Source organism: Phyllobates terribilis, unplaced genomic scaffold, assembly GCF_046119375.1.
Source record: "Phyllobates terribilis strain yellow unplaced genomic scaffold, ASM4611937v1 Scaffold_7__3_contigs__length_470593459, whole genome shotgun sequence".
NCBI lineage: Eukaryota > Metazoa > Chordata > Amphibia > Anura > Dendrobatidae > Phyllobates > Phyllobates terribilis.
The window spans coordinates 97432404-97504492 of NW_027362767.1; positions in this window are offsets into that span (position 1 = coordinate 97432404).

Below are 72089 nucleotides of genomic sequence, written 5' to 3' on the forward strand. Positions count from 1 at the left end.
GCGGGAAACTTCACCACAGGTAAGTATAAAAGTCTCTTTTTCAGGCACGCAGTACCTGGTGGTTGCGGGCACGAAATCCTGCCGACTACGCCAAAGTTGACGCGCCCCCTGGGCCTGTGTTGTGCAGGGGAACCCGGAACCGGGCCTGTTGTAGAATGCTGGGGGTTGTAGTCTCCGTGTGGCGGTGACCCGGTCCGTGCCCAGGGTGGTCAAACCAGTGGCAGTCTATTTGTATTGGAATAAGTGTCCGACTACGCCACCCGTGGATTGCGGTCAGTGGGGACCACCGCTGCGCTGCAGACCGCTGAGGCTGATGTTGTTCGCGCAGCCGAGTATGGGATGACTCCCCACGGGAGAAGTATTGCCTCAGGGCAGCTAATGTGGAAGATGATGGGAGTGATGGTGTGAGGGTCCCAGTGCTAATGGTGCAGGAGCGGCAAGGAATCACAGAGACGTGTGGTGCAGTTCAGGGTCTTTACTGATGGTACAAGGCAGACCCTCCCGGGAGTACTGGCTAGTATAAGGGGCCTGGTCAGCCTGCGAGCAAGCAGGAGTTCCCCTGGCCAGGTGGAGTTGTAGGCCTCCCCGTTTATCTGCACTCTTCCTGGCTACCTTGCTGTCAGCGGTTACAAGTAGCCCACGTCCCTGAGTATACCGTGTGGTGCTCACCCGTATGGCTGGTGACTTGGGGCCTTCTGTTAGCCTCCGCTCCTGGATGGCGGCGCTGGTCCCTTCTTTGTGACTGAGCCTCCGGGCTTCTATGGCCAGAGGACCTGGAATCCCCTGCCGGCTGGTTTCTGCTGCTGGGTGTATATCAGTCCCCACAGCCTCGGACTCCTGTGTCCGGTTTTAGTGTCTTCGTCCAGGGCGAGCTCTGCTCAGCTCCAGCCCCTGGACTTCAGCTACTGCTCCTCCAGAGCTCCTGATCTCACTTTCCCTCTCCAGACTCGGACTCTGTCTGCAGCTTCACGCTCTAATCCCGCCCCAGACCCTGTTTTTAAGGGCAGATTCCTCTCCTCCCAGGTCTGGGTGGGCCGTGTTGCATGTTTAGGGCTCCTGACCAGAGAAACCTCCCACTTGCTCTCAGACATAATATCTCTATTACTGTGGCAACCAGACCCCTGGGGTGTCACATAAGCTCTTATGATCAGCGGGGTCCTCTCTCTCTCCTATAGAGTGTAAACTCTTATGGTCAGCAGGGCCCTCTCTCTCCTGTAGAGTGTAAGCTCTTATGGTCAGCGGGGTCCTCTCTCTCCTGTAGAGTGTAAGCTCTTATGGCCAGCGGGATCCTCTCTCACTGCTGTGTAGTATAAGTCCTTATGGTCTGTAGAGTCCCTTCTCTTTTCTAACCCCCACGTTTTTTCCCGAGGAATTAAATGCTTTCCAATGTTGAGATTTACGCAAAGTTATTCACTGTGAATCAATTTTTGGGCAAAAATTTGACAAAGTTAGTGAAGTCAAAATGTCTAAAGATCTACTCATCTTTACTTATCACCTATCCCATGGATAAGTGATCAATTGCTTTCACCAGACAATCCCTTTAAAACAGAGTTCACGCATACCTTCCGTGTGTATGATCTATTTGGCTTAGCTCTGTAATTAGCTTAAAACAATCCCCTAATTGATGGGGAGACAGGTTCAGTCCCTGAGAACACAACATCTGGGTCTCCATCATATGGTTGATAAGGTTGTGGGACCTTCCATCATTCTTATGGATGTAAACTGTTCACTGAACCATTTGTTCGCACTATGTATAGTAGTATATAGTAAGCACATGGTTGTTCAACATACTGTTCCTGGTTCAAACCATGTATTTTGATATATTAGAAGGAAAAGTGCTCATAAGGAGCTTTTAATCTTAGGAGCCAGTGAACCTGAAAATTGGGATGCATTCTGTTTGCCACTGAGGTGTCTACAGTATACCTGTCAACGTTCTCCAAGCATGAACCAGAGTTTCCTTAATGATAATATGCAAGTAGTACTTATTATATTATCAATTATAGCATCCTGCAGCACAACCTAGAACTCATTATAGGAATCATCAGACAAGATGGGAAATGAGAATTTAGTAAGTCTTGCCTGGCCTGAGGCTTTCTTTCGCCTCTACCTTTAGAAGTAATACTGTTTTCTGTACTTCCCTTCTACATATCAAGAAATTAATTGCAACAAGGCAGATAAGTGAATGGCGCATAGTGATCAGATAGAAGCTATGTAACTGGTGGACCTTAGAGACAATTTAATACCACTTCAATTGTATTACCCTCCCCCTATCCATACACCTCAGTGCCTTCTATAAATCAGAGTATTTCACTGGCAACAAAACAATATGATGGCACTAATACAAAAATTATTTCCAGTCCACATCCTTGTCCCAGTGTCTCTGCTGACGCTTCACTGGAGAAACATCCTGAGCTTTAATTTCTAAGGAAATTTTTTCCATTTCAGTATACAAACTATATTGTTTGTGAAAAGTGTAAGGGAAAGGTTAGATAAAGTCAGAGCAATAGGAAATTTGTTTTTAATGGTATGCCTCCCCTAGAAATTGACATGCTCTTTTGTCCGTAAGCAAATGCTGCATTCTGTCTAAATTTTTCATAAAACAGAGTTTTTGTTCATGACAAGACCAAATGTGGAAAGTAGGACTTGTCCACATATAGCCTAAGGGTGGTGGCATTTATGGTTGAGAGATAAGCTTCAGTGATGAGCGAGCACTAAAATGCTCGGGTGCTCGATGCTCAGGTCGAGAAAATTGGAATACTCGAATGCTCTGTCCAAGTAACGAGCCCAATGTAAGTCTATGGGAAACTCGAGCTCCCCCCAGTCTGCAGAGGGCCTAAAAATTGCCCAAATATATGGAAACAGTGCTCAAATGACATGGGGACAGCATGGGGAAGACCCCTGGAAGCATTTCTGACTCCCAGGTCACTGCGGTCAACAACGTTGTCAGAGTATTACGCCACTTTTATAGACTCACAATAAAACATACAAAAACGAAACCAAAATGGATTTTCCGGGGAAATATGTTAAGGAACATCTTTTTCCAGGATAATGACTTATAGACCAGTCAAAATAAATGACCAAAAACAAAAATGCTCCTTCACACCTTGGGCTATGTTCACACGTAGCGTTTTTGATGCAATTTTGCATTGCTTTCAACCAAGACAAATACATTCACTAGGAAATGTCATTTTAACATTTTACAACCTTATCTGACCATGTGCTGTGTGACACATCATCAGACACATCCTGTTTCATTTATGAAGGACTGATTGTGAAAGTCAAACACTTTTTTTTATAGCCTTACTATTCTTAAAGGGCTAGCAGTCGGCTATGTTTTGTTGTTCCCATTATTAAAAAGAGTGGGTCACCTATACTGTTATTGCGTATGCAGTGACTGTAAGGGCTGCCAAAAATTTGGACGCACCCCAATACCCCTTTGAAGAGACAGAGGAGGGTCTCAGTAAAAAAAAATTTCCCATTATAAAGGAGTGGGTCTCCTATAGTGGTAATGCCCATGCTGTGACTGCAAGGGCTCCCAAGATTTGGGAAAAAAATCACTAACAATTTAAACACACATTGAGCTGGGCCACAGTAATGACATGTTACCATTAGTAAGGAGAGGGTCTGCTATCCAGTTATAGGGTATCCAGTGAGTCCAACAGCGGCCAAAATTTAGGAAAAACCCAACTAACAATTTAAAGACACATGGAGCTGGGCTACAGTAACAAGTACAACATATTCCCATTAAAAAGGAGAGGGTCTCCCATATGTTTGCCTAAGGAGTAAACGCAACGGCTGGCAAAAATTTGGAGGAACCCCAATGCCCCTTGCAAGAGACTTCGAGGTCGCAGGGCCTTCTGAAAACATTGTTCCCATTATTAGGAATTGGGTCTCCCATACTGTTTGCCGATGCAGTGAATGCAACAACTGCCAAAAATTTGGAGGAACAGCAATGCCCCTTGCAAGAGAAGTAGATATGGTGATGTGGTAGATATGGTGGTGATATGGAGGAGGACACGAGCAAATAGACAAAATCAGGAAGCGTATACCCATGTCTGGGTGTGAAGACAGAGGTGCTTAGGAAAAACCTCCCAAAAAAAACATTTGTATTTGAGTTTGTTACGCTGGTATCATTCGGTGGTGTTGAGAAGTCTGGCCCAATCCAGCCCGTGTTCATTTTTTATAAAAGTCAGCCTGTCAGCATTTTCAGTTGACAGGAGGATGTGCTTATCAGTTATAATTCCAAATGCGGCACTAAAAATCCTCTCTGACAAAACGCTAGCGGCAGGGCAGGCCAGGACCTCCAAGGCGTAGAGAGCCAGTTCATGCCACGTGTCCCGCTTGGATACCCAATAATTATAAGGCACAGAGGAATCACAGAGGACGTTGGTACGGTCGGCAAGGTACTCCCTCACCATCTTCCGAAACTTTTCCCTCCTTGGGAGAGTACCCCGCGCATCAGGGTTTGTGCGATGGGAGGGTCTGAGAAATATGTCCCAGAAATTTGACAGTGTTCCCCTGCCTCTGCTGGATTGTATTTGTGTCTCTCTTGCCTGTACTCCTTGGTTGTCCAATGAACTGTGACCTATGCTGCCAGCGTTTTCAGATGGGAATTATTTAAATATTTCTGCAACAAGGGCCTTCTCGTACTGCAGCATTTTATTAGGCCTGTCCTGCAAGGGAATAAGAAACAGGAAGTTCTCCTTGTAGCATGGGTCTAGAAGTGTCACCAACCAGTAATGATTGTCACCCAAAATTTGGACATTGCGAGGGTCACAGGAAAGGCAGCGTAAAAAACTCAGCCATGTGTGCCAGACTGCAAAGAGGCAAGACTTCCGTGTCCTCACAAAGAGGACGACTGACCATGCTCTTCTCCTCCTCCTCCCTGTCCTCTTTCCATCCACACTGAACAGAGCGTATGACAGTTGTAGTTGTACAGGTAGTACAGTCTATAGCGCAGGAAACTAGCTCCTGTTCTTCCTCCTCCTCCTCTTCTTCATTGTCACCCAATCCACGGTGGGATGAGATGAGGCTGGGCTGTGTGGAATCACCCTGTATGGTTCCTTGCTCCATCTCATCGTGCTCCACCTGCAATGCATCCTCTTTGATTGTGAGTAGATAGTGTTTCAGAAGACAGAGAAGCGGGATGGTGACGCTAATTATAGCGTCATTGCCGCTCACCATCTTGGTGGAGTCCTTAACGTTTTGGAGGATGGTACATATGTCTGACATCCATGCCCACTCCTGAGGTCTTGTGTGTGGAGTCTGAACTGAATACTGATGGCCTTATTGATGCTGGTAGTCAACAACTGCCCTCTTCTGCTCACAAATCCTTCCCAACATCTGCAATATAGAGTTCCAATGTGTGGGGACATCAATATCAGTCGGTGAGCTGGAAGCTGCAAATGCTGCTGAAGCATGGCAAGTGCAGTGGAAGCTGTAGTTGACTTTCTATAATAGCAACACAGGCGGCATACTTTGACAAGCAGATCCGGCAGATCCGGGTAGGTTTTGAGAAACCGTTGAACCACGAGGTTAAGCACATGGGTCAGACATGGTACGTGTTATGTTCTGCTACCAAAGCTAAGGAAAGAGAGGAGATCTGTCCCTACTATAAGACTCAGCTGAATCCCTACGATGTAACAGGGAACCTGATCCTGCGATCAGACCTGCTAAAGTCCTAATCTAGTCTGTACGGAGACCTATAGATTTGGGGAGGGAATCCCTACAAGTACTAAGGACTGGGAGGAATATGGGACACCTCCTAACAGAAATAGCAGCAGACAGACGAACAAACAAAATAGATAGAACCTAGAGGTCCGTAGACCAAGCAAACTAACAGAGTTAGATACAGAGCACAGGCTAGCTAGAAAGTAGATATACAATGAAGTCCAGCAAAGCCAGAAGGGCGGAGCAGGATTAAATAGGCCAACAAGGTCATGTGACCAGCAAAGGAAAAAAAACCTAACAGCAAGGTTCTAACAGTACCCCCCCTTCTAAGAGGATCCTCCGGATCCCCTAGGACCAGGCTTATCAGGAAATCTCCTGTGAAACGCTCTGATAAGTCTGGACGCGGAAACATCATCTGACCTCACCCAAGAGTTATCCTCGGGTCCGAAACCTTTCCAGGCCACAAGATACTGCAAACTACCTCTATACCGTCTAGAGTCAAGGATGCGAGAAATTTCATATTCCCCGTCCTCCACCACCGGAGGAACAGAGGCAGAGGCGTCACCATCCGACACAACAGCTTTTTTTAACAGAGAGACATGAAAGACCGGATTAATTCTCCAGGAGGTAGGAACCTCCAACCTAACAGCAGATTGGTTGACAACCTGAAGCACCTTAAAGGGCCCTACAAACTTGGGACCCAATTTCTTAGAAGGAATCCTCAACCGCAGATTCCTAGAGGACAACCAAACCATGTCACCAACAGCGAACAAAACCTCCTGTCGTTTCCTATCAAAGTAGTCTTTAGATTTTCTGTTGGCCTCCTGAAGATTACCACGCACATCCGTCCAAACTCTTTCCAAATCACCGGAAAAATTCTCCTCCTCAGGCACGGCAGATCCCAACTTGGAGAACGACCCAAACGACGGATGTCTCCCAGAACAACAAAAAAAAGGCGAACAACCAGCAGAAGAAGATGTATGATTGTTCAGAGCAAATTCGGCAAGTGGCAGAAACTCAGACCACCCCTCTTGATTGTCTGCCACAAAACAACGCAAGAACTGCTCAACATCCTGGTTTTTCCTTTCTGTCTGGCCATTAGATTCAGGATGATATCCGGACGAAAACGACAAATGAATTCCCAACCTGTCACAAAAGGCACGCCAAAAACGAGCCACGAACTGAGGACCCCTATCAGAAACAATGTCAGTAGGAACGCCATGAAGTCTGACAATTTCCTTGACAAAGGCCTTAGCGAGAGTTTTAGCGCAGGGCAGTTTGACGAAGGGAACCAAGTGACACATCTTGCTAAAACGGTCCACGACCACCCAGATGACAGTAAAACCCTCAGAGGGGGGAAGGTCAGTTATAAAGTCCATAGCCAAATGTGTCCAAGGAGCACTGGGGACCTCCAAAGGACAAAGCAACCCCGCAGCAGGAGTATGTGAGGACTTAGATCTAGCACATATAGTACATTGGCGCACCCACTTAATGACTTCCTTCTGCCATCCAGGCCACCAAAAACTGCGACCCACCAGTCTCTTGGTCTCAGAGATTCCGGGATGACCTGCCAACCGAGATTCGTGACACTCAACAAACAAATCTCTCCTAAAGGTCCCAGGCACAAACAACCTCCCATGAGGAGTGTTAGATGGGGCATTCTCCTGAGCTTTAAGAATCTCATCTTCCAAAACGGAGTCTAAAGCAGCTATCACAACACCTTCTTGTAAAATGTTTTCCTCTTTCTCAGCACCGACTATGGGAGAAAAACTGCGAGACAAGGCATCCGCCTTAACATTCTTAGTACCAGGGATGTAAGTAACGGAGAAATTAAACCGCGAGAAAAACAGTGCCCACCTAGCCTGACGGGCATTCAGGCGCTTGGCAGCGTCAAGATATATCAGATTTTTATGATCCGTAAGAACCTGAACGGGAAATTCCGCACCTTCCAAGAAGTGGCGCCAGTGTTCAAATGCGAGTTTAATAGCCAATAATTCCCGATTACCAATATCGTAATTCAATTCAGTCTCCGAAAATTTTTTTGAAAAAAATGCACAGGGATGTAATCCATCCCCGTTATCCTGAGACAATACTGCGCCAACCCCCACAGAGGAAGCATCAACCTCAACCAAAAACGGCCTAGTAACATCAGGCTGCATAAGGATGGGAGCAGAGGTGAACCTCTCCTTGAGATACACAAAAGCTTCAATGGCCTCAGAAGACCACTGAACCGCATCAGCACCTTTCCTGGTGAGATCAGTCAGAGGTTTGACAATACTAGAAAAAAATTTTATGAATTTTCTATAGTAATTGGCGAAACCCAAAAACCTCTGTATTGATTTCAAACCAATAGGCCTAGGCCATTCCTGCACAGCCTGAACCTTAACCGGATCCATCTCAAAACCTTTGCTGGAGATAATGTAGCCCAAAAAACTAATTCTCTGTACAGCGAACTCACATTTCTCCAGCTTAGCAAAAAGCGAATTGTCCATTAATAACTGTAATACCTCACGCACGCTCCGCCAATGAGACTCCAGATCTGGCGAATAAATCAAAATGTCATCCAAATACACAACCACATTTTTACCGATCAAAGGTCTAAGGATGTCATTAATCAGATTCTGAAAAAATGCAGGAGCATTAGTAAGACCAAAAGGCATAACCAGATTCTCAAAATGACCCACAGGAGTGTTAAAAGCAGTCTTCCATTCATCACCCTCCTTCATGCGCAACAGATTGTATGCCCCCTTAAGGTCAATTTTAGAGAACCACTTGGCCCCCAATAACTGGTTAAACAGATCAGGAATCAATGGCAGTGGGTAAGGATTGCGTACCGTAATTTTGTTAATCTCACGAAAATCCAGACAAGGACGTAAACCGCCGTCCTTTTTTTTTACAAAAAAAAATCCAACCGCCACAGGAGACTTAGAGGGCCTAATGTGACCGGCGGCCAAACTTGTCTGTATGTATTCCTCCAAAGCCTTCCTCTCAGGAATAGTAAGGTTAAATAAACGACTTTTAGGAAGAGTCGCTCCAGGGACAAATTCAATAGAACAATCATAGTCTCTATGGGGAGGCAAAACCTGCGATTCTTTCTCAGAAAAAACTCTCCAAAAATCCTGAATAGGAGCAGGCAATTCTCCCCTATCCAAAGCTGCAATACGCCCGTTACAACACTTGTCATAACATTTATGGCTCCAGGATTTAATTTCACTGGTAGACCAATCCAGTACAGGATTGTGAAATTTTAACCAGGGCAAACCCAATATTACTGGAGAAGGCAAGTTATTCAACACTACCAAATCCAATTTCTCATGGTGAACACCATTAATAGTGAGAGGAAATTCACTGACCTTGAGAGTAATATTCTTCAAAGGGGAGCCATCCACAGAAACCACAGCAATGGGGGATGATAAAGGTTCAGGTTTTAAATTGAGTTTTTCCACGAATCCCCCATCAATAACATTCAGTGTAGACCCGCAATCAACAAACACCCGAAATTCCATTAATTTTTCCTGAGCAATCGTGGAAGCAGCTAAAAATATACCCTTGGAATTTAAACAGGCAATACGGGCGTGACTGACCATTTTTTTTTCTTTCTTCATACGAAGCTCACAGCCTTTAATCAAATGACCAGATTTTCCACAATAGAAACACAAGCCTTCTGAAAAACGACGGTGTTTTTCTTGAGAGCGAGGTGCCACCGATCCAATCTCCATCGGTTCACCACTGTTAGTACACACATTATCATAACCAGAAACTGACATAGCAGAGGATTTGCTCTCATTAACCCTAGCACGCAGTCTTCTGTCCACCCGTATAGCTAATTGCATAGCCTGTTGCAAATCCTCAGGTGTAGGATAAGCAATTAGCAGGTCTTTAACCTTTTCACTGAGCCCAGCAAGAAATAGACTTTTCAGAGCAGAATCGTTCCACCCTGTTTGAGTGGACCAACGACGAAAATGTGTACAATATTTTTCCATATTACCTGATCCTTGTTTTAAACGTCTCAACTCAGTCTCAGCTGATGCCACACGGTCAGGATCATCATATAATAGTCCTAAAGCAGAAAAAAAACTATCCACTGATCTGAAGCATGCATCACTAGGTTGCAAAGAAAAGGCCCACTCCTGAGGCTCTTTGCGCAAAAGTGACATTATGAACCCTACGCGCTGGGATTCATCCCCAGAGGACTTGGGTCTCAAACGAAAATACAATAAGCAAGCATTTTTAAATGAAAAAAAATTCTCGATGTTCACCAAAAAATAAATCCGGCAAACATACCTTAGGCTCCAAGAAATATGCTCCAGGACAGTTACTCACGTGCTGACGGAGCTCGGCCACTTCCAGAGAGAGTCCCTGCAGGTGTTTAGCCAAATCCTGAACCGACACCATGATGGAACAAAAAAAAATCTTTCCTTAGAGAATTTACAGGCTGGACTTACTGTTATGTTCTGCTACCAAAGCTAAGGAAAGAGAGGAGATCTGTCCCTACTATAAGACTCAGCTGAATCCCTACGATGTAACAGGGAACCTGATCCTGCGATCAGACCTGCTAAAGTCCTAATCTAGTCTGTACGGAGACCTATAGATTTGGGGAGGGAATCCCTACAAGTACTAAGGACTGGGAGGAATATGGGACACCTCCTAACAGAAATAGCAGCAGACAGACGAACAAACAAAATAGATAGAACCTAGAGGTCCGTAGACCAAGCAAACTAACAGAGTTAGATACAGAGCACAGGCTAGCTAGAAAGTAGATATACAATGAAGTCCAGCAAAGCCAGAAGGGCGGAGCAGGATTAAATAGGCCAACAAGGTCATGTGACCAGCAAAGGAAAAAAAACCTAACAGCAAGGTTCTAACAATACGTGTGCGAGGTCGCCTCACCTCAGAGCCGCCACAAGGTTCCGGCCATTGTCACACACGACCATGCCTGGCTGTAGGTTCAGCGGTGTGAGCCACAGATCTGCCTGCTCTTTCAGAGCTGTCCACAACTCTTCAGCATTGTGTGGTTTGTCACCTAAGCAAATTAGCTTCAGCACAGCTTGTTGCTGCTTGGCCAAGGCAGTGCTGCAGTGCTTCCAGCTTGCAACTGATGTAGTCATTTCAGAGATGGAGGCTGAAAAGGAGGCGGTGGTGCAGGAGCTGTAGAATGTGGGGGCAATGCTGACTGACCCAGGGCCCGCAATCCTCGGCGTCGGGAGGACGTGTTCCGTCCCAAGGTCAGACTGGATCCTGGCTTCCACTATATTAACCCAGTGTGCCGTCAGTGAGATGTACCGTTCCTGCCCACAAGGACTTGTCCACGTGTCCGTGGTTAGGTGGACTTTCCCAGTAACTGCATTGTTGAGGGCACGGCTAATGTTGTGGGACACGTTGTCGTGTAATGCGGGGACGGCACAACGGGAGAAATAGTGGTGGCTGGGGACAGAGTACCAAGGGACGGCTGGCGCCACCAGGTTTTAGAAAGCTTCTGTCTCCACGAGCCTGAAAGTCAAAATTTCGAGCGCAAGCATTCGAGAAATGTGGGAATTTACTAGTGTGGTCTGTGGGGTGTTGGCTGCGTATTTGCGCTTGTGTTCCAATGACTGGGGTAGGGACAACTGAACGCTGCGCTGGGACAAGGATGTGGACGTGCTTGCTGATGGTGCTAGTTGAGAGTGTGCAACAACATGTGCAGGGCGAGAGGCATCTTGGCATGCGCCATGGACAGGGGATTGGCTTGCATGCACAACAGCGAAAGAAGCAGTGGTGTCACCCGCAGACACTGTTTCTGGACCCTGGATTTGGCCTACTTAGTCGGGTGCTTTGCTGCCATGTGCCTGATCATGCTGGTGGTGGTCAGGGTGCTAGTTTTGCTACCCCTGCTGATGATGGCCTGGCAAGTGGTGCAAATGGCCTTTTTGGGGTTATCTGCAGTCTTTAAAAAACAAATCGGGAAGACCTAACAGTTGTACTGGCAACTTCCGTCATGTTGGCGTTACGAGGAACGCTTTCCTGCCTTCTGTCTGCGGCCACCACACTGCTTCTTCCTGCCTGTTGTGGTGCTACGCCTCCCTCCCCGTGTGCTGCTGTCCTTGATCTGTATGTCCCCCTGCCAAGTTGGTCAGTTACTATATCATCCACCACCTCGTCTTCCACTTCAGCACCCTGGTCCTCCTCCTGACTCTCTGGCAATTGTGTCTCATCATCCACCACCTCTTGCAACAGTAATTGCACTTTCCCACCGTTGCCTTCGTGTGACTGTGGCAGCTCCAATATTTGGGCATCGCTACACGCGTTCTCTTCTTGACTCGCTTTAAGCTGGACCGGCAAAAGGCCCAAATCTACAAATGGAAAAGTGAACAGCTCTTCGGAGTATCCAGGTGTGGGATCAGTTGTGTCCGGGAACTTGGCATGGTGGGAGGAAGGAGGATCAGGGTGTGGAATATGCGGTCCAGACTCACGGCTACTGAGACTTGGCCGTGTGGAAGGCAAAGTGGTGGTGGTGGCAAAGTGACTGGAAGCATTATCTGCTATCCAACCAACAACCTTTTGATACTGCTCTGGGTTCAATAGTGGTGTACTGCGGTCCCCTAATAATTTGGACAGGAAGGTCGAGCGACAAGATGTGGGTGTTTGTTGTGGCACAATTTCAGCTAGTCCTCGGCTTCTCCATGCAGTATCATGTCTACTTCCCCGTCCCTTGCCACACACCTTGCCCATTTTAAATGAAGGACAATATTTCAACAATCACGAGAAATGGCTGATTTTGGAACGCAGTTATGTGTGATACGTCTGACAGAGAACCACGGTTTTAAATAGCAGGGCTGTAATTTACTAATATTATCTAACACAGAGACCTAGTATGAATAGTTTGACCGACATACTGCAACAAAATGAAAATGGAAGAAATGGCTGATTTTGGAACACTGTTATAGGCGATATGTCCGACAGAACCACGGTTTTAAATAGCAGGCCTGTAATTTACTAATACTATTCTTCACAGACACCTAGTGTGAATAGCTTGATCGACACACTGCAACAGACTGGAAAAGGAGGCTAATATTTCCCATGTTCAGTTAAAATTTCTGGATTTTTATCGCTGAAATATGGAACAGATCTAGCTGTATTCTGCAGTGCTAACAAGTAAATGGAGCAGAAAAATGGTGTACTCTGGATTGCTTTTTAAGCAAATAACCAGGATTAAGATCAAAAACAAATTTGCCCTGGCCCCTGATATCTGGGGCTGTCTACAAATATCTATATTATTACAGCAGCAGACAGGACATTAAATGGACCCTCTTGCGCTATATGCATTGCAGTCTGCCACATACACTGCCTGCCTGCCTCGCACTGATTATATGCAACTGGATTAGTTCTCAGAAGGACTGTTAGGTCAGATGGAGAGATAATATAGGTATTCCACAACATATATCTAACTATAAACAAGCAAATCTCTCCCTGACCCAGCAGTACCTCTCCCTACTCTGCCTGATTTCGGAGTGACTGTGACGAGCATAGCGGCATCAGGTCTTATGATGCTGCTGCGGCCATCCAATCACTAGAATGCCACAACCAACATGGCTACATCATTACAGTGCGTGGCAGGCAATCCTTGCATGTTCATTGGCTCTCTAAAGAGAGCCAAACATGTAGTGAGTGGACCCGAGTTCCCGCCCAAGCAACCTGGAAATACTTGCCGAGCATAGGCGGATTATAATGAGGTCAATCTTGGCTACCACCCGGGGCCCGAGGCTCCTGGGGGGTCCATGGCCAGATTGCCCTTATTATAATATGTGCTGCGCCAATGCGGCACACACCGGCAGGCAGAGGCGGGGGGCCCCCGGACAGCTCCCCCAGCAGCTGCGTAGTGCCCCTGCTTCTTATTCAGCCGGGCCAGCACTGCACCTGTTAACTTCCCTGTGTGCTGGCCCAGCCGCGTCACAGCTAGGAGACATGGCCCTGCACTTCTGCTTACCATGGGAGCCGAGCCGGGGGATGGTGAATGAGTGTGTGTGTGTGTAGATATCATTGTGTGATGTCTGTTTATATGTATTTTATGTGTGTATGTATATGTCTGTATATGTTTGAGTGTGTGTGTGCGTGACTGCGCGCGGCCTCCCGCTGTATCTGGGGGGCGCCGTGCGGCCTCCCGCTGTATCTGGGGGGCGCCGTGTGGCCTCCCGCTGTGTACAAATGGCACCGTGTGGCCCCCTGCTGTGTCTGGATGGCGCCGTGCGGCCCCCTGCTGTGTCTGGATGGGGCCCTGCGTCCCCCTGCTGTGTCTGGATGGCGCCCTGCGGCCCCCTGCTGTGTCTGGATGGCGCCCTGCGGCCCCCTGCTGTGTCTGGATGGCGCCCTGCGGCCCCCTTCTGTGTCTGGATGGCGCCCTGCGGCCCCCTGCTGTGTCTGGATGGCGCCGTGTGGCCCCCTGCTGTGTCTGGATGGCGCCGTGCGGCCCCCTGCTGTGTCTGGATGGCGCCGTGCGGCCCCCTGCTGTGCCTGGATGGCACCGTGCGGCCCCCTGCTGTGCCTGGGTGGCACCGTGCGGCCCCCTGCTGTGTCTGGATGGTGTCATGCGCCCCCCTGCCATGTATAGATGGCTACGTGCGGCCTCCAGCTGTGTAGAGATGGCTACGTGCGGCCTCCCGCTGTGTAGAGATGGCACCGTGTGGCCTCCTGCTGTGTATAGGAGGATTATGGCAGCTCATATTGTATGTTTGGTCTCATACTGTATATAGGGGATGTCAGCATACTTAATTGTGCTCAATATTAAGTCATACAATTAATGTAAAAAAAATTATTATAATATATTAATATTGTGCAAAATTAATTTCACGTAAACCATCACATGATCTATCAAAGGGGATCATGTGGCATGTCACGTGATACATCAGGTGTGTGTGTGTGTGTGTGGGGGCCTTCTAAACTGCCCGGGGCCTTCCTTCTCTTAATCCACCCCTGTCGCCAAGTGCTGAGCTTGTCGAGCATTGTAATGCTCGGACGAGTACCGAGCAGTGGCAAGTACAGTACATTCCCTCATTACTAATAAGCTTTGAAAATGAGTTTAGGCATCTGTTATCTATTGAAGGATTTCCAGAACTGGACATTAGATTAAGCGAATGACCACAAGTTTCTCCTAGATCTCTTGTCCTGCACTCTATTGTCAATAAATATAGTTTGTTCCACTTGGGAACCACAACTTATGGTCATGGAAATGTTTAGTGGTTGTCTTATGAAGATGATAGCTTTAGCAAATTAAGTTGGCCCGGAGATTAGCCATAGTCACCAAATAAATCTGCAACCAGACAGGGGCAATGCTAACCAGACAGGGGCAAAGCCAACAAGACAGGGGCAACGCCAACAAACCAGACAGGGACAACACCAACCAGTCAGGGACAACACCAACCAGTCAGGGACAACACCAACCAGTCAGGGACAACACCAACCAGTCAGGGACAATGTAATTTTACATTCTACTCATTCAAATGATTGTGTTACACACCTGTCCCAAGTATCCCGGCTGTGCTCATGTGAGAAAATTTAGGTAGTTGACATACTTGTTGCTACCATGGATTGCTTCCATATGTCAGCTCTGCATGAACCTCCTGACAAATCCAGCTCTGCTATATTTATGGGCCACTATGCAGTATCGCTGACCAGATCTGCTTTGGACTCTGTGGCAAACTAAGCTCTGCTACATCACTAAGTCAACTCTGGCATAACATATCCAGGTTTGCAGTGGACACAGACAAATTTGGCTCTACTTTATTACGGAACTAACTCAGCATAGAACTGGTGAAGCAGAGTTGAATTGTATAGAGATAAGGCTGAGTTAACTACAACACTGTACTATTGCTACAACACCAGATGAGCTCAGTCTCTGAAACTCCTGTGCAAGTCAACTCTACTTCACCAGATCCTCATGACTGAGTCACCTATGCTCCTGTGATGATTGCAACTCTGTTACACCTCTTGAGATTTCCATTTACTCATTCTTTTGCCGTTCCACTTCTGTGTGACGCGCCCAGGGGATGGGGACGACTCGGTACCCGGGCCTTTGCCTGGTTTGGGAGTGTCGCGGTGGTCGGCTCCCGGGCCCGTACCCTGGGGTCACTCTTGAAAAAGGGGATTGGAACTTGGATAGAGATAAAAATAAAGTAAATAATTTGTGACCGCACCTGTGGTACCTGGTAAAGATTACCAGCACTGCTTCAGACCTCCGGGGGTGTTGGGGTGGCAGCTGAGGTGTTTCTGCTCCCCACAGGTGGAGCGGGCCCCCGGGGCAGGGATGGTGTGAAGGGATGCAGGAGAGAGGGGACCCAGCCGGGTCAGAGGAAGAACAGACACACACACCGGGGCTAGTTTCAGTACCTTTACTGCAGATGGTAGTCCGGTACGGTCCAGGGAACTTGCTAGAAGGGTGTGCACTTCTGGAATTGCTCCCCAGTGAGCAGGTGTAAGGCCTCCTTTCTGTATCTTCCTGTCTCTCTCCCTGGAGCTTCTGACCTGCCTGGAACAGGGTCTAGCTCCCTTGAGGTTTCTCTCACCTGTCTTGCTTGGCGGCGAGGGCTTTCCCACTGGTTACCACTATCCCTGGATGCCGGGGCCTTCATGGTACCTTGTCCTCTAAATGTGCGGTATTCACGGGTGGACTGAGGGATATGAAATCCTCCTCAGTATGCCGGATTCTCTACTGGGCATGGAGGTCCCAATAGGCTCGGGCCCGATGCCCGGCTTGCATCAGGGAACGAACCCTCTGTGGTTCCTCTGTCCCTCATGGCTCTTCTCTTCTCCTTGCCTTCTCGCCCACTCTAGGCCCTCACTGGCAAGGCTAGCCCGCAGCCTGGGCCTAGCCTGGCTTTCAGCCACACAGACTTCAGCTTGTCTGGTGCTGCAGCATCATGTCACACTCACTGCTTCCCACTGACTGACTTCCTGAACTCCACCCCCCAGTATATATATACCTGACAGGGCTCCATCTAGTGGACTTGGGTGAAGCTGTCTGCATGTATTGAGGCCACTGGGGAGAATCCGTCTGTGCAATACCCAGGAGTTCTGTGACAGCCTGCAGCCGCAGGGCATCACATGTGCACTTAGCCTACAGTATACGTGGAGAGCTATTCACAACATACTGTAATGTACCCATAGGATTTTATTCACCAGACAGCAGGCAAAAGTGTAATCTTCCATCCTCCATGTTGAAAGAATGCATTTGTATACAGTATGTTTTACCTTATTGCCAAGCGCAACAGACTGGGCTTTCCAGTATAGAGCGCAACTATAAAGAAACGTATACCATGCTGTATACATTGTTTTTTTGTACCATTGGTCCATGTGGTGGACGGATGTCTCAGAATCTATCCTGACTGTGCACGCTGTTAGGCACATACTGTATCTCCAGGGCATATGCATCTTACAGTGGGCACAGATACAGTGTGGACCTAGCCTAAATGCTCTTAAATGGTTATCTCCTATCGAGAGAATCAGTGATAATTTGAGGATCCAAGCTCCGACCCAAACAAGCTTCTATGATTCCCAATGGAACGGGGCGGTGGACACTCCGGTAAGGATAAATCACTTTAATATTCAAGGTAAAACACAGCAAATTATTCATTATGTATGCACTCTTATATTTTAGGCATCATATATACTTAAAGCGCACCTGTCAGCACGATTTTGCTAAGTAAACTACATACACTGTCAGGTGGGTGATATTACACTGATTAAAATGATACCTGGGTTGATGAAATCCATCCTGTGGTTCTTGTGTAATCTTTATTTGCAGTTTGGAAAGAATGATATGCTCATGGTTAGGGGCAGGACTGTAGGCAGGGTCGTTATGTGATGCTCTGCTCTCATATTCATCTATATGTGCTTATGACAGCTCACTGATCGTTCACTGACCTGCCTCCTATTTTACATAGTACATGCATATACTATGTGGGGTTAGAAAATATTTTTTTACATCTGGCAAAATGGCGTCGGTGCAGTAGCATCTATCGTTTGCTGATAGATGCTACTGCCCATGCACTGCGGCCATTTTGCTGGAGACAAATTTATTTTTTTTTGCTCCAACAAAACGGCTGCAGTGCATGCACAGTAGCATCTATCAGCAAGAGATAGGTGCTGCTGCGCTGGCGCCATTTTGCTTGATGTAAAAAAAAATTCTAAGCCCGCATAGTATATCCATATACTATGTAAAATAGGAGGCAGGACAGTGAACGATCAGTGAGCTGTCATAAGCACATATAGATTAATATGTAAAAAGACCACCAGATAGAGCACCCCCCACAGGCCGCCCTGAAGCATGAGCATATCATTATCTCCAAACTGAAAGTAAAGATTACACAAGAACCACAGGATGGATTTCATCAACAAAGGTATTTTAATCAGTGTATGTGGTTTACTTGACCAATTTGGATGATAATACGATATCGCGCTGCAGTAATAAAGAATCCTTAGGACCAAGATGAGTTGAACGGCTTTTATTTCCACAACGTGTTTCAACGCTGGCCTAGCATCTTTTTTTCAAGTGAAAAAACCAATTGCATTTTTCACTTGAAAAAGAAGTTAGTCCAGCGTTACTTAGTTTACTTAGCACAATCCTGCTGACAGGTTTGCTTTAAAAATGGTACTAAAAGAAAGTACTAATAATCCGCCCTAAAACAAAGCCTTCAACAAGCATATCAACCGCAATAAATAAGAAGTGTAGTCCTTTTAGGAGTTTAAAGGGAATTTTGGGGAGGTTTATATTTTTCTTAAACTATTGTTTATTTTTGTCCTTTAGAACTGACTCAGACGCCCTTTTTTCACTTACACATGCGATCAGTGATTTTTACACATAGAAAAACTAACTATTATAATCTATGAAACTATTCACGTCCACGTTTTTATGCAGACCATGTGCCGGCAAAAAAATCATGGAGACATGTCCATTTTCTATTGGCATTACGGATGAAAATCACCCATACAAATCGATGGGTCCATGAAAATCACAGGCAGCACACGGATGGCGTCACTGTGTAGTACGTGTGCTGTCCATGATTAACATTGTAATTAATTTACTTATCTTTTTCATATGTGAAAAACACTGATGGTAAAACCTGACACACAGATGAAATTTGGACCCAAAACACTGACCGTTTTTTGCATACGTGAAAAGTCACTGACGTCTGAATGAGGCCTTACACGTACCTGGTTATCTCCGGGCTGACATTACAGCAACAGGTGCTTACACTTTTTCAAGTCCATTCCCCTAATGCACCGCACTTTTCTATTTGTCTTCTTTCTCCATGGCAGATTGTGAGCCTCATTTATCAGTCATTACTGGCAAACCTGCACAGAAGAGCTATTTCTTACATCAAATGTAGCGTTACCGTCAAATGGCTAGAGCTGCCAAATTCTCCAGCAAACACTAAAACCACTAAAACCAAGGGATGCAACCTAAATGGCCAAATATAAAATTAACCTTTGTACTGCTGCTACAGCATTAAAGGGAATGTATCACCTCGCATACATTTTAATTACTAATTAAAAGCAGACTCTGATACATGTTCTGATTTTATTCTCTTTTCTTTTTTTATTGTATTTATTTTTATTCTACATTATTATGGTGGTGCCTGAGCTGCTGTTTGAGGAATATTCACTAAAAAAAAAAAAAGGGCCATAAAATTCTGGCTCAGTTATAAAGCACAGCCACAGAATGTTCTTACATTCACAAGTTGTTTAATACGAGGCTCCAGCGGTGTAACCCAGTAATTGTCCTGTAATGAGGATGTAAGTAAATGAAACATAAGATGACAGCCCTTAGGCAACAGTTTGCTCAAGAAAGTGCAGTAAAATGTCCAGCACGATACTATTTTGCAATATCATGCTTAATTAGCTACGTGTATAGATTTAGTTGATGTACAGTATACGCTTCAGTCTGAATGAACCTACTTTATGGTTGGGCAGCAGGTTTTGTAATATAAATAGTAGGATGTTCATTGTTTTCTATATACACAGATGATATGTAGGCTCGGACTGACTCATTGGATATCTGGTGGCTTCCCCGGTGGGCCCCTAAGCCAGTCTATGCATCCATACAATATACTAGGTAGTTTATTTAAACAACACAGTGTGACGGAGGTGGGTGTGGACTCACTGCCCCACTGGCCGGGCTTACCCTGGAGGGGCATAACTTAGTGACGACCTGATCTTCACTAGAGCCTCTGATGGTGAGGAAAGGCTTGAGCCATTATGGTAGTCACTATTTACCACTCCAGAGCAGTTCCCAGACCAACGGGTCAAAAGGAAGAATATGAGGCACAGAGGGCGAACATGAAGACAAAGTCAGGAAGTCCGAGGTCGGGGCAGGCAGCACAGGTTCAAAATATGAAGCGGGGGTCAAGAGCGGAGAGATCTGACAAAATGAGTAACAAGCCAGGTCGGTAACAAGAGAGTCAGAACAATAAAGCACCTTGACAGGAAACTACTGACGGACTGCAAACTAGAGTCTAAGCTCAGACAAGATGTGGAGGAAGGAGCTGCTTAATATATCCACTGCTGGCATGGGATAGGCCGGGGAAGCAAAACTTTACAGCACACAGTGGTTTTAAATTCCTAAAGCGTCTGGCCTTGCCTCCCTATAGCCAAGTGGAGACTCTCCAGCAACAGGAGGATATAGCAATGTCGAGGCAGCTCAGTGAGATGGTTTGACACTGGGAGGAGCAGAGCAGTGCATGCAGTGAGTAGGACGGCGGTTACAAACCATGAGTCACCGGCATGACACCAAGTTTATTATTATATCGACACATAGGATCTCCTAGTGTCCTTGCAACTAGCCAGCCTATCTTCCATGGCTCCACCTCCTTAACTTATCAGCTGCCTCCACCCCCTAGTCCAGCCAATGCAGCTGCACAGAAGGCCCTATCTTAGCCACCCAAGGCATCAAGACAGCCAGTAGTTTGAACCGGCTGTCAGAGCATCTGTAGTGGAGTTTAAAAGTGGTGTGGCTTATCATAATGAGTGGGTGTGGTATTACAGTAAATGTGAGTGTGGCCTATCAGGATCAGGGATGTGTCTTGATCTTAATCATTATTTGGCAACAGTCCAGTAAGTATGATTGACTTTTTTTGGGGGGGTTCTTTATGTGAAAACTCATGAATGGGCATATGTGACATGTGTCCTGAGTGAGGTGAGGTGTACAGCAAAAGTCCTATATGCGAGTAGTGTGTGAGAGGTTAGTGTAGTGTGTGTGTGGTACTGGTGCAGCATTTGCAAGATGTGCGAGTTACATGTCCAGTATATTTTGCTCTAGGTAGTGGTATATGTGTAAGACGAACCAAAAGTGGATGTGTTTGTTGCATTAATTGTGAGTGGGTGGCATGTGACCATTCTGTGAGTAGTATATACAGTGGGTACGGAAAGTATTCAGACCCCTTTACATTTTTCACTCTTTGTTTCACTGCAGCCATTTAGTAAATTCTAAAAAGTTCTTTTTTTTTTTCTCATTAAAGTGCACTCTGCACCCCATCTTGACTGAAAAAAAACAGAAATGTAGAAATGTTTGCAAATTTATTAAAAAAGAAAAACTGAAATATCACATGGTCATAAGTATTCAGACCCTTTGCTCAGACACTCATATTTAAGTCACATGCTGTCCATTTCCTTGTGATCCTCCTTGAGATGGTTCTACTCCTTCATTGGAGACCAGCTGTGTTTAATTAAACTGATCGGATTTGATTTGGAAAGGCACCAACCTGTCTATATAAGATCGCACAGCTCACAGTGCATGTCAGACCAAATGAGAATCATGAGCTCAAAGGAACTGCCCAAGGAGCTCAGAGACAGAATTGTGGCAAGACACAGCTCTGGCCAAGGTTACAAAAGAATTTCTGCATTACTCAAGGTTCATAAGAGCACAGTGGCCTCATAATCCTTAAATGGAAGAAGTTTGGGACCACCAGAAGTCTTCCTAGACCTGGCCGTCCAGCCAAACTGAGCAATCGTGGGAGAAGAGCCTTGGTGAGAGAGGTAAAGAAGAACCCCAAGATCACTGTGGCTGTGCTCCAGAGATGCAGTAGGGAGATGGGAGAAAGTTCCACAAAGTCAACTATCACTGCAGCCCTCCACCAGTCGGGCCTTTATGGCAGAGTGGCCCGACGTAAGCCTCTCCTCAGTGCAAGACATATGAAAGCCTGCATAGAGTTTGCTCAAAAACACATGAAGGACTCCCAGACTGTGAGAAATAAGATTCTCTGGTCTGATGAGACGAATATAGAATTATTACCAAAAAGTTCTAAGCTTTATGTGTGGAGAAAACCAGGCACTGCTCATCACCTGCCCAATACAATCCCAACAGTGAAACATGGTGGTGGCAGCATCATGCTATGGGGGTGTTTTTCAGCTGCAGGGACAGGATGACTGGTTGTAATTGAAGGAAACATGAATGCGGCCAAGTACAGAGATATCCTGGATGAAAACCTCTTCCAGAGTGCTCTGGACCTCAGACTTGGCCGAAGGTTCACCTTCCAACAAGACAATGACCCTAAGCACACAGCTAAAATAACAAAGGAGTGGCTTCAGAACAACTCTGTGACCATTCTTGACTGGCCCAGCCAGAGCTCTGACCTAAACCTAATTGAGCATCTCTGGAGAGACCTGAAAATGGCTGTCCACCAACGTTCACCATCCAACCTGACGAAACTGGAGAGGATCTGCAAGGAAGAATGGCAGAGGATCCCCAAATCCAGGTGTGAAAAACTTGCTTCATCATTCCCAAGAAGACTCATGGCTGTACTAGCTCAAAAAGGTGCTTCTACTCAATACTGAGAAAAGGGTCTGAATACTTATGACCATGTGATATTTCAGTCTTTCTTTTTTAATAAATTTGTAAAAATTTCAAAATTCCTGTTTTTTTTTCAGTCAAGATCGGGTGCAGAGTGTACTTTAATGAGGAAAAAAAAAAGAACTTTTTAGAATTTACCAAATGGCTGTGTGGCGGCCCTGAGGGTTCAGTCGCCACAGAGGTACTGCACCTCACCCAGAGGTGGTGTCTCTCTTCTCTCAGGTAAGAAGGGAGTGCTGCTCGGAACCCCAACACCTGCATCCAACACTACACTGCTCCAGGCCGGCTGTATGTTTCCTGCTGAGCCCTGTCCCTGGCTGGAGTGGGGGGTACTCAAAGGTAGGGGGAACCAGTAGTGGGTGTGGGAGGAGGAAGTAGATTAAGGGAGCACTTTGGTAGGAGTATATATAGGGAAGCCATCTTGGTGTGGCAGTTAAGACAGTCGTGTAGAGGAGAGCAGTTCAGAAGAACAGCTCGGGACAGTTCAGAAGAACAGTCCGGGAGCAGAGTCTCATTAGGAGCTCTGCTACACAAGTAGGGCCAAGTCTGGAGGCCCAGGAGAGGAGCAAGGAGTAGGCTCCGTTCTAAGAGGGGACCCTAGGGGGTACAGCGAGTGCAGGAAGGCAGCCGTATGCCCCACACCTGTCAGAAGACAGGGGGATCGTAAGCCGCATTCTAATCCCCAGGAGGGTCAAGCAGGTCCAGGATCCGACGCACAGGAGGGACTTCAGAGCACCCGAACGGGATTGAGAGTGGGCAGCGCAGAGCAGGAGGGAGAAAGACCCAGTGTGAAGTCGGTCTAGAGAGTAACACAGGAAAGTGGGGTTCTGTCAGGCATTCCCAAATCACCTGGGGAAGAACTGAACCCCTGCCGGGTGAACGCAGCGTGACGCGGGAGGCTGTAAGCTGACAGTGCACCCTGAGGAACTAAAGAACTGCGAGTAAAGACATGGATGACTGCACCGCACCGCCTCTGTCCAGTTATTTTGTTTGCACCATCTTTCCCCCTGCACAACGCCCAGCGCACCTTACACATTCTACAGTGCCCTGGAGCTAGCTCTACCTGTGGAGAGCCACACCATCCCTGCTGCCGCAACACCAGCTCCAGAGGAGTGCTCCGCAGCGGCGGCTCCCTCTAGCCGCAAACCCATATAAATAGAAAGTATCCCCCTTTTGTTGACCGCCCTGGGCCATGGACCGGGCCAGCCACCGTGATATCCCCCGGCAACCAGAGGCCCGGCAGCCGAGTACCCCACGGCCCTGGGGGCGCGTCAGCTGCAATGAAACAGAGTGAAAAATTTAAAGGGGTCTGAATATTTTCCGTACCCACTGTACATGGAGGTGTAGTTTTCCAAAGGGTAAGTATACACACACAAGCTTAATAAAAAGGAAAGACTGGCAGCACTGCTCAGGAAGTAAAAGTGCTTGAGGAAAGGACGGAAGTCCTGACCTAATGTAGACGGAAACCTCAGCACAGAAAAGGGCAAAGATAGAAAGTGAATTTTGATTGGAAAGAATTCGAAATGGTCCAACGTTTTGACTGAGAACAATCTTTGTCAAGGACATCTGTATATAGGAAGAGCGGGTTTAGGGTAGATGTGGCTATTGCTATTTCTTATCGGATCAAAATAAAATTCACTTTTTGCAGCAAGAACTTCTACTCTTTGTCTTTTTTTGGCGCTGAAGCTGCAATGTGGCAGAAAAAAAATGGTTTTCAAATTGACCGTTATTGGCTGTGGAGTTTTGCAGATATACACTGTTTAGTTGCAGAACAGGGCAGCTATTAAATTAAAAAAATTTGAAACTGCACCGTTTTGCTTTAAAAAAAACGCATAATGACATTTTTTAGGGCTGGTTTTAAACTCAGCCTTACCAAGATACATCATATATGCAAATTCCTGACTGCCACAATCTTCATATACTTCCATGGAGATGTGGCTAAATGCAAACCTAGCCCACTTTATATTGAAGCGTATAGAGAATGCAGTAGCCGGGAAATGGCTAACAGGGTCAGGGTATAGTTGGATTTACCTCTAAGGTGGGCCCCAAGAATCAACCTTACTGGTGAGTCTTAGACATCCCAGTCCAGCACAGCTGATAGGAATGTGATGGCCACTTATTTTTAATGGATAATAATTAACAAAACACTATTTGCATATATCAGTCCTACCAATTTGCAGGTAAACTGGCTGGCGCTCCTTACATCTGGCTGTAACAACTGAAAACTGTTACACTTTCCCTGTTAGGATACATTGAACTCGAGGGGTTAAACAGAAGATGAAAGTTTCTAGTCTATCCTCAATATCTCAGGAGCACGGCTATCCTTTACTCTTGGACACTTATAAATCTGCTCCGATACCTGATTACTTATGAAGCAAGATTTTGGTCAGCGAAATTACACAGCGCTCCGCTGTAATTCTTCCTTGAGAGCTGAAGGTGCTGACTTTTTTTTTTAATCTTCTCGGAGAATGTGAGTTATACAGGAGAGATGGATGGTAGGGAACTTGCTCTATGGAAAGCTCTCGCTGCCAACCTGTACAAAATGAACCTTCATTTTTAGAAATTTACATCTTTAATATACTAAAAGCATGGTTAGCTAAAACTTGGGAGCACTGGGGCCAATTTTCTAAGTTACACGTGCCAAAAATTTAGCTTTGTTTTCGGCAAAAAAAAAAACACTGGTCTTTCAAGCCTTGCACCACTTGTCTTATGTGTTGTACACACAGGTTTTTATATGCTCAACAATAAAATTTGTCTTCACAGGAATCAAATGGAGGAAGTGGTGAGACCTAAATCGCAATCATGTGTGCCAAAATTGCATCAAAATTTGACGTAACTTAGCTGACAAAAGTAAGCCAAGTAATAGGTGGTGAAAAGATGCATCAAATTTTGTCAACCAGGCTGAGCACCTATGATACAGTGGGCACATTTTAAGACATTTTGGTAAATCTGCCTTAATATGTATTACTTGGTAAGGGATGTCTGGGTATGGATTAAAAATCTTTAAAATTTGCCAAAAAAATGCAACATAGGAAGTCATCTTTGGCATTCGTGGCACTGATGTGATGTGTAATCAATTAAATCAGTCTGGTTAAAGAAAAATAAAGACTAGGACCTATAGCTACGATGATTTAGTGAATCCTACATTGAGCAGGGGGTTGGACATGATGACTCTCGAGGTCCCTTCCAATTCTAACATTCTACGATAGCAGCTACTGTTTGTCAGGAGGGCTCCGTTTGAATATGGGACCACCTCAAATATGACCCATGAAGCTCATGATTTCACTCCTAATGTAGAAGACCATTACCACTTCTAAGTACTCCAAGAAACATGATTTGGAGTCTGTCAGCACAAAATGACTGTTGAAACCAAGCACAGTCGCTTGGTGTATGGCCAAACAGTTCAGTGCACCTTCCCACCTATTTGATTTTTTATTGATCTCCTATGGTTCCTGTAAAGGCAAAGCGGTCAGTCGAAGGATCAGTAAATGGAGATAGATGGAAAACAAGCAGGTGGGAAGGTGCACTGAAATATATGGCCGCACCAAGGGTGCACTGAGTGCTTGGTGAAAGTATTCTATCTATTGGTAAGTGTGGCATTATTTCTATTCTGAACTACTACTCCATTTGCTGAGCACCATGAAATTGCAGAAGAAAAGGATCCCTTGGTTAATCGTTGAACAGAGTACTTTTGCTATACTCTAAGGAATAGTTCTGACTTCATCCTATTGTATGTTATATTTCTTCAATACCTTGTCCCATGCATGGCTGCAGAAATTATTTTTACAGAGGTCTCAATCTTTAAGTGGTTACTGTCTTTTAGCCATGTCCGTATAAAGAAATATAAGAAACTTTGAATAATGAGTTCACGAGAGAGGATGAAGGAGAAGTTGCTCGTAAGTGGAGAATAAGTATGTTTCTCTGCTAAGATATAATACATTCAGAAATACAGCTAAACTTCGTTTTCCCCAAAACAATCTGGACTGGCAGCTCACTGAAGGAGGGGAGGAGGATCGTTTTCACTCTATCCAAGAAACATTGTCCTTTTATGCTAATCAGACTCTGATCGGAGTGGGATCCTTCTCCATTCAGTCAATTCATTAAAATTGGACCACGCTGGGATTACAACCAATTTACTTAAGGCAGTGACCCAAGAAAGTTTAACTTAAATGTCTTTATTTTCCAAACTCACAAATTAAAGGCAAACGGTATCCTCCGGATCGCAGCCAGGTCGTCAAAAATAGTTTGTTTCTAAACCCGTTACTGTGGGAGACTGCACCGCCATATCTCTCTGAGGTGTGCAAGGAGTTTTGCTTTCCTTGGCTCTGTGTTCACTTCACACAGGCCTGCAGCTAGCAAAAAAAAACACTGGCACACCCAAACCTTTGCTGCAGATTTAAATGAAAAACTGTTGTCATGAGCCCCTTGTAAGACCCAGGCTGGAGGGAGTGGACCGCCCCACTACCATCCTGTAGATCACTCCAAAAATAAAAGCTCATGTCGGGTTTTCTTAAATCCGACTTGGTCAAATAGTTTGACTGAGTCCAAACTTACCTTTTATTTTGCACTGCAACCACAGCCGTAGCTGTAATTGCAATGTACTTCCACGGGTTCAATATGCCTCTATTCGCATTCTAGGGGATACATAACAACACTCGCATATAATTCCCCTCAATGTCTCACAGTACATAAGAAATTAAGCAACTTTTCATGAGTTTTAAGTTTCGCAATTTGAGAAGCTCTAGAGAGGGACAGAAGTGCACACAAAATAGGGCAATACTGTCTGGTAAAGGACAAGTATAATCGATGGTAGCGCTTACCTGAAGGTGTTTTGTGCAGCACCTATAAAGGCGTGGAAAGCGGCCGCTGCTGCCCCGTGGCTGGAGGAAAGGATTCTTCCAGATGTATAGTGGCAAAAATGGAAACTGGCACGTTTAGGCGGCCTGCGCTGAAGAGCCTTGAGATTACAAATCGTTTTTTTATTAATACAAACACAAAAAGGTATAAAAACTAAGTGTTTTTGGTTTCTTGGTTTTTAAACTTTGAGAAAGGCGCCGGTTTGGCTCGGAAATACATTGGTATTAATAAAAAAAAAGTTTGGAATCCCAAAGCTCTTCATTCCCGAAGCACAGCCCACCTATAAGTGCCATTTTTGCCAAGTTTTGCAATTTGTCATGATACCATTTAAGCATAATCTTGCATCCTTCGGTATAAATAAATGTAAAAACAAATGGGTAAATCTGCCCTGCTGTGGAATTTAAGATGAGAGCTGCCAAATTTAATTTGAGGCAGTTTATTCTTCAACACGTTTCAAAGAATACAACTTCTTCATCAGGATAAGCCACGACATCATTGCATTTAGAAGTTGTATACAGAGTGGGCCATTTATATGGATACACCTAAATTAAATGGGAATGGTTGGTGATATCAACTTCCTGTTTGTGGCACATTAGTAAATGGGAGGGGGAAAACTTTTCTAGATGGGTGGTGACCATGGCGCCATTTTGAAGTCTGTTATTTTGGATCCAACTTTATTTTTTTCAATGGGAAGAGGGTCATGTGACTTATTGAGAATTTCATAAGAAAAACAATGGTGTGCTTGGTTTTAATGTAACTTTATTCTTTCAAGAGTTTTTTTCAAGTTTATGACCACTTATAAAATGTGTTCAAAGTGCTGCCCATTGTGTTGTATTGTCAATGCAACCCTCTTTTCCCACTCTTGAAACACTGATAGCAACACCGCAGAAGAAATGCTAGCACAGGCTTCCAGTATCTGTTTCAGATTCTGCACATCTCGTATCTTCACAGCATACACAATTGCCTTCAGATGACCCCAAAGATAAAAGTCTAAGGGGGTCAGATCGGGAGAACTTGATGGCCATTCAACTGGCCCACGACGACCAATCCACTTTCCTGGAAACTGTTCATGTAGGAATGCTCGGACCTGACACCCATAATGTGGTGGTGCACCATCTTGTTGGAAAAACTCAGGGAACGTGCCATCTTCAGTGCATAAAGAGGGCAACACATCATCATGGAGCAATTTCAGATATCCAGTGGCATTGAGGTTTCCATTGATGAAGAATGGCCCCACTATCTTTGTACCCCATATACCACACCAATACCATCAAGATACGAGATGTGCAGCATCTGAAACAACGGATACTGGAATGGATACTGGCTAGCATTTCTTCTGCGGTGTTGCTATCAGTGTGTCAAGAGTGGGAGAAGAGGGTTGCATTGACAATCCAACACAATGGGCAGCACTTTGAACACATTTTATAAGTGGTCATAAACTTGTAAAAAACTCATGAAAGAATAAAGTTACATTAAAACCAAGCACACCATTGTTTTTCCTATGAAATTCTCAATAAGTTTGATGTGTCACACGACCCTTTTTTTTAACCATGGTTTTTCACGTTTGCTTAACTTCTAACAGCATACAACTCGGGATCTGTTGGGATTAAAGAATAGTAACAGAAGGACAACTGTACTTACAAGTGTTGAAAAGCATATTGAATCTTGTGATCTATAAAGGGTGAATGCAAAGAAACGCAAGTAAAAAAAAATGTAAAAGTAATGCTTTCTTTTTTCTAATTGCAATGCTCAGTGAAGTTGATGAAAGCGGTGAGATCACAATTCGATCTCCTGTATATGGGGGCACCCAGTGTATGATATGTGTAATTGTATTGAATCAGAACATCATGATGCCGCACAACCAACTGTGTAATTTTATAGTGCTAAAATCATCATCAAATGAGTAATATTCAGGAGAGAAGGGGTAGAAGAAAAGCTGGGCGGGACGTGAATAATCTAAACGGAAAAGTAGAAATAACTTTCCCTGCAATTTCCAGGAATCGTGGCTGCGCTTTATAAACCAATCCACCTCTAATGGCCAAACTTAATGTGATTTACAGCGCCATCATTACCCTCTCTCCGTTAGTAATTACTTCTAAAATACCAAGGAACCCTGTCCCTTTTTTTAATTCTTTCCTAAGGTCCTGCTTCTGATTTACAGCGCACGCCTTGCTGGATTCTCCTATCAGCGCTGACATTTGAAAATATTTATAGCCATTTTTTCATTAATGACTTTCTGAAGGTGACCATCTTTATAAAACCCCTTCTTATCTTCATTGCTCCACAACGCCGCGAGTGCAGTACCCTCTTAGTAGACTAATTACACATGTGCACATACATACTGTACATGGTACATATATACTTTTACGTCAGAGCAGTTGCCTATCTTCATAAAAACTTCCACTTTTTATGACTCTTTATTTTTCAGATTTTTCATTATGTTCTCAAATGTTGACACCGGGAATATGAAGTTTGGTGAATGCAGACACACAGGGGGTCGTCTGCTCATATCTGATTTATAAAAACTACTTCATTTATCCTATTAGCGTATTGAGTTGATAGAGGGGGTAGGCGGTCAGATTCAGGTCCCATATCTATCAATTAGCCTGGGGAAGTGTGGCTATAATCACTCTGGAGGACCAAATACAAATGGGCGTTACATGGATAAACACTGTTCTCAATGGGAACTGTGTAATACTTATATTTACCTTCGGAGGTGCTGCAGGGTAACTGAACACTTAGTCCGCACCACAGCCCTCAATAAAAGCTGGATTCTTTGGCTTATAGCAGCTGGACAGCTTGTGGTAGGCATAGGTTTAGGGAATTCTTCTAACAAAAAGTGGGCAATCTCGAGAAAGTAATTTAGTTTTCATATAATTATTATTCATAATACAATTTAATAAATATCTGCAATATTAATTAATTTAAGTGTCAACATGGGGTGTCATTTATCACATACTAAATTGCTGTGTTGCCTCCTTTGTGAACTATAGGGCTGCACTTATAGCGGGATGGTGCCTGTATGCAACCCTTGTAGCGGGATGGTGCCTGTACGCAACCCTTGTAGCGGGATGGTGCCTGTACGCAACCCTTGTAGCGGGATGGTGCCTGTACGCAACCCTTGTAGCGGGATGGTGCCTGTACGCAACCCTTGTAGCGGGATGGTGCCTGTACGCAACCCTTGTAGCGGGATGGTGCCTGTACGCAACCCTTGTAGCGGGATGGTGCCTGTACGCAACCCTTGTAGCGGGATGGTGCCTGTACGCAACCCTTGTAGCGGGATGGTGCCTGTACGCAACCCTTGTAGCGGGATGGTGCCTGTACGCAACACTTGTAGCGGGATGGTGCCTGTACGCAACACTTGTAGCGGGATGGTGCCTGTACGCAACACTTGTAGCGGGATGGTGCCTGTACGCAACACTTGTAGCGGGATGGTGCCTGTACGCAACACTTGTAGCGGGATGGTGCCTGTACGCAACACTTGTAGCGGGATGGTGCGTGTACGCAACCCTTGTAGCGGGATGGTGCGTGTACGCAACCCTTGTAGCGGGATGGTGCGTGTACGCAACCCTTATAGCGGGATGGTGCCTGTACGCAACCCTTATAGCGGGATGGTGCCTGTACGCAACCCTTATAGCGGGATGGTGCCTGTACGCAACCCTTATAGCGGGATGGTGCCTGTATGCAATGTTACAGATATTACCTATTGCATGCATACATATTAGTGCAACTAGTTTTCCTGTCTAATAAAAAAAAACTACAGCCATTCAATGCGACTGCAGACTTCCTGATTGTGACAGTGTGCAATGTACACACTGTCACGGTCACCTTGTATTCCCCTTGCAAGTGGGTGGTTACATGACTGCAGGTATGCAATTTGCATACTTGCGGTAATAAGCTGACTAGTCTAACCTGACTTCTCTCAGTTCTCTTCTATTGAGAGAAGACTAGTCAACACATGATCATAATTATGCAAATTACATACATGCAAGTATCTGTGGCACCCTGCACAGGTACCACAGGACCCAGGGTGCATGAACGGACTTCTCCACAAGAGGCCCTCCACAAGAGGCTCTCACTACATACAAACACCTCCACCCTTCCACCTCACTCCACCAGAGGGAGCCCGTTAGGGATATATATATGGAGGGTGGAGCCAGGCAGTTCAGGTCAGTCAGACAGAGTCAGAGAGTCTGAGAGCGTGCTGACGCTGAGAGCAGCGAAGACGCAGCGCGTCTGCTGCTGAGTTCTGAGGGCCCTGAGTGTGGGCGAAGGCAAGAAGAGAAAGGAGAGAGGAGTTGAGGGGGGAGAGGAGCATCATAGGCTCACCCCAGTATACAAACCGGACACCGGGTCCGCGCCTACAGGGTCCCTTTATACCCAGTAGGGATCACCGGCATTCCAGGAGGACTACAAGTCCTTGGCAGACCTGAAGCTAGACCCATTACAGGACCAGGAACCACAAAGGCCCCAGCGTTACCAGGGATAGTGGTTGCCAGCAGAAGGTCCTACTATGGAGCGACAGGTGAAGGAACAACACGACACATAAGCTAGGCCCAGTTGCAGGCTGGCCAGGAGCATACATAGAGGCAGACAAGGACCAGGAGGCCTTATACCCGCTCACTGGGGAGAAGTCCTGAAGTGCACCCATCCTACGGAGTACCCTGGACCGTACCTGACATCCACACCAGTAAAGGTATTGAAGCGAATCCCCTGTCTCTGTCAGTTACTCCTGCTACACCATCCCGCCTGCACTACAAGTCTCAGCAACTCCACACTGCCCCGGGGGCCCGCTCCACCTGTGGGGAGCGGAAACACCTCTGCTGCCATCCCATCACCCCCCGGAGGTCTGCAGCAGCGCTGGAAAACCTTACCAGGCACCACAGGTGACGTCATGAACTATTTACTTATTTTTATCTCTATCCAAGTTACAATTCCCTTTTTTGGTTGACCGCCCTGGGCCACGGACCGGGCCAGCCACTGTGACATACCCCCCCAGCATCCATAGGTCCGGCTGCCGAGTACCCCATTGCCCTGGAGGCGCGTCATAACCGCCAGCTCACACACAGAATAAAGGTGAATCGTGTCAGGGTGCACATTGCATACGGTCATGATGATCTATGTGTAGTTGCATAGAGAGACTGCAGACTTTTCTTCTTATACAGCCCTTCTAATGTTTACTATACTGAAAAGCTCACAAAGGGGTCATATACTCATATTATAAATATAATCATATTATATTAAGAAATTATTAGGCGGACCAGATGAAGTTGCATTGTAATGTAAAGTGATATTCCAGCCAATACTATTTATCTCCTATGCACAGCTCATTAATACCAGATTGGTGGAGATCTAGAATGATGCACTCCCAGTTGGAAAACCATGCTATGGAAGAGTTAAACTGTAGCGGTTATGTAATGTCCGATTTAAACTGCCCCTTGATTTTGGTCTCTTGACCTCTCATTCTCAGAGGTCAAACTCCTGTCGATAAAGCATTTATCATCCATCCAATGGATAGGTCAAAAATACTTCAAAATGGACTATCCTCTTAATGTAACAGTCCATGGAAAAACACAGGTTTGGTTTTCGCCTAGTACAGGGATTGAGTGGGGTCATTTCAGGATATAGGAATTCAGAGAGAATAACTATCATTTTCCATCAATTGTCTTCCCAATAGCAACATAAAGATTAGAGATGAGCGTTGTTCTACTCGAACTGTTCGCCAATCTCAAATTCGAGCTGTTTTGGGCGGTGTTCGAGCCGTTCGGCGAACACAAACAATTTGAGAAAAATTCGGCTGTTCGAGGTTATGTTCGATAACTGTTCGTGCACCAAAATCATAACTGGATTTTTTCCCAGTAATGATGAAAATTAATGTTAATACGCAGTTTGAGTGTACAGCGGGGTGGGGGGAGGGGCAGGGGATGGATCTCTGCAGGAACAATTAAGATCTCCATTTTTTTTTCTCTTTCCCGCATTTACAGTGGGGAGGTGCAATCTGTCAGCCTATCAGCAGCGCACACACGGAGTGAAGTGCTTTTTTTCACACAAGCAAGGGCATGTGTCATTGGCAGTGTATGTCACATGTCCTTGCCCTATAAGACCAAGCCATTTTCCCCGTCGCCACCATTTTCTCACTGCTGCAGCTGCGTGTTAGACGGCACCGCTGTTGCTGTGTGCGCTATACCTTGTTAATTTCAAGCCAATTTTCGCACAAATCTACAGATAGCTTGGGAGTAGGGAATAGTTGTGATTGCAGTCCTTTTAAGGACTAGGTTACAGCATTTCCTACGACTTTTATCAGGCAGGTCTGTGCTCTTAAATAGATAGATTGTGGGAGTAAAGACTAATTGTAATTACAGTCCTTTTCAGGACTAGGTTACATCAGTTCCTATCAGTTTTTGCCAGGCAGGTCTGTGCCAGTGCTGTGCAAGTTTTTTTCACAGCATTTGGCTGAATCTAGCAAAGCTAATCCTTTTTGGCCTATTGCAGAGTGTGTTAGTCAGTGGAGTAGCCTATCTGTGTTGCAAGATATACCACCTGTGTATAGAATACCAATTTTTTTACTGCACCTAGTGAAGTAAAATCTTTTGGGCATAGCATCATTCTATTAGTCCATCTATACTGACCTCCATCAGGTTGCAAATTGAATATAATTTTTTTTTTTTTCTAGGACATGACACCCTACCTTAACAGTCATAAATCTAGAATATTTTTAGCCAGAGTTAATCTTCAGGCTCACCCCACTTTTCCAAATGGATCAGATTTATTGTGCGGGTATCACTGCTGATGGTGGAGGCAGAATCTTGTGCCAAGGCAAAAGAACTGTAGTATTTTATTGATCAGTTCTAAACCTTCTGCCCAAAGTGGCAATTAAATTTCAATTAAACTGACTGAAAGCATCATATTAAATTTCAGCTCTTTACGAGCTATCGGAGAAAGCTGCAGGACAAATCCTGAGTATCATCACACTCTGTTCAAATCATATTATCCTGTTCATTCACAATAAAAGTGACAGTTTTAGGTATACTTTCAATATTTCTTGAATATAAACCCTCTAATGAACAGGCTTTATTGCCTTTAAATCAATTATTATTGGATATTTTAATAAAGTGAATTGAGCACTATGTTTTATACACTGCTTAGAAGTTACTATATTTTGCAGCTGGCTAGGCAGGGAACAGGGAAGGTCTGATTGGTATCTCCAACTTCTAAATGTTACGTCTAGAATTTAATTAAACATTTTCAAAGCTATTTCATTCTGCCACTTTAAGGGATGCTGAATGTTAATTAGCTGCCCGGCCCTTCCACACAAATGTACACCAATCTAAAGTTCAATTTAAATATTTTAACATTTGCTAATTTATCTTTCGCGTGACGTGTCATTTTATTATAAATGATATATCATTCATTATAGGAGTTTAAATTGAGGTATGAGCTAATTTAGATAAAGTGTCATTTACCCTCGAGCTTATCAGATAATATATGCCTACATCTTGCCCATGGAAAAATCAGCAAGAGCGGTTGGCAGATGTCCTCCAGATGCATCTTCTAAAATGGACAGTTCCAATGATCTTGACTTTCAGACAATCAATTTGAAGTAGTAAGTCAATATTAGATCATGGTCAATTTAAGAGATTGCAACAACACAGCAAACATTAGACACCTCAATTCTACGTTTTATACAGTAAAGATCAAAATGTCCTATTTGTTACACACCTGTCCCAGATATCCAGGGCTCTGCTTCCTTCACCTCAGTCCGCTGCCCTCTGTTGTGCTCCGTGACGGATTTTGCAGGTTGTCCAGCGCTCCCCAAATACTATTTAAAGCTCACTAAGACCCACACCTGTGTCTTAGTATTAAGACTCTAATTTCCAGTGTTTAATGTATTCCAACTCTGATCCTGCATAGCAACAACTCAGCAGGTTAACCCTCGTTTTGCCATCTCTGCATTCACCCTAGCTTCTTTCCACTGCACCCGAGTCCCCTGCGTGTGCCGAGTCCTTGCTTCCCACGTGCCTTTCCTACCTGCTGTGAAGACGCACGAAGCACATTTGCCCACCCAGACCTGGGACTTGGAGGATCCACCTCATTAGGCGAGTCTAAACACTATTCTTATTATCTAATTTTATCAAGTTAATGTCCATTTTCACTGTTCGATTATAGTGTACAACAGTTCCAAGGATCACCCGGGACCAACGAGCAAACCACTCATTCGTCAGGTGAATTGATCTTTTGGTCTGCACAAAAGATCATAGTTCTTGGCAGCATAATACCCCATATAAAACAGGATGAGCTGCCGAGAGCAATGACAGTCTACATGTACTAAAGATTGATGCAATAACAGAATTTCTTTGTCTTTATAAATTAAACTATATTTTTTTTGTCTGGCGACTGGTTCTGGATTCTCAGGGTTGGAGGATTTAAAGATGAAGTCTCCACTAAAACTTAAAGGGGACCATTCACCAGTTTTACCATGTTAAACTGGCCACTTCATGCAATGATGGCTGCAGAGATGAATTAAACCTAGTTTACATTTTTTAATTTCTCGTCTACGTTATGGAGATATAAACTTATCAAGTTTAGATTCTAATTTATGCTAAACCCAAGGAGGCGCCAACAGAGATTCTGAATTGGGGTGGGTACTTTTTCCCCTGCATGACGACGACTAGTCATAAGAATGAGGCGTAATTCAGGGGAAAAAAATAACATCACCAAGGTGGTCAGAAAAACATGCCTTTTCCTGTGAGACATGTAACAATAGACAGCATGGCTTTCAGCCCTTATCTCTGCAGCTCTTGTGTATAGTAGAGCAGAGCCGAGTGTCATTATAGACACCTCCAGCTGTAAAACTCAGGGCAGTCAGTGTGGGGGTAGGGGAAGTATAACAGAGTTGAGTGTCATTACAAACACCGCTGGACTTCTAAGCTCACAGTACTGTCTGCTCTGCTGTACTCCCCACCCCCACACTGACTGAAATTAGTTGAAAGCTGGAGGTATTTGTAATCACACTCAGCTCTGTTCTACTCTACACAGCAGCTGAAGAGATCAGGGCTGAGAACAGGGAGGTGTGTCATTATGGTCTCACAGGAGAAGGCATGTTCTTCTGACCGTTTAGGGGCGTGTTCTTTTTCCACTGCATGACACCTCCTGCTTATGATTGGTTAACTCTATACAGGGGAAAAAATACACTCCCCCAGAGACAAATCTCTGGGGGAGTGTACGTTATGCTGCAAGCTCATACCTACTCAACACATGAGAAATAAAAAATAATAACTATGTTCTACTTAGCTCTGTGTCTATTATACCATGATGTGGTCAGTTTATATTATGAAACTGGTGAGAATAATCTTTATGTTATGACCATTATTATAACTTTACTTAGAAAAAAAATGGTGGAACATACTTTAATTTTCGCTCTGTCATTTAAAAAACATATGCAAGATAAAACAATAGAGTTAGCAGATGCCCATGAAATAGCTGCAAAATTCAGCATATTCTCATAACATTATACCCTTCATAAGGAGGCTATGACTAAATTGTTAGTAGTCAAAGTATTGACTCTAGGTACCGATAATAATTAATCTCTCTTATATTGACACTGTAGAAGAAATAAAAGCTTCCTCAGGTCTACAGGTCTCCTTCAAGAAATACGTCATAAGGTGACCATTATGCACAGAGGTTGTCAAAACCGAGCAACGCAACTCATGTCACCACTACAGGACAATTGAAAAAAGAAAAACCGGCTACCAGAGTGTTTGTCCTTGAGCAGCAGGGGTCTAGGAAATTATATATGCCGTACAGTAACACCAATTTGATAACAATGTAATAATAATAAATATGCAAGCAGCCAAGTATGTAGATGAAAACACCAGCATTTATGAAGCATAAAAGATCAAGTCAAATCTACAAATGTACAAAATATCCAAGTCCAAGTAAAAGGTATAATGACTACAATATTCAATACCTGGCTGTACTGATGGCCGTGTTTCCCTCCACCCCGGGGCAGCCATCAGTACAGCTAGGTATTGAATATTGTAGTGAAATTCTAGTAGAATTCAATTCCACTCTAATTTATTCACTCATCTCCATTCTACGCCCAAATTTATAAAAAAAAAAAATATTAAAGAGAACCTGTCAACATGAGTTTGTAGCAAAGACTTGGCTGTAATGGGGCTGTAATATTGATTTCATTGTTACCTTTGGTGAATAAATCCGCTGTGTTCTTCTTCATTCACCACTTGACGTTTTCTGCTAATTAGATTTCAGTGCACAGGGGCCGGAGTATGCACTGGGTCTTCTCCTCCCAGTCTGTGATTCCCAGCCCCTCCGCCTGTTTCCAGCCACTGAATGACCTGTCTCCTTTGTTTGAAATCTCAGCAGTGACCTGTCATTCAAAGAATGGAGGCAGGTAGAAGGGCCAGGGAAATCACAGACCGGAGGCAGGCGGAGGGGCCGGGGAATCACAGACCGGAGGCAGGCGGAGGGGCCGGGGAATCACAGACCGGAGGCAGGCGGAGGGGCCGGGGAATCACAGACCAGAGGCAGGCGGAGGGGCCGGGGAATCACAGACCAGAGGCAGGCGGAGGGGCCGGGGAATCACAGACCAGAGGCAGGCGGAGGGGCCGGGGAATCACAGACCAGAGGCAGGCGGAGGGGCCGGGGAATCACAGACCAGAGGCAGGCGGAGGGGCCGGGGAATCACAGACCAGAGGCAGGCGGAGGGGCCGGGGAATCACAGACCAGAGGCAGGCGGAGGGGCCGGGGAATCACAGACCAGAGGCAGGCGGAGGGGCCGGGGAATCACAGACCAGAGGCAGGCGGAGGGGCCGGGGAATCACAGACCAGAGGCAGGCGGAGGGGCCGGGGAATCACAGACCAGAGGCAGGCGGAGGGGCCGGGGAATCACAGACCAGAGGCAGGCGGAGGGGCCGGGGAATCACAGACCAGAGGCAGGCGGAGGGGCCGGGGAATCACAGACCAGAGGCAGGCGGAGGGGCCGGGGAATCACAGACCAGAGGCAGGCGGAGGGGCCGGGGAATCACAGACCAGAGGCAGGCGGAGGGGCCGGGGAATCACAGACCAGAGGCAGGCGGAGGGGCCGGGGAATCACAGACCAGAGGCAGGCGGAGGGGCCGGGGAATCACAGACCAGAGGCAGGCGGAGGGGCCGGGGAATCACAGACCAGAGGCAGGCGGAGGGGCCGGGGAATCACAGACCAGAGGCAGGCGGAGGGGCCGGGGAATCACAGACCAGAGGCAGGCGGAGGGGCCGGGGAATCACAGACCAGAGGCAGGCGGAGGGGCCGGGGAATCACAGACCAGAGGCAGGCGGAGGGGCCGGGGAATCACAGACCAGAGGCAGGCGGAGGGGCCGGGGAATCACAGACCAGAGGCAGGCGGAGGGGCCGGGGAATCACAGACCAGAGGCAGGCGGAGGGGCCGGGGAATCACAGACCAGAGGCAGGCGGAGGGGCCGGGGAATCACAGACCAGAGACAGGCGGAGGGGCCGGGGAATCACAGACCAGAGGCAGGCGGAGGGGCCGGGGAATCACAGACCAGAGGCAGGCGGAGGGGCCGGGGAATCACAGACCAGAGGCAGGCGGAGGGGCCGGGGAATCACAGACCAGAGGCAGGCGGAGGGGCCGGGGAATCACAGACCAGAGGCAGGCGGAGGGGCCGGGGAATCACAGACCAGAGGCAGGCGGAGGGGCCGGGGAATCACAGACCAGAGGCAGGCGGAGGGGCCGGGGAATCACAGACCAGAGGCAGGCGGAGGGGCCGGGGAATCACAGACCAGAGGCAGGCGGAGGGGCCGGGGAATCACAGACCAGAGGCAGGCGGAGGGGCCGGGGAATCACAGACCAGAGGCAGGCGGAGGGGCCGGGGAATCACAGACCAGAGGCAGGCGGAGGGGCCGGGGAATCACAGACCAGAGGCAGGCGGAGGGGCCGTGGAATCACAGACCGGAGGCAGGCGGAGGGGCCGGGGAATCACAGACCGGAGGCAGGCGGAGGGGCCGGGGAATCACAGACCGGAGGCAGGCGGAGGGGCCGGGGAATCACAGACCGGAGGCAGGCGGAGGGGCCGGGGAATCACAGACCGGAGGCAGGCGGAGGGGCCGGGGAATCACAGACCGGAGGCAGGCGGAGGGGCCGGGGAATCACAGACCGGAGGCAGGCGGAGGGGCCGGGGAATCACAGACCGGAGGCAGGCGGAGGGGCCGGGGAATCACAGACCGGAGGCAGGCGGAGGGGCCGGGGAATCACAGACCGGAGGCAGGCGGAGGGGCCGGGGAATCACAGACCGGAGGCAGGCGGAGGGGCCGGGGAATCACAGACCGGAGGCAGGCGGAGGGGCCGGGGAATCACAGACCGGAGGCAGGCGGAGGGGCCGGGGAATCACAGACCGGAGGCAGGCGGAGGGGCCGGGGAATCACAGACCGGAGGCAGGCGGAGGGGCCGGGGAATCACAGATCGGAGGCAGGCGGAGGGGCCGGGGAATCACAGACCGGAGGCAGGCGGAGGGGCCGGGGAATCACAGACCGGAGGCAGGCGGAGGGGCCGGGGAATCACAGACCGGAGGCAGGCGGAGGGGCCGGGGAATCACAGACCGGAGGCAGGCGGAGGGGCTGGGGAATCACAGACCGGAGGCAGGCGGAGGGGCCGGGGAATCACAGACTGGGAGGAGAGGACCCAGTGCACAGTCTGGCCCCTGTGCACCTAAATCTATTTAGCAGAAAATTTTAAAAGGTGATTAAGTAAAAACAACTAATCGGATTTCTTCACCAAAGGTATCAATGTAATCAGTATTACAGCCCTATCACAGCTATGTCTTTACTGTTTATTACTAAATCCTGCTCACAGATTCTCTTTAAGTGGAAATTATGGTTGTTCGCTCCCAGTAGATAAAAGTCTGTCCTGGTCGTGCGATGTATATGCGGGTGCTTGGCCCACTATAAGGCCGCGTTCACACATTCAGTATTTGTTGAGTTTTTTCTCTCAATATCTGTAAGCCAAAACCATGAATGGGTGAAAAATGCAAAAGTGTTAACGTGTTTCTGTTATACTTTTCCTCTGATTGTTCCACTCCTGGACTTGGCTTACATGTGAAATACTGACCAAAATACTGGCATGTGAACGTGGCCCAAGACAGATTTCAGATGTACTGTACTGAGGAGTGCTCATATTATGATCAGGACAGATGACGTATTGACAATCAGAAATTCTGAAAACCGTGCAGCATCAATACAGAGACAATATTGAAACATGCTATAATAAACCAATAAAAGGATAAAGAAAGGCTTGGAAATTCTATTACAAAATAAAAAGTCATATTAGTAAATGAGAGAGTCTTACCCAAAAACAGGATCTGTAACCATATTTGTTATCAACCTTATAATTAGATTTTCAAAAACGAATGAACGATTGTCAAGTTACTACTGAAAAAGCAATAGCTGATTTAATAATCTGAATCTTCTAAAACTTAAAGTAGAGTTTTCTAAACTAAATTAAATAATTTAATTTTGCCATATGGCGTTTTTGACCATAAGAATGAAAGGACTATGGCACTGGTTACATGCCAGTCTCAGCACTATAGATTTGGTATCAATAAATGGCAGTAGTGGTATACAGTCACAGATCTCAGCTGGCAAACTAAGTAAGAGCTGAAAAGAAAAATGTTGCTGTCAATGAGAACTATAATAAGGGCATTCATAGAACATAATTGTCTGCACCTTAATTTCTCCCACAAGGGAGATGTCATGAACGACAGATCATTAGAGGTATATGCCCATGCATGGTGGTGGTTCATCTTGTAGTATTATTGCTGGTGCTCAAACAGTTGTCACTTGAATGGTAAATGAGGACTAGCGAGTATACTATACATGTGGAAACAAATGGATATAAATACTACACACTAGCATCGATCTTAGAGACCAACTGAGTTAAAGCCTCATTTTACAGCCTCTGGACGATTCAGCACAATTATGTGCGACTTCTGTTAAAGTAAGAAAAAAAAACAATGGTCACTGAAATAAGTTGAAACTAACAAAAGTAATGTTTTATTTAAATTTACTGAATATCAACTAACGAGAATAAGACATTGTTTTTGAATTGTGGTTCACCAGAAACAAAAACAAAAAACTAATAAAACTGGGCAAAAATTATGTGTCACGGGTGTGTCAGATGTGACAGACAGTCGCCCTGTAGTTCATTGCAGGAGATCCCTTCATTTGGCATTAAAGACACCTTCTTAGCTGTCTCACTCTAGGACTCAGCGGCTACCTCCCTCCTACTCTAATTGACAATCAGTCCTGGGTGTTTAAATACTTCCTGGTTGCTACACAGAGGTGCCAGTGATATTCACATGACCCCTTGTGAAGGTTTGGAGCAAGCGCAGTTCTTACTTCCTCTCTGGTGCTAATAGGACTTGTGTGCCATCTTTCTGAAGTCGACTCAAGCTAAGCTACTTCCCCTGTGTCTGTCTCCCCTTGCTGTCTTTAGTTGTCAGTGGGGATCGACTAGCGCTCATCCTCCCCTTCCCTATCCAGGAGCAAGCGCTAGGGAAATACAGGGATAGGTTCCTGTGTGGCGATTGATGAGGAACCAATATAGGGATGGTAGGGGGAGACAGGGTGATTGCAGATCAGCCTAGGAGTTATCTCCCCCTTCCCCTCATCTCTTCGTGTCGCACTGTGTCTTTCCTACACTGTGCGTGACATTACCCTTAACTTAATATTTTTCTACAGAACCTTTTGAGGCAATCACCGCAAAGAAATGATTTCTGTAACTCTCAACGAGACTTCTGCATCTGTCAATAGGTATTTTGGCCCACTTCTAGTGAGCAAACTGCTGCTTGTGTCTCAGGTGTGAAAGGTGCCTTCCCAGACTGCAGGTTTCAGCTTCTTTCACAGTCGTTCAATAAGAGTCCAATTCTTTGCTCTTATCCATTCTTGGATGTTTTTATAAGTGTGTTTTCGGTCATTATCCTGTTGGAGGACCGTGCTTTTTGACACTGGGCAGCACATTCTGCTCCAGAATGCCTTAAAAGTCTTGAGATTTCATTGAACCCTGCAAGAAATGCTGTGCCAGATGCTTCAAAGCAGTCCCAAAATATAACTGAGCCTCCTCCATGTGTCACAGTAGATACAATGCTCTTTTCTATGCAAGCTTAATTTTTGTGTCTCTCAACATAGAGCTGATGTGAGTTGCCAAATTGCTCCAGTTTTGTCTCATCTTTCCAAATGAAATTCTCCCAGAAGCTTTGCGGCTTGTCAATATGCATTTTTGGAAATTCCAGTCTCACTTTTTTATGATTTGCTTTCAATAGTGGTTTCTTTCTCGGTCGTCTTCCATGAAGTCCACGTTGGCCAGGACAACGACGGATGATGAGTTATGACACTGGTGTGTACATGGACCTTGGAGTTCAACTCTAATCTCTCAGGGAGTTGTTCTGGGCTTTTTGGTTAGCATTTGTTTTATCCATCTCTTCAATTTGCCATCAATTTTCCTCTTGCGGCCAAATCCACGAAGGTTGGTGCCAGGGAGATATTGATGTTAGGAAAATGTTCTTCCATATTTCCCTGACATGGATATTGACCATTTCACCCTTTTGTCAGTACCAAGCTGTCTCCATAAAAATCTCAGCACAAAGCCCCAATTAACACAGTCCAGAGATGACAATCTACTGTGTCTTCCTGCAAATTATCACCCACAGCCAAAATATTTTACACAAACAAATGCCAGCCAAGTGGTGTCACCAAGCTACTTAGAATGCGAGCCTCTTGTCCCTGGCACAAGCAGGGGGTAATTAGTGGCAGGATTGCAATAATTTGTCTGTAACTGGGAAGGTTTGCTTTCCCGAGCTTAAAAAAGATCTCCAGTCACGTCGACTCAGATATGAAATATGGAATAACTGATGTTCCGTAATTCTGACAATAACGGGACCCATATTTTTGGTGGTAGGGACAGCTAAGAAACAAGATGCTCAGTTTTTTCATAGTCGTAGGCCCTTCTGGAGAGCTGTAGCACAAAAGCACCAGAATGACGGGTCGTAAATACGTCATGCATGGTTTCTAACTGAAGGTAAAATCATAATGGGAAAAATGGCGTCGGTTGCAAGCTTCTGCGATCAACGAGCGATGAGTTATTGCAGAAGTTAGTGTTTTTAATAAAAATGTGCAGGCTGGAGACCAGCCTACGTGATGTCACCACAAGGGACGTGTGGCTAAATCTCCCCTTAGGTATAAGAGAACCCATGGACATTAGAGGAGCACTCATTGCCAGGGGGGTATTAGGATTATAAGCAATGGGTCGTGCTCGATAACGCTCAAATCAACTGGGGAGGCCCTCCTCCACCTATGCAGAGTCGTCCCTGTGAACTGTATAGTGTAAATTGTCTTTTATCCTATTTTATGTAACTGCTTATGTATTTTAATGTCTCCTTTGTAGCATCCTTGTGTATATATTTTTCCTAAACATTGCCTCCCTTTTGGATTAAATATAAAATGTAATAGTTCTGTTTCTTTTGCCCTGTAATCGTTCCCTTCCCCCAAACCATATATGCTACCAAAACGCAGGCGTCTGCCCAGGCCTGTATTATATTTCAAAGCTGGACGGTGGTGACAGAGAATAATATTAATAAATCGGGCTATCGTGAAGCTGACAGTGACGATATGGGAGCGTATACACGGATTCCATGCGTTGGAATCTCGAGGCGTGATGCCACCTCACTGGTCGCTTGCCGATATCCACGTAGCGAGTAGTCTGGATCGAGTGCTCGCAATTCTGGATGAAATACGGACAGCGTGACGGTAACGGCGAGATATTGCGTGATATCCCTGGTGTCATCCCTGTAGGTGATCCCTGACAGTTGGCTATAGTCCCATAGACCTTAACCTTCTTAATAATATGATCAACTGTAGTAAGAGGAGCATCAAGCTATTTGGAGAAGGTTTAATAGTACCCTTTACCTTTAACCTACTTGTTTATTATTTTCTTTCTAATATCCTGAAACAACTCTCTCCTTAGCTTTCGTTGGTTCATGTTCAGTGTGGTACACACAATGATTCTAAAGAGCACAGTGACTACTTTTCACTTCTCAAATAGGCAGACTTACTGATTACAAGTTTGTAGATACATGTGATGCTAATTACAGGTCTCACCTTAGTTTAACATGTCCTTTTGGTCAAATTATTTTCAAATCTTTTCTAGGGGTACCATCATTTTTGTCCAACACAACTACATTACTTTTTTTTCTGTTGAACTACAATTCAAAATCAATGTCTGGTTTTCATTTGTTGATATTCAGTAAATTTAAATAGAAAATTACTTTGGTCAGCTTCTAGTTATTTCAGTGACCATTGTGGGTTTTTCTTACTTGAACAAAAGGGTGCGAAAAATTTCGTCTGTGTGCATATAATATCATATTTCTAATATAGACACCGATTATTTAGTAGATATCTATAGCCTGAAATCATGCATTATAATAAATATCCCCAAATCATCCAATAATGGAAGTAACAATTATTCATAAAGCGAAATACACATTGCTAATAAAAAGAAAGTTACTTTCCTATGATGACAGATTTATAGACACACAATGTGCCGCCATATACTGCTTCTCTACACTCTTCTCTGAAAGAATCACCTCCTTAATACAATACAATATGTTACTCACGTGGTTGTGGCACCAATGTGCCACTGTGGCACCCTTGAGGGTTCAGTCGCCACAGAGGTACTGCACCTCCCCCAGAGGTGTGGTGTCTCTCTTCTCTCAGGTAAGGAGGGAGTGCGGCCCGGAACCCCAAACACCTGCATCCAACACTACACTGCTCCAGGCCGGCTGGAGGGGCAACATGCAGAGCGCAGCTGCTGAGCCCTGACCCTGGCTGGAGTGGGGGGGGGGGACCCAAAGGTAGGGGGAACCAGTAGTGGGTGTGGGTGGAGGAAGTAGTTAGAGGGAGCACTTTGGTAGGAGTATAAATAGGGAAGCCATCTTAGGGTGGCAGGACAGTTGAGTAGATGAGCAGATAAGTGAGAGCTGTTCAGAAGAACAGCTCGGGACAGTTCAGAAGAACAGTCCGGGAGCAGAGTCTCCGTAGGAGCTCTGCTCCACAAGTAAGGCCAAGTCTGGAGGTCCAGGAGGGGAGCAGGGAGTAGTCTCTGTTCTAAGAAGGGATCCTAGGGGGTACGGCGCGTGCAGGACGGCACCCGTACGCCCCGCACCTGTCAGAAGACAGGGGGATCGTAAGCCACATTCTAGTCCCCTGAGGGTCAAGCAAGTCTGTGTAACTCCGACGGACAGGAGGGACTTCAGAGTACCCGAACAGGATTCAGAGTGGGCAGCGCAGGGCAGGAGGGAGAAAGACCCAGTGTCAAGACGGTCAAAATAAGAATATGAGAAAGTGGGGTTCTGCCAGGTATTCCCAAGCTGCCTGAGGAAGGACTGAACCCCTGCCCGGTGAATGCAGCGCGACGCGGGAGGCCTTCACCTGTACAGTGCACCTGTGGACTGTCTTAAGAACTGTGAGTAAAATCTCGGATGACTGCACTGCACTGCCTCCGTCCATTCTTTCATCGGCACCATTGTTCCCCCTGCACTACAACACCCAGCGCAACCCACGCTCTCACTTCACTGCCCTGAGGCCTGCTCCACCTGTGGGGAGCCGTCCCATCACAAGCTGCCCTAACATCTGCCTCAGAGGACTGTTGCAGCGCTGGTGATCCTCACCAGGCACCACAGATGGCATCACAAACTTTCTAAAAATACCCCCCTTTTGCACTGACCGCCCTGGCTCACGGACCGGGCCAGCCACCGTGATATCCCCCAACCGGCATCCAGAGGCCCAGCTGCCGAGTACCCCATGGTCCTGGGGGCGCGTCACCACAGTTCGTGAAGAGCCTGGAGGGGCGTAACTAAGCTAACACCTGGTTCTTCACTAGAGCCAGTTGTAACATCCCTTGCGGCGTACTTGCATAGTGCACCACCTCCCACTATGCAAGACCGTAATCTTATCTGTCTGTCCACTCTGCTATTCCTGCTCCTGTGTATGCTGTTTGCATGTCCCTTGACTGACTGCTTAGGGCGGCGGCCCGGTTACTTCCTGATTCTTATAGCTGCTGTGGGCGCACCCCTAATGCGTCTCCAGCCTATTGCTGTGAGTCACTGGATATTAAAACCCCCTCCACCCAGTAGGAGGTGCCTGAGCAACTCTTACCCTCAGAGAGCTCCTAGCCTCTGATGTGCCAGGTCCCGTTCTGTTTTTGCTGCCTTTCCGCCTTCCTGGAGGCTGTATGCCCAGGCATGTCTGAACACGCTCCTAGCCTGTTCTTCCCGCCTTCTGGGGGCCGCATACCCAGACCTGTTATCTGTGTCTTCTAACCTGTTTGTCCGCCATTCTGGGGGCCGCATACCCAGACTCGCTCCTGTATCTCGCTGCAGTGTCAGTTCCTGTCTGAACACTCAGTTCCTGTCTGAACACTCTCCTAGCCTGTTACCTGTTTTTCTCTATGTCTGTACCTTCCCTTTTTCTGCAGAGTCTGAACCTGCACCTAACTCCTACTCGTTGTCGCTGTACTTCCGTTTGTGAGTTTAGAGTCCACTCGCTACTTCATTGCAAGTATCTTGTGTGTATCTGGTTCTGCCATTCCCTTCCAGTCTGTTCCGTGTGAACAGAGCCCTGTCCCCTCTGCTCTGCCTTTGCTCACCGCTCCGGTGGTTTATCTCTGCTCTGCCTTACTCACCGCTCCAGCGTTTCCTGCCCGCTCTGCCTGGCTCACTGCTCCGGCGGTTCCTGCCTGCTCTGCCTGGCTCACCGCTCCGGCGGTTTCTGCCTTCTCTGCCTTGCTCACCGCTCCGGCGGTTTCGCTCTGCTCTGCTTTGCTCACCGCTCCGGCGGTCCCTCTCTGCTCTGCCTTGCTCACCGCTCCAGCGGTTCCTGCCTGCTCTGCCTTGCTCACGGCTCCGGCGGTATCTCTCTGCTCTGTCTTGCCCACTGCTCCAGCGGCTCCTCTCTGCGCTGTTTGTCTACCACATCTGCGGTTCTGTTCCTGAGTCTCAGTCAGTACTGGACCCTATCCAGTCTGCACACCAGCCGTGCTTGCCAGTACCTCCCCGTCTGTACGCCAGCCGCGCCTACCTATACCCACCAGTCTGTGTGCCAGCCTAACCTGCCTGTAATTGTATTCCCCGGTGTGGGTCAACAGCCGTGTCCGGGGTCTGACCTGGAGTGGCACCTGGTCCCTCTGCTCGGTTTCTCCCTGGTGCACGGCGTCGTTAGCCGTCGTGCGACCTTGGTTGGATCGGGTGGATACTTAGTTACGCCCCTCCAGGCACTCTCCGGTTCATGGCACAGTGGAATCACTAAATCACGCACATGCCAGTCAGTCCGGGCGTGTGCATAACACCCGTGATGGTGTGGATAGACTTGAGCCCAGGTGGAAGCCAGGTACTACTATAGGACAGACCCCAGAGCCATGGCAGCTGCCCCCAAAGGGGCAGGGAAGCAGGTCTGGCCAGGAACTGGTTATCAAGAGGGATACTGCTGGTAGACAGATGCAGTATTAGGCACAGGCAGGACAGGTACAGGAACACGAGATGGCCACAGGTATGGGATCGCCGATGCAAGTTCAGATCAGGAATAGGATTTGGAACAGACAGGACAGGTTCAAGTATAGGTACAACAGGACGGACAGGATCAGGTGCAGGTAGGGAGGACAGGGTCAGGTTAACAGGACAGACAGGATTAGATTCAGAGGGCACAGGTACAGAGACCTTATAACTGGGTAAGAGGAAACTCTGATACTTAGCATTGCTAAGGCACCTCCCATTTGGGGAAGATGCCTTAAATACCTAATGTCTCCCAGCCACTGACGAAGCAGGAAGCGCGCGTGTGCCCTAAGCATTCTCCCAGTAAACCTGCATGCCATGCACAGTCCCTGGAAAAAGACCCTGGGTTATTTCCTTAAAGGGGTTGTCCACCTTTGCGGACTATTTTTCATACTTCCATGCATGCAATTGTGACGCTCGCAAGCCCTGCCCTGGGAAGATGGGGTACTCGGAGCCGGGTCAGATGTTGAGAACGGGGATGCAGTCGTGGCCTTGACCCGTTCCGTGCCCAGGGCCGTCACATTGAAAATGATATTAGGGCTTTCCAGGTTGAGTGGTAATTGTCGACTACGCCACCTGTGGTGTCTGGTGATGAGCCACCAGCGCCGCTACAGTCCGCTGAGGCCCGGTGTCATGGCGGCTAAAGTTCTCGCTGCTCCCCACAGGTGGAGCGCGGCCTCAGGGCAGGTAAGGCGGGATGAAGGGGGGGAGTAGTGTGGGAGTAAGGGCACCGTGTCGCGTGGTATGGCGCATAATGAACAGTCCGGAGGCCATAGGGGTGAATTTCCAAGGCTTTACTCACAGTTCTCATAAGCAGCTCAAGGCTTCTCCCTGCTCCTCGCGGAGCCCTGCGGCCACCAGGGACGGGGGTCCGACTACCTCCGAGGAAGTCTAGTGTTTGGTAGCGTCCCTACACCAGAGTGTTCCTGCACTACAGACTTTACCCCTTCCCGTCTGTGCGTGTGTAGATAGGCCGGGTCTCCCTCTGAGCTCCTCTCAGGAGTATGGCTCGGGTGGCAATTCCTCTCCATCCCAAGCCCGGCGGGATCCTCAGGGCCTAACCGGGCTTTCCCGTCCTGAACATAGAGTACGAGGTCGGGTGTCGGTACCCCTCTTGCAGCCGGAATCCCTCTGAATAGATCAGGTAGAAGAGGACAGGTGGCGTACTCCGCTCCGTCTGCATCCTCCCCGGGACCCATTTGCTAGGGAGCCACACTCTAAAGCTCCCGGGCCTTCTTGAACCTGGTCCTTGGCCGGGTTGAGACATTCCTCGTCTGCAACCTCCCTCTCGTCCCATAGTTCGGGGTATGAGGGCTGTATCCCGTGCCGGTGCAGGCCCACACAAGATCTGCGCTCCCGGAGGGAAGTCCCTTAACACACAGTTCATGACAGCACAGTACGACCACCTGACAGACACACTGTCAGAGACCACACAGGTCTGAAGGGCTGGACAGGTCCACACAGGACCAGAGCAGAACCAGCAGAAAGACCAGAGAAGAACAAAAGGACAGAAGGACCAAAAAGAACAAAAAGGACCAAGATCAAAGATGGCATTCTATTAATGGCGCCACACAAATTTTGCAGTTTGCCTCCTATAGTTACAGTATTAGACCACAGCCGCACTATCGGTATTTGGTCAGTATTCAGTCAGTATTTCATCTCGGGAGTGGGAGCCAAAACCAGGTGAGGAACAAAGAGAAAAGGTGTAATAGAAATGTGGCGCCCCTGAGGGTTCGGCAGCCACAGGAATGCTGCACCTCTTTAATGGAGTGTGGTGTTCCTCCTCTGAGGTAAGTCCGGTGCGATGGTAGTTACCTAGCTTTTTGCATCCAACACCACATTTCTCCACCAGAGGGAGCTAGTATGCACTAGTGCTGCTCCCCTGGTTACAGGGAGACTGGGGAACACAAAGTGGTAGGAACCAGTTAGTGGGTGTGGGTGGAGGAACAGTTAGTTAGTGACACTTCTAATTTCATATTTAATAGAATGCCATCTTGGTCCTTGGTTCTTCGGTGGTTCTGAGTTGGTCCATCTGACCTGTGTGGTCTCTGACAGTGTGTCTGTCAAGTGGTCGTACTGTGCTGTCATGTACTGTGTGTAAAGTGACTTCCCTCCGGGAGCGCAGATCCTGTGTGGGCCTGCACCGGCGTGGGACACAGCCCTCGTACCCTGATCTATGGGACGAGAGGGAGGTTGCAGACAAGGAATGTCTCAACCCGGCCAAGGACCAGGATCAAGAAGGCCCGGGAGCTTTAGAGTGTGGCTCCCTAGCAAATGGGTCCTGGGGAGGATGCAGACGGAGAGGAGCACGCCACCTGTCCTCTTCTACCTGATCTATTCAGAGGGATTCCGGCTGCAAGAGGGGTACCGGCCTCCGACACCCGACCTCGTACTCTATGTCCAGGACGGGAAAGCCCGGTTAGGCCCTGAGGATCCCGGTGGGCTTTGGATGGAGAGGAATTGCCACCCGAGCCCTACACCTGAGAGGAGCTCAGAGGGAGACCCGGCCTATCTACACACGCACAGACGGGAAGGGGTAAAGTCTGTAGTGCAGGAACACTCTGGTGTAGGGACGCTACCAAACACTGGACTTCCTCGGAGGTAGTCGGACCCCCGTCCCTGGTGGCCGCAGGACTCCGTGAGGAGCAGGGAGAAACCTTGCGCTGCTTATGAGAACTGTGAGTAAAGCCTTGGAAATTCATCCCTATGGCCTCCGGACTGTTCATTACGCGCCACACCACACGACACGGTGCCCTACTCCCGCACTGCTACCCCCCTTTTATCCCGCCTTGCCTGCCCTGAGGCCGCGCTCCGCCTGTGGGGAGCAGCGAGAACTTTAGCCGCCATGACACCGGGCCTCAGCGGACTGTAGCGGCGCATCACCAGACACCACAGGTGGCGTAGTCGACAATTACCACTCAACCCGGATAGCCCTAACATCATTTTTAATGTGACGGCCCTGGGCACGGAACGGGTCAAGGCCACGACTGCATCCCCTTTCTCAACATCTGACCCGGCTCAGAGTACCCCAACTTCCCAGGGCAGGGCTTGAGAGGCATCACAGAAACAAGTCACCAATTCTGCATTTATCACCCACTCCTGGTGTTGGCTTCCACTCCTGGTAAAAAATACTGACCGAATACGGATAGTGGGGACGTGGCCTTATACTCTTGCTGGCTGCAGAATGCATTAATGGAGTCAGACACACTATCTTTATTTTATTAGATGTGCTGAGTACATGATTTTGTGGCACTTACTAATATACAGGTATGACAGGTTCTCCTCCTGCCCTTATTAGTGCAACTTTCCTCCCTGACTGCACAGCTCTCCAGTCCATACAATGGCTGCTGGCGGGGGAGCATGTGACCAGACCTGTACATCAGTCTTGTCCAATAGAAAAGCAGTTTTCTCATATGAGGTTTTCAATTGGACAAAACTAATGGACAGGTCTGGTCACATATTCCACATTTTTCAGAACCATAAAAGGGAATCAAAATGGTAAAAAGTAAAAAAAATAATAATAATCCTTATCCTCACCTCTACGGCCCCTCTGCGTCACCCGTCCGGTACTTGCCACATCTTCAAATTGCCTCTGCTGGTGTTGAATTCCTCAGGCCTCTTGTGCTTGGCCAGGACGTCTTGGTTTTGATGAGGGTCCAGGAGGATTCTGCTCAAGCGTGCAAAAGGAGATGCTGTCTTGACATCACAGCGTGTGCCATGACCTTGCTCACACATAGAAGCTGCCCAGGCCCCATCAAAGCCATAAGTCCCAACCTAGCGTGAGAGGCCAGAAGATTTCAGTGCAATCAGCGGCTTTCAGAAGATGCGACGAGGACCAGCAATGGTGAAATGCGGGGGCGTAAAGCTGAGCAGTGACGTGAGTATAATGATTTTTCACATATCACATTTATCATGCTCTGGGGTCTACAGAGACCCCAGAGCATAATTAGGGAATTAAATTTGTGGAGAATTTCCTGGGGGAAAAAAAATGCGGGAACAGATGACTTTGAATTTTGCCTGATCCGCTCATCTCTAGTTAGCAGTACAGCAGAGTAGACTTCAGGCGTGGAAAATCATTGCATATTCTTTCACTCTTAGGCTTCATTCAGATGTGGGTTTTTTTACGTATGAAAAAAAATGGTACGTGTTTCAGTGTGTCATCAGTGTTTAATCAGTATTATTCATGTATGGATAAATAAAATAGCAAAGCTTCTAATATATTTAGCATTTTACACAAGTACGGTACACTAACACCCTCCATGTGCTGTACGTCTTTTTCATGGACCCATACACTTGTATTGGCCCTTTTCATAAAAAAAGGACATATCTCTATATGTTTTTCATGGACACAAAAAAAAACATGGATATGTGAATAGCCCCATAGACTTTAATGGGTACGACTTGTATCTGTGAAAAATACGGACAGGACACACATGTGCAACATGGACGTGTGAATGAGGCCTTATGCCCTTGCCTGTGATTACAGCCTTTGTCCTGGTATTCTGTACATGTAGCACAGATGAATCATCAGCGGGTCGTTTTTCATACTTTTATGTGCATTATAGAAGGTTTCTAGGATAATAAAACAATCCCTACCCTTATAATAAAATGGAAGCTGCACACTGGGGGCTGTAATCAGACCATGTACCTCATAAATCTCCTGCCTAACTAGGTGCATCAAGCTGAACATCGTTAATTTAAACATTTTTAAATGCGCAGCCGATATAATAGATGTAATTAACCCCTCCCTCCCCGGCTCCCCATCTATATATATAAAAAGGGGACTGGGGTAATATTCCGACTCCCAGTGTTTGGATCTCTGTTTTCACTATGTAGGATATTGTCTGGACCAGGTGAACAGATTAATTAACACCGCACAAGCGTGCCAGCTATTAATAGTTACATCCCAGAGCCATTTCCCTGGCAGGATGAGAACCGTGTCTACGTCTCTCCGGCATTCGCGTCCTTTGTCATTCACTTCCTCTTTAATCTTGTTTGAGTATCCGGCTCACTCGTCCTTATTTTATTGACTCAATCACAAGGAGATCTGTCACTTTTTATAAAAATGGTCACTTGCAGAATCGCATCAGGCAAAATCGTGATTCTGCACTCTATAATTTAGTACCTTTATGAAATTGCAATTTCAGGCCTCACTGCTTGTTTTTTTTTTTTTTTTTTCCCCTTCTAAAATGTACTTTAAGAATTAGTGAGTCCGTCCACAAATCAGGGGAATTTATGCACAGTTGTAATACAGTTTATGGCCTCATGGTACATTGCTTCAAAAACAGCAGATGTGAAATTATGATAAATATAATGAGTGTTTTTTTGCCTGATGTAGTGGAGTAAGGAATGGTCTGTCCTGTGTTTACCTATCCCATACAGTACATTTAATGTCTTAGTCAGGGCTGCTGACAAAGTCTGATTAATGGCCTCATCTCTTTTATTAAAGATAAGGCTAGCACTGCATTCAGGAGATAGCAGACACACCATTAATCTTGGTAAAATGAACAGTCAAATAATCACAAGTCAGAAATGAAATCTACATACATTAACGCTGACACCCAGCCTAGCATAAGAGCCACCATAAAACACAGAGTGCGAGTCGGGGACGCACCAAACCTTTTCATTTTCCCAGCTTTCTTTATATTTAAAGACGCATTCCTGCATTTTTTTTTAGCCTTTGCTTTGTTTTTAACTGCAGATTCTTTATTACTTATAATATCTGTATAATTCTTTGCTAATCTGATGCTGATTTTTTTTTGTTTACTGAATTTTTTTTGCAAATTTTTTTTTTGCTATTTTTTGCTATTTTTTTGCTGATTTGTTGATGGCTTTTTTCTTTTTTTTTTTTGCAAATGTTTTGCCGATTTATTTTTTTGCTATTTTTTCCAATTTTTTTCTCATTTTTTGCTGATTTTTGTTTACAATTTTTGTTTTCTAATTTTGTGCGGATTTTTTTTTTTGCTAACTTTGCTGATATTTTTTTGCAAGTTTTTTGCTGATTTTTGTTTGACAATTGTTTGCTGATATTTATTTCCTATTTTTTTTGCCATTTTTTTCTCATTCTTTGCTGATTTCTTTTTGTTTACTAATTTTTGCTGATTTTTGTTGCGGATTTTCTTTTACTGATTAATCTAGGCCATTCGGTATAGTTATGAAAGGAAGGATTTCTTTTTTTCATCCCCTTGCTTTGTTTTGTTCCATAAGATCCACTTTATCACAAGTCATCTGATCTTATATTATAATAATAGTCCTCGTCTACATACACAAAGCCTTCCGACAGTGTCATGCTTAAGACGTTAATTAATATTTACCCATTAATTACCCTAATAACGGCTTGCCTTAGGATATCAGCGGTACAGATGGTTCATACAAAATATATCCCACAGTATATTTTTGCCACGTAGGCCCTATCCATGGAGGGATAAATATTAAAATGACAAAATGGTATAGATTCCAGATTCCCCATGGTTTGTCTCGGGAGAAACCCACAATTCCAGTAACCCACATGCAAAAAAAAAAAAAAAAATGGCATTTAATAAAAATCCCATGAAGCAGATGCAGCGTCGATATATTAAGAGCACAGAGCAAGCGACAATTAAGTGATGCACTGGAAGGTCATAATACTGATCTATGCTCAGAATTAATCACAAAATACATTAGAAAATCACAGTGACCTACAAATTTTTGACAAAATAATTTTTCATCATGTTGGCAATTCTTTAGTCTAATATGCCTGCTAGGTACAGGGTTCAAAGCTGTCATTTATTCCCCATCTTCCTGTGACAAGCGGCAACCTGTCTTCAAGACAAAATGAACATTAGCCGCGCTCACTACACATTAGCCAGTCTTAGCATATAACTAATGATAATAGGCAGACAGAAATGTTCAAGTCTGAAATAATGTTCTCTTTGTTTAAGAAATTTCTTTGAGGTTGGGGGAAAAAAGAAAAAAAAAAAAGATAGGTATTTTATGGTCAAATATAAATATCCTTTTTTTTTTAATAAATGAAAAAAAAACAAATAAAAGAATTAATAATTTTAACATGACGCCTCTTCCAAAGTAGCCTTTGTGAAAAGAGATTTAGTCTGGATTAACTCCCCTTAGTCTGAGCTTGTTTACTTAGTTTTGCGGGGCAGGATTATACTGTTTGCGGATAAAGCGTAATAGGAATTTCCTGATTTCATAAAGAAGTTCAACCACATTATTGAATTTTGGGAGGGTTAGTGACTGTTGACACAACATGTAGGAAAAATGAAGTTATTTAAACACAATTGTACAAGTATAGGGTCGGTAACATAAGACCTACAAGATGAAGGTGGCTGGGGGGATTCTATTTTTTTTGCAGCCATAAAAGGCATTGAGCTGTGACCACATTGATGTCACTATCTATCCACAACACCATTCCTTTTATTTTCAGTATTTAAAGATATGGAATGCATATTGAGACATATATATTCATATTACAAATATGATCTTCTCCAAAATCCTTAACAGTTGCATTAGTTTAGTCTGCATTTTTTGTGTTGGTCTGTTGGTTAACGCCATAGGCTTCATTTTATTTATTTTTTTTTAATAATGTAAAAATGATGGTATGAATGTAACCAGAATTACAATTTTTCAATAAAAAAAGTATTTGAGTTGGATGTTCAATTTTTTATTAAAATTTTTCTATTTTTTACATGTTATGACTGATACTGAAATGAGAGGAAAAGTAAAAGAGCAGGTTTCTAGTGCTAAATCCCAAGGCACATGTGGGCTGTCATGTGGACCCTACTGATGGGACATTACACTAACACCTTAGGGCTCGTGCAGACGACCACATATTTGGTCCGACAAAACATCGGATCGTTCTTGGATCAATGTTATTCTTTGGGGCCTTGCACATTTCAGATTTTTTTCTCAGACCAAGTCGATCCGAGGAAAAAAAATCATAGCATGCATGAGTTTGACCCGGTATGACTCGGCCATGCAAGTCAACGAGTGCATGGAAACCATGGGACTGCACTCGAATGACATCTACTTTAAGTGCAGTCCGATTTCTGCGCATTCACAGAATGGAGAAGATTGAGACTTTATTTTATTCCCCTGTATAGCACCATTAACTCCACAGCGCTTTACAGACATCATCATCACTGTCCCCATTGGGGCTCACAATCTACATTCCATATCATGGGGAGAACATACAAACTCCTTGCAGATGTTGTCCTTGGTGAACCGAAGATCCCAAGGCTGCAAAGCAACAGTGCTAACCTCTGAGCCACCATGCCGTCCTATTATATTCTGCTGTGTTAAAAAAAAAAATTGCGATTCAAAATAATCCACATATTGAATATTTATGGATGTCTTAGGATCCAAAGCTGTATCTTTCGTGTTTACTCTTGTACTCCATCCAAAGCCGCCTGCACCTGAGGGTTTACTTTATCTTCTTTGTGCTGGCCTACTTATTTTTTTTTTTGTCATTTTTTTTTGCTTTTTACATTGGAGGGCTCTGCCTTTATTTTAGCTGTATACTTCTTACCATCTGTCCAAGGCTGTTGTAAATTAGAGCAGATCATGGGTAGTTCCTGCAAGTCTTTGTTTTGCACAGTTTGATCAAAATGTGCACCAATAATTTATGCAATTGAAAATAATTCCTATATTGTAAAGATCTGTTCTATGGGAACAATGACTTCAGCACCATATTTGGTCGGGCAAACGCTAGATTGGGGTGCAGAATTTAAGGGATTCTCCTTGCCTTCCTGAAGAAAGAATGGATTTGGATGCAAGTGAATTCCTAGGTTGGGATCTTCAGAGTAATCATGACTGGAGGCAGTAGACCGGTAGATCAAGTGAGTAATGATGATGAAGCTCTACAGTCATGAGGAGGGAAGTCCGGATATGATTAACCTTGGTAGGATACCATCATGTCAGAAGCAAGCTGAAGGTCTGTGCCTGAAGGACTACAGGAGTCAGATATAAGATCCAGCAGGAAGAACAGGTCTGTTGTCAGGGGTATACCGGGAACCAGAACCAGGAGAGGCTCACCAGATAAGGTGCCCTACAGAAGGGTTATCCAACTAATATGGTCAAGGGAAGGAATGGAATACACGCTACTAACAGACAAAAAAAGCACACCAGGTTAAAAATAAAGTCACTAATAATTCACAACGCAGCCATTAAACTGGAGATTCAATTGACTGGCCTCTAATTGCCTGAATGGCCATGCCGGCTGCTCACTCACACCAATTCTTGCTGTGGCTGCTGACAGTACTCGATATCAAGTTATGTGTCAGGGGACTATGTTACATATATTAAATGTTTATTTACAGTTGTGCTAAAAAGTTTACATACCCCGGCAGAATTTTTACTTTCTTGGCCTTGTTTCAGAGAATTTGAATAACAAAAAATCTTTTTGTCCACTCATGGTTATTGGTTGGGTGAAGCCATTTATTGTTAATCTATTGTGTTTTCTCTTTTTAAATCTTAATGACAACCAAAAAGATCCAAATGACCCTGATCAAAAGTTCACATACCCTGGTGATTTTGGCCTGATAACATGCACAGAATTTCACACAAATGGGTTTGAATGGCTACTAAAGGTAACATCCTCACCTGTGACCTGTTTACTTGTAATCAGTGTGCGTGCATAAAAGCTGAGTGAGTTTCTGGGATCCAGACAGACTCTTGCATCTTTCATCCAGCCACTGATGTTTCGGGATTGTGAGTCATGGGGAAAGCAAAAGAATTGTTAACGGATCTACAGGAAAAGGTAGTTGAACTGTATAACACAGGAAAAGGATACAAAAAAATATCAAAGGAATTGATAATGCCAGTCAGTAGCATTCAACTTGTGATTAGCAAATGGAAAATTAGGGGCTCTGTAAAAACCAAACCACGGTCAGGTAGACCAACAAAAATTTTGGCCACAACTGCCAGGATAATTGTTCGGGATGCAAAGAAAAACCCACAAATAACATCAGCTGAAATTCAGGACTCTCTGAAAACTAGCCGTGTGGCTGTTTCAAGATGCACAATAAGGAGGCACTTGAAGAAAAATGGGCTGCATGGTCGAGTCACCAGAAGAAAGCCATTACTGCACAAAAGCCACAAAGTATCTAGCTTAAAATATGCCAAACAGCACTGAGACCAGCCTTGAAACTTCTAGAACAAGGTAATTTGGAGTTTAGAGACCAAAATTGAACTTTCTGCCCACAACCATAAACGTTACATTTGGAGAGAGGTCAACAAGGCCTATGATGAAAGGAACACCATTCCTACAGTAAAGCACAGAAGTAGATTGCTGATGTTTTGGGGATGTGTGAGCTACAAAGGCACAGGAAACTTGGTAAAAGTTGAAGGAAAGATGAATGCAGCATGTTATCAGCAAATACTGGAGGCAAATTTGCACTCATCAGCCCGGAAGCTGCGCATGGAACAGACTTGGACATTCCAACATGACAACGATCCAAAACACAATGTCAAGTTGACCTGTCATTGGCTACAGCAGAACAAAGTGATATTCAGGTCTCCTGACCTGAATATCATTGAACCACTCTGGGGAGATCTCAAGCATCCAGTTCATGCTAGACAGCCCAGGAATTTACAGGAACTGGAGGCTTTTTGCCAAGAAGAACGGGCAGCTTTACCATCTGAGAAAATAAAGAACCTCATCCACAACTACCACAAAAGACTTCAAGCTGTCATTGATGTTAGAGGGGGCAATACACGGTATTAAGAACTGGGGTATGTGACTTTTTGATAAGGGTCATTTGGAAGTTTTTGGCTGTCATTAAGATTTAAAAAGAGATAACACAGTAGTTTGAGAATAAATGGCTTCACCCAACCAATAACCATGAGTGGAGAAAAAGTTTTTTTGTTATCAATCATATTCTCTGAAACAAGGCCAAGAAAGGAAAAATTCTGCCGGGGTATGTGAACTTTTGAGCACAACTGTATATGTCTTAGTGCTCAAAGCACTTTTACCTATTGTGCGCCCCCCCCTCCCTTTTCCCTTATAGATTGTAAACTTGCAAGCAGGACCCTCAATCCTCCTGTAACTGTGGAATTATGTGATTCTGGAATGAGATTATCATCTGTGGACTAGGTGACTCGTGCCTCCTGGTCCAATCCTGCCCCCAGCATTGATTAGCAGCTTTCTGCCTATGCAGAGTATACACAGAAAGCGGCCAATCAGTGGTGTGGGCGGGGTTATACAGGGCTCAGCATTTCGAGCTCTGTTAGATCTGCAGCTGAGAAACAACAATTCTATCACAACTGCTGCACCCAGTAAACTAAGTGATACATTGCTGGAATCAGGGTGTTTGTCCCTATAGTATGCTGCTGTCAGATTATGCAGCAAAACCTGCTGACAGATTCCCTTTAATTGCGAAGTGTTGCAGAATATATTGGCACTAAATAAATAAAATTATTATAAAGTGAATCTGTCTCCATATTTTCCATTCTGGATTAATTGGATCGCATGAATAAATTAACTGTTCTTTCACTTCATCCTTTTGAGTGCCGAAATTTCATCCACCTATCTTGGGTACAGGTCATCAATAATAGATCAGTGGGGATCAAACAGACAGTACCCTTGCTGATCAGCTGTTTGACAGCAGTGGCTGGAAGAATAAGAATGGATCTACAGTACCCGGTCAGGGACACTACACAGGTGACGGAGCTATTCTGTTCAGCTGTGCAACTGCTAACATCTGGCATCAAAAACAGCTGATCAGCCCTGATGGACCCCACCAATCTGATATTGATGACCTATCCTGAGAATAGGTCATCAATATGAAAAGTAGTGGAGCAGCCTTTAACCCTTTAACTACTGTCAGCTGACACAGTACATCACTACATGTGAGCAGTAGATGTGGCCGTTCAGCCAATCGGAAAGCCAAAGTGCTCTGCCATTCAATCACAGCACTGGGTGCTCTGCATATCCAGAAAATTTGGCTTTAAAGCAATGTGTTGCTGTATCTTTTGTGTTTGTTTGTTTTTGCATTTCAGCCATAGCATCTTGCACCTACCTGCACATTTACTTGAAGTTGTTGGATGTGCTCACTTACTTTGTTTTGTTGTTTTTTTTTGCATTCTACAACTAAAAACAGAGTTACACCATTCCACCCAATATATCTTTATGTATAGCAGAAAATTAGAAGATTGCTGGTCAATTATCTAGCTTTCTTAACATATTTACTTTAAAAAGTGGTCAATAAAATTGCCAATATACATAGTAGACTAAAAAAAGATATTAAAATGAGCTGCTAATACAGTAATACATACTAGAAGAGAATTATATGTTGATTGACAGTTTAATTGGGGATCGAGGAAACAAATTATAAGAAGACAAGCTTGGTATGTGCTAATTAATTTGCAAAGTTAGCTTTGTGTTATGCATGTCAATTGTGCACTACATATTGGAGCCCAATGAAGTCACACACTCTTAAAGACACAGTCATCAGAAAAAAGGCGGAAAGCACAACGATGACCAGCTATACAGCCTCATTCACAAGGCACATTCATATGAGTATTGGTTGTATGGCGGCAAATGTAAGGCATTGTACCTCCATGCAATAGAAAAAATTATAGAGATATTATCCCAAAAACAAGAGAACAGTTTTTAAAAAGGCAAAAAAGAACTTATCTGACCTACTTTTAAGTAAACGTCTTTTGAAAGAAGTTGTCTGAAATGGTCTATATTGATCAGTATGGGTACACTTACTGATCAGACTGCTTACACAGGGCAGACAATCATGATACTACTGTGAGGCACATCTAAAACCCTGGGTCTCACATCAATTAACGTTCCTGTGGGCAGTTCAGAGAGTCTCCACAAATGCAACATTAAAAAAAGGCACGTCACATTCAATTCCAAGAATCCAGCAATGGAAAAGGATCTGCTTTCATTCACAGTGGCATTTGACAGCTGAAAATCAGAACTTTTAAATGTCACTAAGCTCACGTCAAGAAAAATTGCATGAAACTTTCAAGAATCTTTACCCTTTGAAGGCTGCACAGTCCAATTGCACATTGCGCTAGAAATATACCGCTCAACAGACATATATCCTTATGTGACATGTTATTGGGGGATCCCAGGTAAAGTAACTTCTTTACAGTGGGTACGGAAAGTATTCAGACCCCTTTAAATTTTTCACTCTGTTTCATTGCAGCCATTTGGTAAATTCTAAAAGGTTCATTTGTTTTCTCATTATAGTACACTCTGCACCCCATCTTGACTGAAAAATAACACATGTAGACATTTTTGCTAATTTATTAAAAAAGAAAAACTGAAATATCACATGATCATAAGTATTCAGACCCTTTGCTCAGACACTCCTATTTAAGTTACGGTTATAGGAATTTCGCCCCCAGCAGTTCGCCCCCAGCAATTTGTCCCCAGCAGTTCGCCCCCAGGTACATTTCGCCCCTATCATTTCGCCCCCAGGAAGATTCACCCCCGCACATTTTGCCCCCGGACCAGGGCAAACTGGGGGCGATATGTGCGGGGGTGAAATGTGCGGGGGCAAAACATCCTGGGGGCAAAATGTACCCAGGGGCGAATTGCTGGGGGCGAACTGCTGGGGGCGAAACATCCAATTCCCTTAAGTCACCTGCTGTCCATTTCCTTGTGATCCTCCTTGAGATGGTTCTACTCCTTCATTGGAGTCCAGCTGTGTTTAATTAAACTCATAGGACTTGATTTGGAAAGGCACACACCTGTCTATGCAAGACTTCACAGCTCACAGTGCAGGTCAGACCACATGAGAATCATGACCTCAAAGAAACTGCCCAAGGAGCTCAGAGACAGAATTGTGGCAAGGTTACGAAAGAATTTCTGAATTACTCAAGGTTCCTAAGAGCACAGTGGTCTCCATAATCCTTAAATGGAAGAAGTTTGGGACCACCATAAGTCTTCCTAGACCTGGCCTTCCAGTCAAACTGAGCAATCGGTGGAGAAGAGCCTTGGTGAGAGAGGTAAAGAACCCCAAGATCACTGTGGCTGAGCTCCAGAGATGCAGTAGGGAGATGGGAGAAAGTTCCACAAAGTCAACTATCACTGCAGCCCTCCACCAGTTGGGCGTTTATGGCAGAGTGGCCCGACGGAAGCCTCTCAGTGAAGACATATGAAAGCCCGCATAGAGTTTGCTCAAAAACACATGAAGGACTCCCAGACTATGAGAAATAAGATTCTCTGGTCTAATGAGACGAAGATAGATTTTTTTTGTGAAAATTCTAAGCGGTATGTGTGGAGAAAACCAGGCACTGCTCGTCACCTGCCCAATACAGTCCCAACAGTGAAACATGGTGGTGGCAGCATCATGCTATGGGGATGTTTTTCAGCTGCAGGGATAGGACGACTGGTTGCAATTGAAGGAAATATGAATGCGGCAAAGTACAGAGATATGCTGGATGAAAACCTCTTCCAGAGTGCTCTGGACCTCAGACTTGTCCAAAGGTTCACCTTCCAACAAGACAATGACCCTAAGCACACAGCTAAAATAACAAAGGAGTGGCTTCAGAACAACTCTGTGACCATTCTTGACTGGCCCAGCCAGAGCACTGACCTAAACCCAATTGAGCATCTCTGGAGAGACCTGAAAATGGCTGTCCACCAAAGTTCACCATCCAACCTGACAGAACTGGAGAGAATCTGCAAGGAAGAATGGCAGAGGATCCCCAAATCCAGGTGTGAAAAACTTGTTGCATCATTCCCAAGAAGACTCATGGCTGTACTAGCTCAAAAGGGTGCTTCTACTCAATACTGAGCAAAGGGTCTAAATACTTATGACAATGTGATATTGTAGTTTTTCTTTTTTTAATAAATTTGCAAAAATATCTACATTTCTGTTTTTTTTTCAGTCAAGATGGGGTGCAGAGTGTACTATAATGAGAAAACAAATGAACTATTTAGAATTTACAAAATGGCTGTAATGAAACAGAGTGAAAAATTTAAAAGGGTCTGAATGCATTCCGTACCCACTGTATATCATTTGTAAAATATAAAGTTAGAACGTTCTCCAATATACTTTCTGTATCAATTCTTCATAATTTTCTAGATTTCTAATTCCATTTACTAACAGAAATCTTCACCGATTTCATCAAGTAAATAAAAATGTAACCTGGTCTGGTGAAACAACCATTACCTGGAAATACACTTCATGGCGTTGACCACATGGTCTCCAGACCATATGTTGAAGTAAATGTATGAGCAGTATAAAGTAGTGACTGATCATATTGTGCAGCAGGCAAACTGGAGATGGGTTACTTTGAAATCTATCATTGGCAGCTAATGGTGAGCTTGTATTTTCTATTGAGGCCCTTCAAAAAAGCTAAAACAATGTGTCAATAAAAGACAACTGTGGCATTAATCCTTTCATCCCCCTCATATTTTATATGAAATAATACTCACAAGGATGCAACAAGTTATAGGAGAAGAACAGCAAATTCTATAATTATCAGCACCATGTGACTATTGGGGACCCCCTCAAGGACAATGTCATGTGCAGCAAGATGAAGATGATTGGAGCATTAAGTTATCCAAGGCATAGGCATGGGACGAAGTTGACAGTCATTGTGAAATTGATGACAATAACACTGGCCATGACAACGAACGGTTAGAGCGGAGAGCAGGGAAGTGAACCAAGGAGCACTCTGTTATGCTGGCAATGCTTGTGAAATGACAGGCATATCATTAGCATTAAACAATGGGATGACTAGTGGAATGCCATGCATTTAGACGTCTGCAATAATAGCAAAATATTTTCCAGATTTCGAAAGAGTCAACATTAGCTCATTACCAGGTTAGGCTGTGTTCCCTGCTTTGCAAAACTTTAGCTGAGAAGACACCACCTGACTGGGAAACCCCTCTCCACTCCCCACAAAATCAACCAATGGGGTGGACATATCATTGGTGCAACCTGTGTAGGCCGCACAGGTGCCCCATAGTAAGGGGGCAACTTCTACCTCCGAAGCAGGTGGAATTGTGCATTATGATGAGCTACTGGACAGCAAAGGGCCCTCTTCTGTCTGTGCCTGCCACTGGTCTTTTGTCTGTGCCAACATTATGGCTACAACATGCAGCTGAGGCAACAGCAATTACAACATACTGTATATGACCTAATGGACCAGATTTTCTATCTGCTGCTGCGCCAACCTGATGCACATCAGCAAACAAAGATACACCGCCTGAACGGCTAGGTTCAGCTATACATAACTATGTCCTTTCTTTGGCAGATACCCTGAGCCCTGACCCCACAAGCTTCTGGGTCAGCAGTTTGGACCAGTGGCAAGAACTGGCCCAGTTTGATTTTGGTGTACTATCAGAGAGGGGATTCAGCACAGCAGGTGGCTTTGTCACACCCCAAGTAGATTAGATTTGAAAGATGGAACAGCTCCGCAATTACGCATTTCCTGCTGTTAGCCGCCACCGACACTGAGAATAGCTGATCGGCGGGGTTGTCGGTGTCGGACCCCCTACCAATCAGACATTGATGACCTATCTTAAGGATAGGTCATCAGTGATAAAGTAGTAGACAACCTCTTTAATCTTATCTTTAGAAAACACCCTCACTCATATATTGTACAGTACTTTGTCTTAACTTTTGGTACAAAATCCTATAGCACATCAAAGTTATGTGGCAATAAGATTTGTATTCAATTTCATATTTTGGGTGTATAAAGCGGATATACAAAGTCTACACACCATTGTTAAAATGTAATTTTTTGACATGTAAAAAGTCATACCAGGAAGAATAATTTCAGAACGTTTTTCCACCTTTAATCTGTAAAAAATCCAATGAGAATCAAAATAAAACATTTTGAGGGGAATATTAAAATAAGAAAACTAAAATAATGTAGTTGTACAAGTGTGAACACACTCCTATAATTGGGGATGTGGTTGTGTTCAGAATTAGCCAATCACGTTTAAACTCATCTTACATTGATTAACCCAATATAAAGTTAAGCTGTTTTAGTAGGGTTTTCCAAACATTTGTTTAGTTGCATTTTATAGCAAAAGGGATGGTCCGTAAACAGCATACAACACAGGAAAGGGATCTCATTGTTGAAAGTTATCAGTCATGACAAAATGTGCAAAAAAAAATCCTAAGGACTTAGATATACCATGAAACACTATAGAAGGTGATCAAGAAGTGGCTTAAAATTTGCCACAACAGTGACATTACCTAGTACTGGACATCCCTAAAAAAATTGATGAGAAATTGGCCTAGGAGGCTGCCAAGAGGGCTACAGCAACATTAAAAGAGCTGAAGGAATTTCTCGTAAGAACTGGTTGTGTACTATATGTGACAACAATCTCCCATATGTCTGGCCTGTGGGATAGGATGGCAAGAATCCTTTTCTTGAAAAGAAAATCATCCAATCCCGGCTATGTTTTGACAAAACCTACATCAAGTCTGCCAAAAGCATGTGGGAAAATGTGTTATGGTCTGATGAGACCAAGGTTAAACTTTTTGGCCATAATTCCAAAAGGTACGTTTGGCGTAAAGCCAACACTGCACATCACTAAAAGAACACCATTCCCACAGTAAAGTATGGTGGAGGCAGCATTATGCTTTGGGGCTATGTTTTGGTCAGCTAGAACCGTCAAGGTGGAAGGAATTCTTAACAGTTCCAAATATCAGTCAATTATGCAAAAAAAAACTTTAGGTCCTTGCTAAAAAACTTAAGATGAAGAGGAATTTTACCTTTCACCACAACAGCGACCCTAAGGATACCTCCAAATCAATAAAAGAATGGCTTCATCAGAAGAAGATTTTGAAATAGCCCTGCCAGTGCACAGACCTGAATTCAGTTGAAAATCTGTTGGTGACCTGAAGGAGGTCCCGATGTAGAATCAAAACATTGATATTTTATCCTGGATCTTTTGGATTGTGAATAGAATTCATCTTTTCTGCATACATCCTATGAGTGCCGAGTTTTACATTAACTGGATGTTATGGATTGGAACCCTACTCGGGCACCTTCCCACTTCTCCTGAGTGCAGTATGCTACGATTTACTTAGTTTACATTAAGGAGATTGTCCTCTACATTTTATTCTTAAAATGAGCCCATGGTGGTCTTAAAATAAAAAAAACAATCAACTATTTGACCTCAACCGTTACTCCTCACCACTGCCTGCATCCCCTAACTATCTCCTTCTTCAAGCAGGGGCTGTCATATGACCACCGTTTGCCTACAGCAATCATAAGCCGTCACTCTGAACCCGAAGAAAGAGTTGAAGGCTGTTTCTTCCAGCATGTGACTAGTGCAGCCATTGACTGCTTTGGTTAGATGAGGTCCTGCACACGATAAAGTGTGGAAACCAATGGGGACACCGGCAGTGGTGCAGAGGAGAGCGGACGTCCGATAGGTGGGCCACTATTAAAGTTAAAAAAAATTGTAGAGGGCAACCCTTTTACCTTTCTTAGATCATCGATTAAATACACAGAAAACAGGCCTGCGATTCCATCTGGAAAACACACACATTTTCAGTGAATTATCTTCCCCTACATGGTGGCCTTCTATTCATCTCAAGATTAGCAAGTGCTGCTATTCAGATACCAATAGTTGACTTTCCTGATACAGCCTGCATTATCTGCAGCACAAAGATTCCACAAAATCACAAATAAGGAAAGTCTGTGATTCTCATTACAATCCCTACTCCTATGGGACTTTTTTTCATATATTGAACCTATGGTGAAATTGCCACTGTTAGCAATCCTTTCAATGTCTTTATCAGTTAGCAAAAGGCTCGATCGGCTTCTATGGGCAAAGCTGAGAGTAAGATGAAAGGGAAAAAGACAATCTTCTTTCCTTCAGATATAAGCGTTAGGTTAAACATTGCTTTTCTCTGTGTATTGTATTATTACATATTGAGCAAATATGGGATGAAGATTCTGTAAGGCTCGTCTGGAGCCAAAGGCTAATGATGTGATCATTCAAAAGCATCGTACTGATCAAAGCACATGAGTGGAGCAGACACAGAATTTGCTTTCACAGAGGTTTGCGATCATTAAAAGGAGATATCTTATGTATTTGAGTTTACTTTTTATTAATTTTAAGTCTGTTGAAAGCGGAGGCTTTTTTTTAATGTTACAGCCATAATATTCTCTACTTTTAAAGAGCTCCATAGATGGCCGTGTTGGAGTCACATATTACCATCTAGCATGATCAGTATAGACTGCACAGCACACAAGAAAGTTATCATTATTATTTGTCCATGTTCCGGATTTGATTGCAGAAAGTTCTGCAAGGTTCCTGCATCTCTTGGCAGGAAAAACGCTGCGGTAAAAGCGAGCATTTTGCAGCGATTTTGATGCGTTTTTGTACAGCAATGAATGCCTTTTGGAGATAAAGATATTTGAAAAATTAAACATGGGACATCACTTTAAGCCTTGGATTACTGTCAGACCTGGGGTGAGTATATTGGTTAATTTAAATGATTAAAGAATGTGTCTGTTTTATTTCAAATAAAGTGTTTTACTTTCTGTGTGTGTGTTTATCTAACTCTTTACTTACATCTTACAGGTTTAGTAATGAGGGTGTCTGGTTGACACCTCTTCATCACTAAACAAAAGGGCTAGGTGTTAGCTGCACCTAATCCCATAAACACTAATCCCATTAGCCCCAATTCCCATTCATATTATTTCTGGGGCAGCTGGGAGCTGCTATTTTTAGCCTAGGAAGGGTTCTCTGACTATTAATAACAGCTCACAGCTGTTTGGTTAGCCGCTACGTCCCCAGGATCAGCAACTAGCAGCACTTTGGACGCAGCGAATTTTCGCTGTTTTGTAATGCCGCACTTGTTTTGTCAGTACATGCGGATCCACCGCATGTAATGACATTTCAGTCGGTCAAAATCTGCAGCGTAGACTGGCGTCTCCACTATAGAAATTGACATGCTGCAGGTGAATTTGGATACGTGCCCATGATCAGGAAATGCTGCGGGTTTGACGCTGCGTGTTTATGCAGCGTCAAATCTGTAGCGGCCAGATGTTGCAGCATAGTGGATGTATTTCTAGAAATCCCATGTCCACTATGCATGCATCTGAGGCTGCGGATCACCTGCAAACACTGACATGAGGCGCACCTTTCAGGACCGCATCATGTCAAATTCACTTGTGGAGTCGCTAGTCTATGTAATAGAAATTTGACCACTATAATGTATTGAATGTGGTAAATCCACATGGTTCAGTGAACACATGAGGATTTACCTGTGATCAATAGAACACAGAGTTTTGGATGCAGCAAAAATGAGCTGCGTCAAAAGTGCTGCTACGTCCTGATCGTGGGCACATAGCCTAAAATTTTAAAAAAATGGCGTGGGCTCCCGCGTTATTTTCATAACTTGCAGAGAGAAAGCCAACCACTGGGGGCTGATATTAATAGCCAGGGAAGGGGCCATTAGCCAAAGATGTTCCCTGGCTATTAATAGCAGCACACCGCTGTTTGGTTAGACTTTACTGTCTAGACTACAGGAGGACTCCAGAAAAAAAAACGATGCAGGGTCCCCCTATAAAATCTAACCAGCAAAGGCTAGGCAGACAGCTGCAGGCTGATATTAATAGCTAGGGAAGGGGCCATGGATCCTGGCCCCCTCCTAGGCTAATATTAGCTCTCAGCAGCCCCAGAACTGGCACATCCATAAGATGCGCCAAATATAGTGCTTAGCCTCCGCTCATCCCACTGCCCTGATGCGGTGGCAAGTGGGATAATAGGGTTGGGGTTCATGTCAGCCTTGTATTGGCAGCTGACAAGAAGCCCAGGTTAGTAATGGAGAGGCGTCGATCAGAGCAGTAAAGTTTTTGAAATAAAGAAACAGTCAGAATAAAGTCTTTTATTTTAAATAAATAAAAGCTACACATAGTTTTAATCATTTATTTAAAACTAAAAAAAATACTGTATACTCACCTAACGCCTAATCCCCAATGCCCTCGTCTCCTGTAAGAAATACAAAATAAAAAACAACAATATCCCTCAACTGTCCGCCGTGAGGTCATAATCTACATTGTCCCATGATGATCTGGGTCACTTCTATAGCATTCACAACAGCAATTACTGAGGTGACTGTTGTAGGGGACAGCACTGTATACACTGACATAAAAAGATCATAAAAGATGCCTGGGTAACATTTTTTTTATTGCTCACTTATTCCACTGTAACTGGTGCATCCATAGGAGTCACAGTTACAGGGGACAACAGCTCCCTATAGTGACAGAAGTAACTGGCAGCACTGATTTGGGTCTAAAATAACCATAAGAAAGAAAAATGAGCTGCACTCACCAGTCCTTAAAAGCAGTATCTTTATTCCATGAGGATAAAAAGTCTGGCAAGCAGGGAGAGCGGGGAAGAAAAAAGCAGACAACAGCTGTTTCGCGTGAAGACGCTGTTGTCTTCTTTTTTCTTCCCCGCTCTCCCTGCTTGCCGGACTTTTTATCCTCATGGAATAAAGAAACTGCTTTTAAGGACTGGTGAGTGCAGCTCATTTTTCTTTTTTATGGTTATTTTGGACTGTTTAAACTTTATGAGCTTTTGCACCTGAAATGTTACCAAGTCCTATTTAGGTGTCTGCATTGTACATGTTCAGCTTTGCACTGACTATTGCAGCTGCTTGCAGGTGGTGCAGGTTTTTCACTTTCCTTGCTGATTTGGGTCTGCTAGGATCCAGTATCTCTACTATGCAGGCATAGACAGAATAATGGGCAATGTGGAAGTTTCTGTTTGCTGCATAGCATTCACTAAGACCTACAGTGGGGGAAAGAAGTATTTGTTCCCTTGCTGTTTTTATAAGTTTTCCCACTGACAAAGACATGATCAGTCTATAAATTTAAGGGCAGGTGAATTTTAACATTGAGAGATAGAATTTCCAAAACAAAAAAAAAAATCAAGAAAATCACATTGTACAGTATAAAGTAGATAAATTTATTTGCATTTTGCAGTGAGAAATAAGTATTTGATCCCCTACAAACCATTATGAGTTCTGGCTCCTACAGACCAGTTAGACGCTCCTAGTCAACTTGTTACCTGCATTAAAGACAGCTGTCTTACATAGTCACCTGTATAAAAGACTCCTGTCCACAGACTCAATTAATCAGTCAGACTCTAACCTCTACAACATGGGCAAGACCAAAGAGCTTTCTAAGGATGTCAGGGACAAGATCATAGACCTGCACAAAGCTGGAAGGGGCTACAAAACCATAAGTAAGATGGGTGAGAAGGAGACAACTGTTGGTGCAATAGTAAGAAAATGGAAGAAATACAAATGACTGTCAATCGACATCGATCTGGGGCACCATGCAAAATCTCACATGGTGGGGTATCCATGATCATGAGGAAGGTGAGAGATCAGCCTAAAATTACACGGGGGGAACTTGGTAATGATCTCAAGGCAGCTGGGATCACAGTCACCAAGAAAACAATTGGTAACACATTAAGCCTTAAAGGTTTAAAATCCTGCAGTGCCTGCAAGGTCCCCCTGCTCAAGAAGGCACATGTGCATGCCCATCTGAAGTTTGCCAATGAACACCTGGATGATTCTGTGAGTTATTGGGAGAAGGTGCTGTGGTCAGATGAGACAAAAATTGAGCTCTTTGGCATTAACTCAACTCGCCGTGTTTGGAGGAAAATGAAGGATGAGTACAACCCTAAGAACATCGCCCCAATCGTTTAGCATGGTGGGACACACATTATACTTTGGGGGTGCTTTTCTGCAAAGGGGACATGACGACTGCATCGTACTGAAGGAAAGATGGATGGGATCATGTATCGTGAGATTTTGGCCAACAACCTCCTTCCCTCAGTAAGAACATTGAAGATGGGTCATAGCCGGGTCTTCCAGCAAGACAATGACCCAAAACATACAGCCAAGGCACCAAAAGAGTGGCTCAAAAAGAAGTACAGTAAGGTCATGGAGTGGCCTAGCCAGTCTCCAGACCTTAATACCATAGAAAACTTATGGAGGGAGTTGAAGTTGCGAGTTGCCAAGCGACAGCCTCAAAATCTTAATAATTTAGAAATGATCTGCAAAGAGGAGTGGACCAAAATTCCTCCTGACATGTGCGCAAACTTCATCATCAACTACAAAAAAAAAAAAGTCTGACTGCTGTGCTTGCCAAGAAGGGTTTTGCCACCAGGTATTAAGTGTCGTTTGCCAGAGGGATCAAATACATTTATTTCCCCTTTGCAGTGAGAAATAAGTATCTAATTTCTACAATGTGATTTTCTTGATTTGTTTTTGGATATTCTATTTCTCAATGTTAAAATTAACCTACCCTTAAAATTATAGACTGTTCATGTCTTTGTCAGTGGGCAAACTTACAAAAACAGCAAGGGATCAAATAATTATTTTTGCCACTGTACGTAGCTGGAAAAGAGAAGACAGAAGCGGTGATAAACCAATTCTCTCTTCTCCTCAGTGTCACCTGCTGTATCTACTAGCTGTATCTACTGGGCGGGGTTATACAAAGCTCAGTATTAAGAGATCTGCAGCAGAGAAAACAGTGATTATATCAAAATGACAGCATGCAGCCCTGTCAAGGATAACAGCCGGGGTTGCACTGATCTCGCCGCTGTCACCAGTTTGTCAGGGAGACCTAACTCTGCTGCCTCCAATCGTCAGGACAATTACGCAATTGACTAACGAATGATGGACGCGGCCGTGGCAGCTTCCAATATCTATGACGGTTATTGGGGAACTCAGTTTACACACCTTCAATTCCAGCTCATGCAATATTATATATATGCGCCTGGGTGCGGTCACTGCCAACCCCCACAATAACAAAAACAATTACTAACTGCCACAACTAGCAGGCCGATTGGACACCCGTTACAGGTAGAGTATGGGTGTGGTTTACAGTGGAACAGAGCTATTAAATTTTATAGATTTATTCCGGAAAGATAGACAGTGTTTATAAAAAATATACAAGATGATACAAAATAGGAACAAAATAATACAGTATAAACAATTACATAAAGTAAAAAGTAATAACGAAAGATTTACTAAACCTGTTGTTGCAGGAATGGCTCTTATCTTTATGGAAGGAAGCACTCAGATTAAGAAAATGGAACACTCACAGTGAACTACTGTATGTCTTCCAGAATGAAGATGACAGACAGCCAAACTCTGATTTTGTTTATATCAAGGTTACACCC